Here is a 72,089-nt window from a genome sequence, read left to right on the forward strand (position 1 = left end):
ATATACTAGAGGTACATGTTAATGGACTTATAAATGAACAAGGAAAAACAATTGTGGGAATATGTCATTTGAACAAATTATATGATCGTTATTTTTATCATACCGTTTTCCGGTCAAATTGAAACTGGACTTGAACATTTTTCATTTCCGTTACTTTATAATATTGAATTTTCATAAAAACACTTTATAGTAGTAATTGATGATAAGTAGTTGCCATTTTCCTTTGTTTTTCCCGTATATCTATCAATTTTTGCAGCCAAATAATACTTCTGTCGCAATGAACCGTAACTAGGAAAACTACACGTGGTTCTATTTGAAGTCTTAATTTCATTCAAAGCTCCATTATTATTTGATATGATGTATTATCTTTTTAAATGAATTATATTTACTAATTATTCACTAAATAGGGATCAATAACAAACTTATTTTCATAGTTAGGCTTTCGTTTTTTCTGTTTTGAACATCCGGCAGCTCATATCTGGGGCACATTTTTAATTTGTAAACAATTCGGTAAATAATCGTGCAAATGGCAAACAACTTCACGCACTGATATAATATTTATTTCTGTGTTATAATCACCTAGCTAGAATTTTTTTTAAACCTCAACTTTGTCTTCCACCAATAATTTTTCTAAAAATTATTCGATACTGGCAAATATTCGTTACCGGTAAAACTGTACCAGTACTGAAACATCGTATAAAAACGTTATATATACATGTACTCTGTAACTAGTCGTCTTTTAATACATATACCTTTCTTTTGTTTGTTAAAAATAAATTCAGTTTTGTAAAAAGATTAGTATATCATTTCTTCTAGATTTTTTTTCTTCATGAAAATACCTACAAGAGAGTTTTGCCAATCACAAACAGTTTAAAGTACATGTAATGTAAAACACGGGCTCCATTTTGAAACAAATTGTCAGAGAGTTCCGAATGAAATCTGATAAACGTTTCACATGGTTCACGCACGCTTTGCTCGAAACGATTTAAACGCATTGTCCGAAATTCTGCACGCTTTGTCCGAAACGCTAAACGGTTTACACGAAACACTTCACGATTCACACGAAACGCTAAACGGTTAATACGAAACGTTTTTCGCACGTAAGTCGCACGCTTTTTTTGTTGTAGTAGTACGTTTCAGGGTCTGTAAATTTTGTCAGCACGCAACAATTCTAAATTGCACATTGTCTTCAAAAATTTACAAATATTTAAATAAAGAAGTTATCTTAGAGAAAAGGTTACGTGTTTTATAAACGGGTTCGGTTTAAAAAAAACAAACACCAAAATTCCTGACATGACACATGAGTACATACTGTTAATTACAATGCTTGCTACCCTCTGAAAATTTAACTCGCCATTAAATATCTCATTTTTTAAAATAATGTTTGTTACGATTACATAAACTGTGTGCGACAAAAAGTTTTCCTAAAACATTTTCTTATTATACCCCCCCCCCCCCAAACAAAGTTTGGGGGGGGGGTATATAGGAATCACCTTGTCCGTCTGTCTGTCTGTCTGTCTGTCTGTCCGTCTTGTCTGTGCAATTGTGTCCGGTCTATATCTTTCTTATGGAGATACATTGGAAGTTCTTACTTCACACAAAGATTGCTTATGACCTAAGGGTGTGTCATGACCTTGACCCAAGGTCATTCGGGCAAGGTCAAGGTCACTGGCAAAAAAAAATGCAAAATTCGTGTCCGGTCCATATCTTTCTTATGGGGAAACATTGGAAGTTCTTACTTCACACAAAGATTGCTTTTGACCTAAGGGTGTGTCATGACCTTGACCCAAGGTCATTCGGGCAAGGTCAAGGGCAGAAAAAGTGCAAAATTCGTGTCCGGTCCATATCTTTCTTATAGGGAAACATTGGAAGTTCTTACTGCACACAAAGATTGCTTATGACCTTAGGGTGTGTCATGGCCTTGACCAAAGGTCATTCGGGCAAGGTCAAGGTCACTGGCAGAAAAAATGCAAAATTCGTGTCTGGTCCATATCTTTCTTATGGGGAAACATTGGAAGTTCTTACTTCACACAAAGATTGCTTATGATTAAAGGGTGTGTCATGACCTTGACCCAAGGTCAATTGAGAAAGTTCTAGGTCATTGTTTCAAAAAAGTTAAATTCTGTCTGTGTCATGTCTTATTAATGGAAATATTAGAAGCTAAAAATTAACAGTTTCCAAAAATAAAGCAGTTGTTATTTATAAAAAATGGACAGTGAAATACATTCATCCAATATTTTCTATAATAGCAAAAATACACGCGTAATGATTTTTTTCTTAGCGGGGGGTATCAATTGTGAGCTTGCTCACAGTACCTCTAGTTTTCTTTTTCAAAACACGTTTTATATGCAGGCTTTCAATCACAACACGTTTTTATAACAAAAGCAGAACTGAAAGTTAATAATTATAATCGTTTGACACCATATCACATATATTTTCAACTCGCAGCAACAACGGAAGACCTACTCGTGGCTTTGCCACGAGCTCTGCTCTAGTTAAGTGAATATTATTGTCAATTTATTCTGTAATATCACACAAATATGTGTCATTGTAGTATGTATCTTTGTCATTTCAAACGATTATTTTTTATCTGCATACAGGTCAGCAACCTTACTTTATACATTCAATTTCTATTTTAAAGGTTTTTGACTAGTTGAACTTTGTAGACATTACTGAGGGTCACCTACTCCAAAAAAATAACTGATACTTTTTGTTTAAGTAATATGTTAAGGGAGTATGGGACTCACACCAAAGTAATTAAAAATTTTTAAAACTTGGTCCAACGGATAGCACAGTATTTCCTCTAACAGAATATAAAAAAAAATTAATAGGTGAATATGTTTGTTTCCATGGTAACGGTACCCAAACATACCCTTGTTGGATATGCTCGAGCTCATTAAAATACACCGCTTGCAACAGAAATGAAGCAATGCTACAGAGTTTGCAATTATTTGATTTCATTTTTCTTATATGCTATTCATAACACATTAACAGAAGAATGATTTTTTACAAAAATATTTTGTCAACGCCTCCTCAGTATTTTACAAACTGCAACCGAATTTCCTCTACATAGTTCTAATTTGTTGCTTTTTGTGTTGACCTTCAATGCAAAATGGTCAAAAAATATTATTTAATATAATTAAAAGTCTTATTTTTGAACTGAAATAAAATGTTCAAATGTTATGCTTTCCTTGGAAGAGGAAAAACTCATATGTCAATGACTTAAATAAAAAGATATTGCAGTCTGAATTTCCTCTGGTCTGTTTTTTCAATTTTGCGCTATTTTCACTTAAACACTATTCTAATGTAGATAAAATTATCAGTACCAACTTTTTGTTCAATGAACACTCAGTCAATTAATAATATCTTTATTACAATGCTAGTACTAACATAAAATTCACCAAAAAAGTAAAAAATATTCATTTAAATCCCAAATTTCCTCTGTTTAACTTGAAATTCCTCTGTTAAAGTACACATTTTTTAACTATTTGCACCTTATAAGAAGATACCAGGTAGGAACAAAATAATTCTAATAGGTATAAACAAATAAATATTAAATTTATGATTTGCTACATGTAACTCATAATTATTTTTTCAACTCTGAAACATATAAAAGTATCGAAATCAGCACTACGTACACATCATGTACAATATGCAAAGTACAAAGGGCGAATTTAATTTTAAGCCATTCGGTTAAACAACATCCATTACTTTTACAACCATATATTATGGTATGAATTTTTTTTATACTTATCAAGTTTATACTGGACATTTAACTCCTCACATGTACATGTAATAAATTAACAGACTTATACAAATAATGCACCCAAATTAAAAGCCCTCTCAACATTATTACATGTGTTACCAATCTAGCATAAATAATGAAGCTGACAATTATCGCTCCAAAATGAACAACCCTCTCAACATTTTTATTACATATTTAACATAAATATTGAAGCAGACAAGAGCACAATTCCTTGGCTTATCCTTGCAACACCCCTTTTTCCTTGGGCAAGGATGTAGTATACACATCTTTTGACATACTGTATGACATTGAAAGTTAAAGTTTTGTGTTATTTTTCACAAAGTATAGATGGTTCCTTAAGATTTCTTTAACATGATTAGCATCCAATGTTTTAATAATATTTGTGTCAATGTTTGTCCAAAGTTTGGAAATCATTGTGCTATCTTCATCACCAACTATTGTCTTTATACGAACAGACCCATCATTCACATCCTTGACCATCTCTTCTATCATGTCACTCTCCATGGCCTTCGTAGTTCCGTTCCAGTTGATCCTGCAATCGTGGAGGAGGTGTTGATTTGGAATTAAGAGACAAAGTACATGTGCGACAGGATTTCAATCATGTTGAAAAGTTTTCTATTTTTCCAGAAAATGTCCTGATCATAGATGAATGACCTGAAAGATCATTAGATGGGAAATAGCATCAACTAAAATACTTATACATAGAGAAATATCTAAACAAAAACTATTGTGACATTCAAACACAAGGCTTTCTTAGAATGTACAATTTATGGTTCATTAAGATTAGGGCTGGGACAATTCAAGGTTTATTCAATTGGTTCGATTTATATTCAAAATGCTACAATTCTTTCTCTCTTTTTTTTCGATTTGATTAAATATAGATCAGCTTTAATATTTCTCATTATAAATGAAATACTACTCTTTATCTTGTACATTCCTTTACTCAAGGATAACAAACAAAAAATTCATAAAAAAATTACATAATTTAGAATTAACTTATAAAATAAACAAACTTTTTTAATAAATGACAGATTTTCAATTGGCACACTAGTACTCATGCTTAGAGTATTAAACATAATAAAATAAATGGCACAGTGATAATCTCTGGGACTATAGATTTCAGTCAACAATATATGGAATATTACAGTTAACTTTTACCCTGCTGTCAAATCATTGAATTTTGTGAGGTCTAATTTTTGGGGATTGTTATCATTCATTAAAGGTTCACTGGGATGCAATTTCATGGACTATTTTGCACAGTTAATGAAGATTTTGTTTTGGGGGGGGGGGGGGGGTTTGGTGGGGGTTTTAATTTGTTCATATGAAAGAGTATACCCTTGAAATCCATGAAAATTAAACCAATCACAGAGATACCAATCGAAAGTAGTTTATGTAAATAATTTATCAAATACCTGACAAACTGTTATGACTTCCCACTCTCTCTCTCTTCTGCCAACCAGCATATTTTTATATAGCTCTTCTTCCTTAGGAGATCAATACAGTCTGAAAATGGCCACGACCATCGAGCTCTTTTAAATGCATATCTGCTTACATCCCTAATTCCACCAAACTCCTCCACTGTCTCCAACCACAATCAGACATTTTGACAACTTTTTCATGGTCAACATCTGTAATATTAAGTTACACAATCAGGAATTTTGCACCATGAGAGAATATTAACTGGAACACCAATTGGTTGCCAAGTTGATCAGTAAAAAAAATATATGCTTATGTACTTGATATTATAAAGGAACACCAATTGGTTGCCAAGTTGATCAGTGAAAAAAATATATGCATATGTACTTGATATTTTAAAGGCATAAACAGAGGTTAACTCAGATTTAACAAACATATTAATATTTACTGGAAGAGGGATAGTTATTATTTGACACTGACTTCTAAAACTTTTAAATTACCGGTAGTTGTTCTCCAATCAGATACATAAATATGTACATGCAAATCTTTCCACATGAAGGAAGGCATGGAGCCGTGAAAAATTAAATTTTGAGGGAGCATTAATGTGAAAGACTAAAAGTCACACAAAAGCTCCAGACACTGTTTTAACTGAAAAAGACACCATCTGAGGTTGAGTTTTAAATAAAAAAAATTGTACTTGACACCTATTTGAAATTTATTTTGCTGTCAATATGTGTATACCATAACAAATATCATTACCTAAAGTGTTCAATCTGTCTTCCTATTTTAAAATACATCTCCTGACGTCATTGGTTTCCGATAGTTTAACACCTAACGCCACACATAATGGCTGTCAGTTAACAATTTTTATCTTAACTGAATCATTTTTAATCTCACTCAGACATAGCATCTGAAATTACTGATACAAAATTAGTTGTCATCATATGCAGTTTCTACTTGTAGCTAAAATACAAAATTGATGCCACATAATTCGACTAATGCCTATGCATAGAGACGACAGATTTCGTATGTGTGGTTTAACATCATTTTGGAATGAACTCATGCGTTGAAAGTTCGACTACCCGAAACATCTGATTTCTGAAACATGTGACGACATGATACAAATTCTGATATATTTTAGAATTAACTATTGATAATGAAAGACATTAAGAGTTCTACTGGGTTCTACTATGTGTATTGAACCATACTGTCAAATATTTGTATACATGATTATAATTATTTGTTTTATTATGAAATTACACCTCAGGTGCTTGGGGCTTTACTCACGAATATGTACGATGCCTACTTATATAGGTATAGGTATCTTACACATTCATGAGCAGAACAATGCATGCAAGCACAAGTGCATTACACCGGCATAAGAAAAATTCGATGATGCCCATACCAATTTTACTTTTACTCTAATCTCAGCAAGATTCGCCAAAACTGAAAAACTGAAGAAACGTGTGTCAAAAATTTTCAGTCTCGACGAACTTAACCTTGCTGAGATTACCAAATACTTTTACTCTATCAATGAATGTAGGTCAAACCTGGACAGATCGCTTTTGCTGGCGTCGAGTCATCTTCCACCATCTGTGATGAGAATTATTCAGCTGTAATATCAAAATATGTGATTGGTCTGTCCAAGAGAGCGTTCACGTTCGCATTATGTGACTAGACCATCCTTTTTCTGAGCTTTAGCAACCTTTATGTCTTTTCAGCGTTCAAAATCAAATCCACGTTTCCTCCGCTTTGCCGAAAACCGAACCGATATTTATGTCGTAAAATAAGATTTTTTGGTTAAATTAACTTTTATTATCATTTATGTTCACGTTTTATTTTAAAAAGAAACTATGAAATCCTTTCCACAATAAATTTTATTGTTAAATACCTTAGAATTTAACAAACAGATTTAACGACTGCGAATTGGTTTACGTCATTCGGAGTTGCGCGGTAGATTCAAAATCGTGAGTCCCATACTTCCTTAACATACTTAAACAATAACTTTTTTTAATTTCATAATAGAAGAAAGATGCTTTATATATACATATTAACTGATCGGGTTCGGGATCCCGAGACATGGATCACGCTCGCCCTTTTCCGTAACCGATAAAAAGACTCGGATACCGATGGAGCGTAGTGATTGCATCAAATCGATGCAATTATTCGCCGGAAGCGCGCATTTGCCAGGGGTGAAGCAACTAAAGTTGAATCCGTTAAAATTTATCATTAAATTAATTATTTAATGCATAAAATCGCCTTAAGTTGAATGAAAAGTCTGCAACAGGAGATGTTGCATCCTGTTCGCCGGAAGCGCGCATTTGCCAGGGGTGAAGCAACTAAAGTTGAATCCGTTAAAATTTATCATTAAATTAATTATTTAATGCATAAAATCGCCTTAAGTTGAATGAAAAGTTGTTTTTTATTGTAATATATTTTCAAATTTTACGTAATCTTAAGTGTGTATGCGATCGTAAAAAATAGTTCAAATAGATTTATGATAATATTGCTAGTGTTTAACATTAAACAAAAATTACCTCTACCAGCTTTAGCATAGATTCTGTTAATGTCCTCAACATAACTATCTAGTATGTGAAGACAATCAGAGTAGCATGCCTCGTTTTTTAAAAGAACTGGAAGCATAAATATTTGGGATGCTGTTGACATCTCCTGTTGCAGATTGTGTGGAATATGATCTGGAATAACTTTGTCCATCCACTTAAACTCTGGCATGTGGTACACAATTTTTCTTCCAAGTAGGACTTTAAGGTAATTCTTGAATTGAATATTCTCTGCTGGTGTTGGGATGAAGTTCATATATGATAACTGATTACTGACGCCCACTGGGGATCTGTCATTCAGGTCTTCTAGTTTAGCTGATACTCGATCTGCAACCCAGTCTGATGCAAAGAAATGGTAGTCCTTGGCCTTGTTGTTCATTCTCACATCATTGGTGTCTACGCGAAGGTCCAAGTTGTCACCATTCAATTTTCCATCAATGCCTAACAAGAAGAAGGAATTTATTTTGTATGAGCATATAGGCAATACCTGGTAGCTATATGAGGAACTTTTTTTAACCATGCAAAGCAATTGCATTTATAAAGTTTACCTGAGGATATTGTTTGGATTAAGTTTTCTTCAGAATGAGTGGCAAATGAGTCCAGAAGCTGTTGCTTGGAATTGTCAGACAGTGTTATGTGAACTTTATTAAGAACACCAAGAAGCTATAAAAAATTCACCATTATTCTTCAATATCAAAAGTCTCGCACAAACTATATTTATATTAAGTTAATAAATTAAAATTTTTTATTATCCGAAGGCTGCAAATTAGAGTACCTTGCAGATATAAATAAAAAACTCAGGAGTTTATTCCGTTATCAACAACATTAAATAAAAACTCACCTTTTCAAGGAATGTATGTTAATATTGGGATGCATGGTCAATTAAATTCATGCAATGAATTCATGCAAACATTGTCTCGTGCAGTTGCAGAACTGTGTGTTAAAAATTAGTAGCGCTAAAATGATATAGTCAGTCACACAGAGTTATTTTTTTTTCAATACAAATGAAATTCCACACAATAATGATGACAATGAATTATACAGAATATAGATGAGTGGACAACCACCAGTTGAAAATATGATATTGGATTAGATGACAAAACATTACAATATCGAGAACCTGCTATGTAAAAAAGTATATTGTATGGCCTTTTTCTCTGTGAACTGCTTACAGAACTGGAGTACAGTATGCTTTGTATCCCATGATCTGATGAATATATCATTTCAGAAGTAAATTGCAAATACAAAAGGTTTCATTTTCACCATTTTGCTTTTTGCAATACAACTGAAATTTAAGAATAAAAATTCTTCAACAAACTAGCTACAATAGAAAATAAGCAAAGTTAACTCTGAAAATAGAAAATGCATTTAACAATCAAATATTTTAGAGATATACATATAACAAGTATATTCTCTTAGAATTGAATATGCATTATTATATACCAGTAGTTTCCACTTTCCAGTCATTTTTTGTAATAATTAAAATTGTATAAAATTTAAATTTTGTGGCTGCATATTCAAATCATAAAATCTATCTAAATTAAAACATGCATATATGCAACTACAGAATAATGAACAAGATATTTGATAATTTAAATATAAAACTTTTAAATAGTAAGCGAACAAGACAAACTTTAAATACCTATAAGCAACAACTGTTAAATACCTTGTTATCAGCATGATATCTGATAGCTGTTGATGTGAACAGTCGCTGTACAGCTGATATTTTGTTGTTGTTTCTGTGCATAAACATCCCATACACTGTAGCAATGGTGGCGATTTTAGATGTTTCTGAAATTTTGTCACCTAATGCTGCATTAAGAATATCGTACAGAAATTCACAGTTTGATATCATTTCCTGGACAGCTTCAGTGAAAAGACAGGGGTTGGTGAGGTCCTGGGGAGTGTTTTGACTTAAAACACTTACTCCAGGAATCTTCATTTTCTGCATACGTTTTTTACGTGAAGAACATAATGCGAGTAAGTTTCATTGGGAGCCTTTTCAAATATTTTCTTTATTTCCTCTGGGTTTTTCATTTTATCTTGACTTTCTGTTTTTCTTTTTAATGTATATGCTAGATGATCATGATCAAATTTTGTTATATCTTCTTCTTCATGATCACATGTAAACAGAGATTTTCTTGATTTTGTCTGACCATGTTCATTTCTTAGCCGCAGTTTCTCCACAGATGACACCAACTGTTCCACCACAGACTGGCGCTTTGGTGTACTCACTTGTTTGATCTAGTTTAATACAAAATATGAGTGTCAATTGCAATTCTATATAATTACAACTTAATTAATTAATTAGCACCGGAAACCCCACCAAAAATCTGAGGAATTTAATCGAGTTGTGTTAATTTAGAGTGAAAGACTGTACGTGTCATTTGACAGCATTATACATGAAGAAAAGTTAGATTAGACATATATAAACATGATAAACAGTAACTTACCTTTTCCACTGATGTCAAGATTTGATCAGCTACCTTGTATCTTTTTAAAGATTTTTCTGGCGTTGTTGTTGAAAGCCTTTTTGAACGCTGTAACTTAATTACTTTAATAGCCTGACTTCGTGCCTCTGTCTGAAATGCATCAAATGTTAAGATCTTCTTGTAACAAGGATCACACATAAACACGCTAGAAAAATCTATTTTTTCTCTGTGTAAGTCCAAAAACGACGTTATCTTTGTCAATGTATCATGCTTGGAATTTAACTTGAATCCATTCAATGGAGAGAGACGACGTTTCATATCCCCACACGATACGCACTGATGTGGGGACGCCATGTTGTTTACACTTGACTACTGAAAGTAGTTCGAACATGGCGTCGATACACATACGATGTTATATGCGGTGACGGAAATGGCCGAGTAGTTACGATTGGTGTTGATGAACAAAGTCACAATCTTAGTATTTAGTTGTCTGATACATAAAACCACTAATAAAGGCCATATGACGTCACAAAAATGCATCAAATATAATGTTTAACATCGATGTCAATAAATGTAACATAGATTTTAAGAAATACTCCCGGTCAAAGTATTTTTGCGATGATTCAAATAATATCGTTTTCCAGCCGTATTTTAGCATCGGGACGCCTTAACAATGCTGCGTAATTGTTTGGTTTTTTAAAATTAGTTGAAGGCTGAAAATCGATTGAATCGAGTTTTAAAAAAAAAGCAGAGAAACATATCGAAAAAGCATTCCGAGTTCAACAAAAACGGCATGGACGAGTAATTACTTACTCGATTACAGTTTTTACATGAAAAGTTAAGCATTTTAAACAGTATTTGATAAATTTGATTATGAGCAGTTTACATGGAAATGAAATTGACCTTTTGAACTTATGTTAATGTATTGCGTCTTTAAACACCTTTGCATAGATAATGAACGGACAGCAAATAATTGGAATTTTTCGAAGTCCAAGGGGCATAACTCTGTCATAAATTGTTCGAATCAAACTTTATAAAGATATTCTTATGATAAATCTGTATACCAAATTTTATTTTAGTATGTGCAACCTATTCATATTGAAACATAATCTCTCTTTCCAAATTGAAAACAAATGAATCACTCCATTATAAAAATTAGAGAGTTACATGTACATTGTAGAATCATTTATTTAGAATAATGCTTTCTTTGGTAAATCATGCAGAATATGAAGGAAATGAGAATCCGGATAAAAATACATAAATCGCTTAAGAAGATATATAATTACTGTAGTTAGTGCACTGGTTGATTTTATTTGAAATATTTCTTGAATGCCTTTGAATTTATGTACCTGACATACAAATTTACAATACGTTAATTTAGTAACGTCATACGTCAAGTCGATACGCTGATGCAAAAAAAAAAAACCCCAAAAAAACAATTATAAAGAAAAAAACCAAAATTCTTGACAGTTTATAATATGTGGTTTAAATCGAGAGCGTTTGAAAAAAGGTTTTTACATCCTACATATTGATTCAAGAATTAGTGCACTTATTGTGCACTCAGTCAAAACAACTGTCATGATATTATGACTAGACGATAAAACAAATTGAAATTCAAAAATCTTATCAATCAATATTGATATGAATATCAAAATTAAACGATATAAAAAATAATTATATTCTAAGAAAAAGAAAATACCTACTATGAAGAGACGTCTTGGAAAATGGATAAGCTAAATCATTTTGGTGTTGCTCACAGGAAATGACGCAACGTGAGTGATTAACTACTAGATATAGAATCATGTTGACGAATCAGCAGGTTATATATTAAATAGATTAAACCATGTGGTTGAAGGATTGCCCAGAGTGAAAAAAATTGTATTTATCACTGGATGTGTCATATGCAGTGATAAAGACAACACTAGCGGTGAAAGTACCTTGGCCACTTTAGAAGGCGGTGTACAAAGCTTGAGTCATTTAGATTCAGGCTCACGATAATTATTCTGTTCAGGATAATTAGTCTATTAAGTCCAGACCACAAATGAACAAGGGTGTCGTTGTGGACTAAAATGTCCTTCATAGTCCCCTTATCCTTCATACTGGATGATGAATGTAGCCCGTTTTTGTCCTGACGTTTTGAGGGGAAAAAATTGAAAATAAACAATGATAAACTTAGGGCCACTTGCAAACCCAAACTAAATTAAAAGTTCACACTTAAAGAAAAATCATATTTAAATCATTTTGCTTTAATTCAATATATTCAATTTTTCTTAATCTATAAATTAAGAAAGAATTTTTCAGACTTGTAAAATAAGAGTGTCTCATAGATTACAAAACTTGTTTTTTTTCTTGATCTGTCATGATTTAAGGTGTGTGCCTCAATGTTCTGTTTTCTGTCTGTTTTCGTGCTAAAGGAGTATCTGTCAATCGATCAATCTTAATTTTCATTTGATCATTGATACTCCCGAAAGACGTAACAAGAGGATGCCCGAGAAGTTAAATTCCTTCCAAACCTATTCAGTTAGGTTTTTATGTCTATGGAAATAAAAGCACACACAATGCACATGTTGTATAACTATACGTTTTCCTGCGAGAAAATAGTTTTACTTGATGAACAGATACCTTGAATGAATGCTAATATTTGCTTAAATTTTGCTGGCACAGTTTTTTTCAGTTTATCAGAAGAACGATTTGATAAAAAAAAAATCGACTCCTTGGATCAATAAAATTAAAAGTTTTTGAATATTCGTTGCATTATCTAATGCTAGTTCTTTTTAATTGATTTAATTTGATCATTGCAAAGAACAAAAAGCTTTTTAAACCGTCAATTTCAAACTGCTGATTTGATTAGCTTAATATGTATATTTTTAAGTATTTTATCTCTTTTTTGAATAAAATATTTTGTATTAAATACAAGCTTTATTTCGATATACAGCTTATTGTTGAAAGATTAAATATTCAAACAATTTCACAGGAAAGTTTAAACTGGTTCATTCCTACCCCATGCTTATCGCTACGATCCTCTAAAATGTATTAACAATTCTTCAAATATAGTTTACATCTATCTCTAAGACCAAGGAGTGTGCGACAAAGTGTCGGGGTTTCGTTCGCCAATCATTTGTAATGCTGTAATAATGTGTTACCAAAAATATTCAATGAGATTTCGTTAATTTTAAAAATCGGTTTCCTCGAAGAGGACAATCCCATCTAACCTCTATGAAGGAAATATAATGTTTGTTGTTCTCGTTTTGGGGTTTGTTTTTTTTTGGTTGTTTGTTTGTTTGTTTTTTGGGGGTTTTTTGTGTCGGGTTTTTGTTCTTGTTTTGTTCTGTTTTTGTTTGTTTGTTTTGCATTTTGTTTTTTTGTCATTGTACTGTTCACTTGCTGAAAAAAAAATCAGGGGGGGGGGAGCAAGTATACTCCACTGTTTATTTTCTTATTTTCTATTCAATTTTTACATGGTCACAGAAAAGTGGGGGGGGGGGGGGCTCCATGTTAATTCAATTTTTTGTATGTAATTTTTAGAAAATTCTTTGCTGCGCAAAAAAGCAAAAAAGATACCATCTGATGCTACGTGCCTGATATATTGTGGGTGCATATTTAAAGAAACACAACGAGCGCTAACTCTTGATGTTTTTATTTCCAAAACGAAAGTAGGAACATCCGGACACGACGGGAAAACCTACGTTGATATCTTTTTAATCATAAAGGAACTACCTGCAAATTTTATGTTTTAAGAGAATGATTTAGCATAAGAGTGGTATCAATATTGTAAATAACAAATTAATGATTAATTCTATATGATGATACCATCTTTAGAAACTGTTTTACTAGTTATTTCATGCAACTGTAGTGAGAGGTTCCTGCTACTAAAAGCTTTGAAATGATTAGAGGATGTGTAGTAGTGTTCGTATCAATTCAACTGTTTAAACAGGTATCTTATCTCTCTCTCTCTCTCTCTCTCTCTCTCTCTCTCTCTCTCTCTCTCTCTCTCTCTCTCTCTCTCTCTGCATCGTTTTTATTGTACAATTTGTGTTACAACATACATGTACTTACTAAATTTACTGGATTGTTTGAAAAAAAAAGTTAATAAATTCTCTCGTTTGTAAATTGAACTTTGAATAAAAAGAAAAAAAGGTAGAACTGAGAAAATAACTTTATTTACAGTGTAAAAAAAGATCCGGATACTATAAAAAGCATTAACTGTTCACATACTCTCACGCTCAATACACATAATTCACACACCAAATAACTCAAAGATCACACATCCACAATATAAAGAAAAATAATTTGCTCACAAAATATCCCACCAACATGCATATTAACAAAATTATTAACCCGACTTTGGCTGTTGACACTTATCAATACTTATTAACACTTAGTCCGGATAATGTTTTGCTTTGAGTACTTTGTGTTCTGAATCAAATCAATAAATTCACACGCATGTTACAACGTACTTTGAAAAGTTGTGCACTGTGATAAAAAAAAATGTCAAAGTGCGTTAATTTTGGGACCAAGTCAACGCCCTGTAATTTTTTTTTCAAAGTGCGTTGATATATATCAACAGTATTAACGCACTTTGAAAAGAATTGTTAGGGTTTGGTCGAAATAATTGATACTTTTATATATAAAAAATAATTGTTTTAACCTTGTTAAGCTTAATGGGAGATATTTAAAAAAGAACCTAAATGCAGTCTTAGATAACTTGATAAACTGTTTCTCAAATATTTTTTTTTTGTTTTCTCAGAAGCCCAATACTATGTAGTTTGACAATTCACATAAAGAACAATTCGGGAGATGAATTTAACAATAGAAATATAACATAAACTGCATCGCTTAGCAATTGCCTTGTCCTTTTTTATGTATGCAGCAGATGACTATGTGCGGTATTGTGCATTTTTCGTGTTATTTAAAGAGCTTTAAAAAGTAAAGTGGAAGATCATATTGAAAATAAGTGTGTAAAAGGTTATCACCACAATGACGTCCGGATGTAGAAATGACGTCATGAAGATTGTTTTGTTTTGATAAATTGATGTTTTGTAGAAAAATATGGGTGTTTTCCGATGGTTTTCGACTGGACAACATAGAGCACAGGCTGACTCAAGTACCATTTTTAATATTAAGTTTATAATAACGTAAAAATAAGCATATGTTAAAATCGTATTTGGGCAGACCTGCGCTCTATATTTCCGAATGCAAAATATAAAGAAAAAATGACAATATTTTCATTTGTTTGCAAAATTGCGGAACTTGGGTCATTAAAATGACGACATAGATAAATAAGAATGACCAAATGAAGCTTATAGTGATTGGCATCCTCTGTACAATGATTTATGAAGTTTGATTTTTATACGATACTATTTTTAAAATCGTCAATTTTTGGGGCAGATATATGACCATACCAAATATAGTCCTTTATTTCTCATATGGAACATTGGACTATGATATATATATATATATATATATATATATATATATATATATATATATATATATATATATATATATATATATATATATATATATATATATATATATAACATTTCAACTGGCTTCAAATGCACGTGCTTATAAACAAACACAATGTGAAAAAAGGATACGTTATTAATGCTTATAAAAAAGCAATATGACCTTTTGGAACATCAGTATGAGAAAAAAAACTCCACATCTCATGCTTATTTTAGTTATGTTTGGCTATGAAAATTTTATTTAGAATGAAGTGATTTATTTGATTGGAAATTTTAAAAAAAAAGGTTTATGTTGAAAACCTTCGAGATTTTTTAACATACCATAAAAACCACTTATCATTTATTCGAATATATATATTTAGAAATGTTTACATGCATTAAAAAATTGGTCGCCAGTTACATCTAAATATAAATCAGTCCATATTATTTTTCTTAATAAGGATATATATATATAAAAAAAACCAGACTGTACACAATACACTATAGCTACTAAACTAAATTTTTATTTTGGTTTCATTTTTCTGTAACCAAATACCCACCCCCTCCCCACCCTCCCCCTAATTTTTATTAAAATAAATTCAAGTCTGAAAAGGCCCTTAAATGGATTATGCTTGATAAAATCCCTGCCATTTCTTTTATGTATTTGTCATCAAAAGAAACATTTACTTGTTACAATGTTAAAGCATTATGTATCAACTAATTTATCTTTGTTATTTCTCTTACTTGTTTCTTCTTTGTAGGTACAAATTGTTAATGCCTTTGTAGAATCGTGTAATGCATCTCTACAGACTGTCGAAAATGTCACAATGTGTCCCTCAGACAAATCAGCTTATGAAGAAGCTGTCCAGAAAAAGAACTGTTCATCACTGGCTGCAGACGCAAACACCTGCAAGTCGTTTCAGTATCACTGTGTTCTAAGCGATGATCTGAAATATATCATCGAAGTTTGCGCACCATCAATAATTACCATTGGTATGCATATCTGTATTTATTTTTAAAAAATAGGTTTTGCAATAACAGCAAGGTTTGAAATCAAAAGTAACTTGATGAACAAGTTTTATAAACTAAAAATTAAAATGGGGGCTTAATTTTGCCATCACGTGCAATTTTAGTTGTTGTTTTGTCGCTCTGGGGGATATTTATGTCGACTTGTCACATATACATATGTAACTATCTGTCTATAATTAAAATTTAAAAAAAAAGTATTCCAAATTGGTTTTATACGCGTGGGTAAAAATCTACACTAGTTACGCAGTTAGCTTTAAGTCGTGTAAAATAACCTCCCGGGTACGGTGATAAATTTTTAAACTTTAAAGTAGTAAACCACACATCCGTATATTTAATACAGACGCGTATTTTTGACAATATAAAACGTGCACTTAACACCAGCGTTAATAACAATATTTACAGTAGCATATTCATCTGACAAATCAATAAAACACAGAGTCGTATCAGGGCCTAGTATTGTGTTATATATTGTCACACGTCTTTTACTCTAATCAACATATATACTATTCTATCGTTTCATTTATGCAAACATTTTGCATTGTAATGACGTGAGTTTATAATTATTGTAAATCACCCGTTTTTAATTTATCAGTTTTCTTCTATGTGCTATATCGATACATTTATAATTTCAGAGACAGTGAGTTTTAGTCATATCAAGAAAGATATGTTGACACAGAAGAATGAAAACATATACCTTATAGGTATATAGACATAAATATGTTTTCATTTCTTCTGAACATATTGAGAAAATATAGTTATCAAATTAATTTTGCGGGGGCGGGGGTGGGAGTTCTAATGGTACGTCACCTCACTCTGAATCTATATAGCTAGCTCTAGAAAACACATGCACACTGACATTTGTGGAGTCATTGGAATTCGTGTATGTCATGATCAATTCTCACTGAATGCCTTGATTCTATCATCCATGAATTTAAATTCACAAGAATTCTGAGTAATAGCATTGATATATTTAGCATACAAGGAATTCCACGAAATGTTGTACCAATTAATATTAACGTATAAAACGATAGCAATCTACGAATATTGACTCCACGAGATTCAATCCACAAAAAAGGATTTTAAAATCTAAAAATGTAATACTCATGCGATCAGATCATACATCTGCACTACAATATTAAAATAATAGACTCGAATTTTTGGGCTTTAATACCAAGAAATCGGAATACTACTGTCTTTTAATTTATATATTTTCAACATCATTGGTACTTGGAGATTACTAATTTGTTTTTTTTTTCTCGATCAAGCTTCGCTAATTAATAATCAAAGGAAAGAAAATTTCTTTAAAAAATCCGGAAATCGTCTGAATTTTTCGGATTTTACAATCTTGCGCATGCGCATTTCATTCAAGCTAAATCCGGGGATGCTCTTAAGTTTATGTTTTTTACAATATCACATTTGCATGGATAAACTAAAAAAAAAACGATACATGTAATACAAATAAGTGTAAAATTTCATTCAAAATTGTTTTATATATATATATATATATATATATATATATATATATATATATATATATATATATATATATATATATATATTCTGTACATAAAAGAAATTACGGGAGATAACTCTAACTTAGTGCGTTTAATATGAAAAATTCCAAGATTTCTGAATGTCAACATGATGTGCAGATTTGATGTATCTATTTCGTAAATGCCCGACATAATACAGGCACGTAGCATCGTTTTTTAAAGGGGGGCAGACTCATCAAAAAAATCTTGACCCCCCCCCCCCAAAAAAAAGGACTTTTCCAAAATCTTTAAAATCCTTATCCATGGGGGACAGGGGGGGGGGGGCTGGCATAGTATATAACTTCAATTTCAATCCTAATTTCCTTATTCTCATATCAAATTTTTACATCGTCCAGAAAAGTGGGGCCAACTCCATGATAATTCAATTTTTTATATCTGAATTTTAAAATATTAGTTGCTGTGAGAAAAAGTCGGGGGGGGGGGGGGGGCAGGCCCCCCCTGCCCCCCCCCCCCCCGATGCTACGTGCCTGTAATATGCAATGTCAACCTGTGCACGAACGGGTCAAAGTCTAGTAATATTATATATATTAAAGCAAATAGAACTTTTTTATGTTTTCGACGCTTTGGTGAATATGAAAAAAATATTGGGAGGGGGGTCATATAATACGAGTAACTGGTAAAATTTAATAATAAGTTGGTTTAAAGTACTAATATTTAGAAACCACAGGTACGTTTGCATTGAAATGGAAGTCAAACTATTTTATATATTGACAATACAATAAATGAAAGACAGTTTATACGTTGAAACATAAAAAGTGTGGGCCCAGATACGCTTTCGCACATAACAACTTAAAGATCTGTCAACATTTCTTTTTTTAAAGAAAAAAATCGATAAGTTGACTGTCAGATAATAATGTGTACTTGTTAGACATGTATGCCGACTTGCAAGGTAGCATGGTGTCGAGTACAAAATATTGTATCTTTAATCAATAATTTAGATCGCCTTGTCATTTCCTTCTGTCATTATGTCTCAGATCATTATGCCGATTTGTAATGACAAATTATGATGACAAGTTGTTGACCTTTAACAGGTTACTCATGTACCAAATTCAGCACAAGTCACAAGAGTATTATGCGAATAGAGGGGTTTGCCTGCAATGATTCTATCACGGAGTGTCCATTTGGATACAACTCAACAGAGGCTTATAAATGTACGCTAGGTCTATACTTTTATAAACTTCAGTTAAATGTTTCACTTGACTAAATAACGAATTTTATAATTATGATGTTATTTTCAAACTGTAATGTTTAAAATTTTATGAGTTTTTATTATACAAGAAACTAAATATTAATCATTATTAAGATTTTTACTTTTTTAAATAAATCTAAGTAATTTTTTTTTGGAATTAGAACTGGTGTACAAAAGTATAAATATATTTGTTTTTAAAGTATTTCTATTCAACAGATTCTCTCTGTTATGAAAATGTTAGTAGGCCACTTTCAACTGAAATACCTCCGAACGTTAGTAAGCCACTATTAACTGAAGTCCATCCAAGGTAACTTTTTAAACTAAACAGTCAAAAATACAAGTAGTTAAAGCCATTTTTGTCAAAACTAATCCTCGAACATTCAATGTATTTATATATTTTTTACAGGATAGAAAACAGCAAAACCTTTGATCCCTGGCCGATTGTGCTTGTAGTTTCAGTGGTTCTTGGCACCGGAAGCTTTTTAATAAGTTTTTGTGTATTTATGTATAAACGGAGGACAAGGCAAAGGGGTAAGAATAAGTATCATCATTTATTTTGAAAATGTAAAGCGAGGGCAAAGGAAGAACGCATTATATCTGTTCACGTATCATATCCAAGGTATCACACTGGTAATTGTTTTCACTATATAGCACTATAGAGGGGAAAAAATGTTCAAAAATCAGTTTGTATTCCTCATGACAAAATGTTCGGAGGAAATGTTATATGTTACCTATCTCATCAGCTAACACCATAAAAAGGGCAAGCGATACGACATTTTCTCAAAATATCTAGCCTCAAAACAACGTGTTTTCCATTTGTTTGTAAACAGACTGCACACTCCCCAGGAAGCTGCTGCATGTGCCCTGAAAGAAGTAGTCCCTGTGAAAAAAGATCATCACCTAACAAAATACATGAAATATCCTACTCAGTGGTACAAATTTTTTTAAAACCGAGTGAAGGAAAATGTAAAAATGCAGTCAAGGAAAAAAAAATAATTCTGAAGTATATATGGAACTACAATTGACTAAGTTCATTTTGATAGGCCGATTACCTGTGTGATACCTTTAATATTGATTGTTTATATACCTCAATATGATTATTCTATAAAACGCGTAATTTGATTGGTATAAAAAGTCACTTGACAGGGCAAACAAAAATCATGTCTCCCGAAGATAGAAATATTAGATTCAACCTCTTTGGATGTCTCAGGATTTTTTTATTCAAAAAGTACTTTCAGAAAAGGCAATATGCGCATACAACGTCGACAAAAATAATCAAATCAAAAATATATAAATCCTTTTTATTCTCTTTTTATAAAACAAAAACCATTCAACCTCTTTATGATTCGAATGCATGAAAGAAAAGAGAGATAATAACATTAAAAAAATCAAACAATCACGACATTATTGCTTTCAAAAAGTCCAAAACCATTTAAAAATGACATATTTTGTATAATTATATGTTGTTTGGTATAATTACATGTTTATTGCATGAATGTTTGGGAAAAATGAAGATTTGTTTTCCTAGTAAAATCAAATATCAATGCCCTCGGGAAAAATGTTTTTTTTTGGGGGGGGGGGGGGGAGGGGGCGGATAAATCTTCATAATTCCCTTGCCATTATGTTATAAATATATAATGCTCATTTAAAAGATTTAAATGTGCTAAAACATTTTTTATTTCGAAGGGGACACGATTTTCAATGTTAAAAACATAATTAATTTGTCTATTTTTGATCATATTCATAAATAGTGCCGCCAGTAATAGTATGTTTGCACTTGATCAGTATTTGGTATAGAACACAATTTCTTACACTGTCAGATAATAATGAGACAATCTGTGATATGAATTAACTACACGCATACTTTATTAGGACCTGTTCCAATAATAAATCAATGGTTCTTTGTGTATGTTCGATTGTTTTCAAAATCGTTACTGCACCACAACCGTCTGCATCTCTTCCTAAACCCTATGTAGTATATTTTAAACAACGAATCATTTTAAACGAATTATTAAAATAAACATGTCAACACAGCACATGTTCACACAACTTCCGTTGGCCTCTGAGTCTTGACAAAAAGATAATAAAGCGAAGATAAGGTACAGATGCGTGTCGTAGATAATGGCGCCGTAGCATGTATATTTTGCTAAGGAACATTTTGAAGTGGAAATATAACCCATTTTCTGCAAACAAAAAAATCATTTTCCGATTTTTTCTAGTAATAATTGTCTGGAAAAAACCCATAACAACGAACTAGAGAAAAATGGGGAGGAACAAAGTCGTATAACAAAGCCAGATCTTAAATTATTCCATGAAGATTAAATTAAGAACAGAATGTTTCGTAAAGTTTTGAAATGCGAAACACGGAGCAATACCAAATTAGAATTGAAGTGAAAGATGTAAAATAAAAATACACCGTTCGATCAGAATTAAAAAAAAAAAATAAACATGCTTTTACAAACCAAGTAGCTTGATTTATTACAAGTCGAGAATTCTATAAGTTGAATTATTTCTTAACAAGACTTCCTCTTGTTATGTGCGTCGCATTACTTAAACGGTATTACGGTTTCTTATACTTTACTAAGCTACATCTAGCTTCTTTGAGTTAAACACATTTTCTCACACTCCCTAACTCCTTCAATGAACTGATCTTCAAGTCACTGTCATTCATGCACTGCAAACAGTGTCAATATGTTTATATAATTCCTCTGGCTGAAAGTTTCAGTTACACTATGAAATGGTGCAGTGTATTTGTCTTCGTTTAGTCTACGGTTTAAACCACGTGATTGTGACCTACGTAAACTTCTACCATTTTGCTTACGTAATTACTTACGACTAGTGCACGTGATGAATTATTGACTATTACCGATATTGAAAAAATGGATAAAAAAGTGTAAGTAAACTTTTGAGATTAACTTTGAATAATTAGAAAAAGAATACGTTACAGGTTTTTGCCATAAAAAGTTTATGTTTTAAATTACTTTTGAAGAAAGCCACAGAAAAGAGCGTATGAAAATCTTGTCTTTGGCAAATCAAATCTTTCAAGACGTGATCAACTTAATTCTTTCTTTTATTCGTATAGCTGACCCTAATCCTCCGGAACTCATTGAACTGGAAATTAGAGGTACCGTATTATATCCTATCTGCTTTCTTTTCTTGTATCTAAATATATTACAAAATTGTATCTGATAATGGATAAAATTATGAATATTAAAATAGGTCTTCAGACCAGTGTCGATATAATGCCATAGTTCGCAACAAATATTTAACAAGAACGAGTTTTATTATTTCTACCCTGGATATTTTCATGATTTTTTTTTTGGCAAGATGTTTTACTACTATATAAATTATCGTAAGATCAAAAATAATTCATTCATCATTCCAAAGAAATCATCTAGAAGGTTAACCCTTTTTACTTTGGGACCCTATGGGAATTTCTTGAAAAGGCGGTAATTTTTTCCGTTTTACCCATACGTTTTGTATTTCTGTCCTAGAGATTTCTTTATCTTTTAAATATATCAAATACGTTTTCCCCATATGTTTTGTATTCCTCTCCCAGAGATTTCTTCATTTTTCAAAAAAATTAGAGAAAAAACTATTGACAAAAATGGATAAATGAAAAAAAATGTTTGCTTTGTGGTTTGGTCTATGAAAATTATCAATTGAAAGTTTTTATTTTCTCAAAAAAAAGTGGCATATTGTGCTATTTATTACATTTGTATATATCAATCTTTAATGAAATAACGGGCATGCTAATATATTTCTCTGAATGTTCTGTCAATAAAGTCTAATTTTTAAAATTCAGCGCTGCCTCAAATAAATAAGGTTATTGTACTTATTCTTTAATTTTATGCAAAGTATAAAATACCAGAAATCAATGCATGACGCCTGAGCGTCATACTAGCATTTTATCAATCCAAATTATAAAATCACCATTTATTAACTAATAGAAGTTACATCTAATGTTAATTTTATATAAAAACACCATTCGAAAGAAAGGTACAAGTTTGTACATACGGCTGAACATAAAAAAATGCACAAATTCTCCTTGGTATGCCAAGTTAAAATAAGGGCCCGCTATTATTATGTTTGCCAATGCATATCGGGTATGCCGTTTGTTTTGTAATGAATGTAGTATTTACATAAGGAATATGGAGTAATTCTTTGTGTATTATAAGGTGATACTTTTGATTAGGGCGTGGTCAAATTCAAGAAGCCCAAAGGTTTCATAATAGATTTGATCACGCTCCAACCGACATTACCACCTCATAATATTAAATAAATGATCCCTTATTACTTCTGTTTATATAGGTTTTAGCAACAGTACGATTAAATATTAGAATATTTACATATATATTATGGAAACCCCAATTTCGTCCCAACAATACGTCAAATGAATTTATTGGACTCTACAATACAAAATTGATTCGTAGTCTTATCACAGACAAAGTCACGGGGTATTACAGCCAAGGGTCCTTGACAGGCAGCAAGAGTGTTGTTGGTGGTCAATGATAGGTGTCAGTTATAAAGATTTACAGCCGTTTAAAACCAGTTCGTTTATATAACTTTTCCTCACTCTTAAAGAGACACAGTATGTGAAACTAAAATGAAATGTTTTATCGCAGAAAAGTCGAGTTAAAGCACTTGTCAAATGTTTCATTAGTTTTTTTTTTTTCTACTTAGTTCCGATACAAAATATAAATGGACAAGAAGAAAACCAGGATGACATAGATGGAGGTAAATACTAATGATTAGACGTACCGGTATCTTCATTTCAAAATCTATCAATAGTACTGAATTATATCGATATTTTGTGAAGCAAAATAAATGATTATTCGATTTGAATTTTATAAATTTTACTAGTACTAAATTTATTTCAGCGGATTTAACGAATTTTGTCTTTAAGTAATGTTGAACAAACTTTTGTATATATATTTTGAAAAAAAATTAATTTTGATTTTAGTTCGACAATGATATAAAAAAATCTTCACAAGTTTTTGAATACCGCATTGGAAAAATAGAAATACCATATCAAGCATTTAAAACGTGGAAAGAAATGCAGCAAACGCATTTTATTCATAAAAGATAATTTGTTTATTCTATATTCTATAATAATTGTACTATTTATTTTCAAAAGAAAATAGTAACATTGTCTGTTTTGCTTTTGACAGACCATGACAACGGGGAAGCAAGGGGTTTACTAGAAGACCTCCATAATCAACCAAATGAGGGTAAACAGACGTGACATATTTTCATTGAATATTGATTATTACGTTTGTTTTTAAATGAATTTAGTATTTACTTAAGAAGGTTGGATCCTCTATGTTGTTTTCTATAGTATTTTTTTGAAATTATACACTCACGGCATAACCAAAAATCAAAACAAAAATTAGGGGTCTACATGCTTTTTTCGGCGCTACGGTGCATTTAACATTACCTTTCTGCACTGAAAGTGATATTTACCGATGAATTTCTTTTCCTTCTATTATTTGTTATCGAAAAGACCTATGGCATTAATTACATATTTATTCTATTTAAAATGAATGAAATTAAAACTGTCATTCAAAAAATGTCCACTATTTTATCACCTAATTAAAAGTTTGACCTTTTTGCACTGAAAAAAGCCCCACTGTTAGCAGACATTTAGAAAAAACTTACAAATTCAGAAAATAGAACCAAAAGTAGGGGTCTACTGTAACGGAATGGGAGAAATAATGACGGACCAGACCGGGTTTCGAACCCGGGCCCCCTGAATCTCTAGTCAGGTCTCTACAAACTGAGCTATCTGGCGCCGGTATTCGAACCGGTCTGACCATCACATTCCTCCCCCTTAAATGATCTTCGTCCTTGAAGATCACCCCAAGCTCTTCCCCTGGCAGGAGTTCACCTGTCAGTTCCAGGGGTTGGTCACGGCACGAAATGTAACGGGATGGGAGAAATCATGACGGACCAGACTGGGTTTCGAACCCGGGCCCCCTGAATCTCTAGTCAGGTGCTCTACCAACTGAGCTATCTGGCGCCGGTATTCGAACCGGTCTGACTATCATATATCAACGCAGATACTATCTGGAAGTTTGGTCTCTACTTTACATTAGGAAGCTAAAGTTAAAGTACTCTAAAACGACTGAGTTATGCAAAATGTGCATTTTCTTCTTAAAATCATTCCGCCACAAAATAACTCTGAAATTCCTTAATTTCCTATTTTATTTAATATAGTTTATTTGGTATTGTATAAATATATATACGAGTAGAATTGATATATGATGCTGAATGTATAGAATAGAGGTGATCCAAAATGGCTACCGAAAAACAGATGATCGAACCTCTTTAAGGAATGAGGAAAAAATCTGTTTGGTATTATGAGGTTATACTTTGGGTAGGAGCGTGGTCAAATTCAAAGAGCCCTATGGGTTTCATCAAAGATTTGATCATGCTTCGACCGAAATAACCACCTAATAATATTCAATAAGGTGGCAGGGGACAGTTTTTTTGGATACAATTCATTGTAGCCAAGGGATGCATGTCTTCGGAACTCTGTAACTAGAATTTCCTCAGTTCCCATTCAGCACAAATACCTTTAATTCACTCTTTATAAGGCCAATCAGCAATTTCTGAAGAAAATTACTAATCAAAACCTGTAAAATTCTCTACATACTGGTTTTTATGAGATTTTGACCCTTTCATATTTTGCTAATTTTTCATGATTTTTCAGCTTTTTAGACCTCCCCCAGCTAATTCCCTGCAGAGGGTTGACCTTCCGTACCGCGTGCATGTTGCACTATCACATGTCAGAAACTTACCGGTGTATAGTTTACAATGTCCCATCCACCTACTTTTCGTGTTATTTTACCTCCCGTCTGTAACTTGCAATTTCACTGTGTAAAGTCAGCACAAATGTCTTAGCCGCAGGTTTCGCATTTTACTTCTGATTCTCATGTACCTAACATAAGGGGCCTACATATTGCATATCAATTTCAACAAGAGACAACCCTATAACTAATGATAATCATTAAAAATCATTTCATGAATTTTAGCAACACTCATAAGCCTTCAAGTACAGCAACTCTCAATTTTACAAAAATATTGACGGGTACTTTATTCGAAACTGTCCCTTGCTACCTAAATGATGTTTACTTATATTTATATCAGTTTTAGCAATAGTACGATAACATATTAGAATATTGACATATTGATGCAATTTTCACTTCTTTTAATAAGGAGAACCCCACTTTCGTACCAATAATACGTCATTTGAATTTATTATTCGCTACAATGCAAATTTGATTCGTAGTCTTATCACAGACAAAGTCACGGGGTATTACAGCCAAGGGTCCTTGACAGGCAGCAAGAGTGTTGTTGGTGGTCAATGATAGGTGTCAGTTATAAAGATTTACAGCCGTTTAAAACCAGTTCGTTTATATAACTTTTCCTTATTCTTAAATAGACACAGTATGTGAAACTAAAATGAAATGTTTTTTTCGCAGAAAAGTCGAGTTAAAGCACTTGTCAAATGTTTCATTAGTTTTTTTTTCTCTACTTAGTTCCGGCACAAAATAGAAATGGACAAGGAGAAAACCAGGATGACATAGATGGAGGTAAATACTAATGATTAGACGTACCGGTATCTTCATTTCAAAATCTATCAATAGTACTGAATTATATCGATATTTTGTGAAGCAAAATAAATGATTATTCGATTTGAATTTTATAAATTTTACTAGTACTAAATTTATTTCAGAGGATTTAACGAATTTTGTTTTTAAGTAATGTTGAACAAACTTTTGTATATATATATATTTTGAAAAAAATTTAATTTTGATTTTAGTTTGATATACAATGATATTAAAAATCTTCACAAGTTTTTGAATACCGCATTTGAAAAATTGAAATACCATATCAGGCATTTAACACTTGGAAAGAAATGCAGCAAAAGCATTATATTTATTAAATTTATTTCGTTCATTCTATAATAATTGTACTATTTATTTTCAAAAGAAAATAGTTACATTGTCTTTTTTGCTTTTGACAGACCATGACAACGGGGAAGCAAGGGGTTTACTAGAAGACCTCCATAATCAACCAAATGAGGGTAAACAGACGTGACATATTTTCATTGAATATTGATTATTACGTTTGTTTTTAAATGAATTTAGTATTTACTTAAGAAGGTTGGATCCTCTATGTTGTTTTCTATAGTATTTTTTTTTAAATTATACACTCACGGCATAACCAAAAATCAAAACAGAAATAAGGGGTCTAGTTGCTTTTTTTCGGCGCTACGGTGCATTTAACATGACCTTTCTGCACTGAAAGTGATATTTACCGATGAATTTCTTTTCCTTCTATTATTTGTTATCGAAAAGACCTATGGCATTAATTACATATTTATTCTATTAAAAATGAATGAAATTAAAACTGTCATTCAAAAAATGTCCACTATTTTATCACCTAATTAAAATTTTTAGATATTGAATGAAATAAGATAGTTATGGCAGAAATTGGAGTTCATGTTATCTAGACCTTCATTAAATAAAAGCTAAATATGCCAATATATGTCGATTGTTTTAAAATTGTTCAAATAGTTCTTCGGTACAAAATAAAGATATTCCAACGCAGATACTCTCTGGAAGTTTGGTCTCAACTATACATTAGGAAGCTAAAGTTAAAATACTCTAAAACGACTGAGATATGCAAAATGTTCATTTTCTTCTTAACATCATTCCGCCACAAAATATTGTCCCTTACTAAACTCTGAAAATACCTAAATTTCCCCTAACTGTTTTATTTAATATAGTTTATTTGGTACTCTATAACATTTATATACAAGTAGAATTGATATATGATGCTGAATTTATAGAATAAAGGTGATCCAAAATGGCTACCGAAAAACAGATGATCGAACCTCTTTAAGGAATGAGGAAAAAATCTGTTTGGTATTATGAGGTTATACTTTGGGTAGGAGCGTGGTCAAATTCAAAGAGCCCCATGGGTTTCATCAAAGATTTGATCATGCTTCGACCAAAATAACCACCTAATGTTTATTCAATAAATGATTTTTTATTAATCATATTTATATCAGTTTTAGCAACAGTACGATAACATATTAGAACATTGACATATTTATTGAAATTTTCACTTCTTTTATGTTTATTCCAAAAATATTTCAGAGGATTTAACGAATTTTGTCGCTAAATAATGTTGAACAAACTTTTGTATATATATTTTGAAAAAAAATTAATTTTGATTTTAGTTCGACAATGATATAAGAAAATCTTCACAAGTTTTTGAATACCGCATTTGAAAAATTGAAATACCATATCAAGCATTTAAAACGTTGAAAGAAATGCAGCAAACGCATTATATTTATAAAAGATAATTTGTTCATTCTAAAATAATTGTACTATTTATTTTCAAAGGAAAATAGTACCATTGTCTGTTTTGTTCTATATGCAATTTTCACTTCTTTTGATAAAGAGAACCACACTTTCGTACCAAAGATACGTCATTTGAATTTAATAGACTCTTCAATACAAAATTGATTCGTGGTCTTATCAAAGACAAAGCCACTGGGTATTACAATCCAGGGTCCTTGACAGGCAGCAAGAGTGTTATTGTTGGGCAATTAGCTAATGATAGTTTTGACTGTTAGGTGTCAGTTTTAAAGATTTATAGCCGTTTAAAAACAGTTCGTTTATATTACTTTTCCGAACTCTTAAAGAGACACAATATGTGAAACTAAAATGAAATGTTTTAAGGCAAAAAAGCCGAGTTACAACACTTGTCAAATGTTTCATTAGTTTTGTTGTTTTTTTATCTACTTAGGTCCGGCACAAAATAGAAATAGACAAGGGGAAAACCAGGATGACATAGATGGAGGTAAATACTAATGATTAGCGGTATCTTCATTTCAAAATCTAACAATAGTACTGAGTCATATCGATATTTTGTGAAGGAAAATAAAATGATTATGTGATTTGTATTTTATAAATTTTACTAGAACTAAATTTATTTCAGAGAATTTAATATTGTTTTTAAGTAATGTTGATCAAACTTTTGTATATATATTTTGAAAAAAAAATTAATTTTGATTTTTGTTTGATATAGAATGAATTAAAAAAAACTTCACATGTTTTTTAAATATACCGCATTTGAAAAAATAAAATACCATATCAATGCAGTTAAAATAATGGAAAGAAATGCAGCAAACGCATTATATTTATAAAAGATATTTTGTTCATTCTATGATAATTGTACTATTTATTTTCAAAAGAAAACAGTACATCTGTTTGTTTTGCTTTTGAAAGACCATGACAACGGGGAAGCAAGGAGTTTACCAGAAGACCTACAAAATCAATCACATGAGGGTATACAGACGTGACAAATTTTAATTTTCACTTTGGACTTTTTTTTCTTTAAAAAGAACAAAACTCAAGACCTTTGTAAATATGCCATTATCTTATAATTTTGAGAAAACAATTATATATATTTTCATTCATTCTTCTTTCATTCATAAAAATTCTCTTTTCATTATTCATTCAACTTAATTCGTATAAACCTGGTTTAAAGTTGATTGAATTATCAGGAAATTAAATTATTTTACACCAAAATATGTTATTGATAAAAAGTATCAATCATGTACAGTACTTGAAACATGATTACTTTGCTTATAAATTGTTATGCCATTTTTGGTTTTATTAAGAATGAAAAATCTGTTTTTATTGCAAGGAAAATTTTATAGAGTTTAGAATTTGTTGTGAATAGAAGGAATTTAATTGATTTAAAACCAGGTTTAAACCATAAAAAATAAAATCAATAAGACCATTTTGTATGAGATAGAAAATACTTGTGAATACAAAAACATTTTATGTTCATGTCCGGGAGTTCATATTTATTCCAAAACTGTCAGATCAAACTTAACCAGGAAAATACTTAATATGGTTTCTTTTTCTTTCTTTATCCATGAAGGAAGCTCACAAACTAATGGAATACCTCTGTCATCAAATTCACTGCAATCAGAAGCTCATTTACCAAATGCAACAATTACAGGTAGTTATGTTCCTTGGACTGTACGTTTTGGTATATTCTCACCCTGATAGCATGGATTAGAATGTATTGTTAAGAGTTCCAAATATTGTAAAGTCCAAACTTGAAGAGGTTATTTCTGTAATGACGAAAAAGCTAAAAAAAATATTTTTTTGTCTAGAGCATGTGACAGAGATTAAAGATATGCCATCTCAAATGCCAGAAAACAGACAAAATATATCAAATAATGGCAAATACCCAAGACGTAATATTACTATTTTAAATATTTGGATAGTTTAGTGTATTACTAAAACAATCGTCTCCAATTAATTTAGTTGCTACTCGAAAATTTGAATAAAAACATTTGATAAATATTGAAAAAGTATGACTCTTATTGGCTGCTCTTCTCAATTATTGATACTAGTAGCTTGCAATACAAATCCATTTCGGAAAGGAATAATATAAACACGTTTTAAGCAATTGTTAGGAGAAAAGTGCTGTATCAACATTACAAAATGCAGACAATAAAGCATTCCATATATGCATAGAATTATCACATGACAAGGATCTGTGATTTAGCTCGCTTACAGGACGAATGACCATTTTTAATTTCTCCTTAAAGGTAGCTTTTAAAGATGCTTAAAAGGTTGCTTAAAGACGATCTATAAGCCCCATTTAAGCTATAAATTTTGCCAAACGGGGACCTACAGTGGCTTAAAGAAAGTGTAAAGATAGCTTAAAGGTTCTTAAAGGTAGCTTAAGGGCCATCTTTAAGCAACCTTTAAGCCACCTATAAACTTATTTAAGCCAATTTTAAACCATTTATCATCATAACAGTTTTTAATGAATATTGCGCCTACTTTTGCAGACAAAAGGTATTAACTTTATGAAATCATCGGATGTTATTTCACACCTCTTTCCGTTAATTATAGGCTATAATGACGTAGAGTTCGATGTGCGTCGTTCATCTCCGATCTCCGAGTATGACGTCAAATAGAACGTCGACGTCAACTTGGTTTACAAACCGCTGGCGCAAAAATTCCACGGAAGTTTATCAGAGACGGAATATATAGACTTAGAGCGATTTGTTAACATTAATCTTTCAGTACATATCTTTTATTGTTTCTTTAATAGTTTCTATAAGTATACGATATAAAAATCATAACATGGCAATTTTTATATCGCATCCTATATTAGCCCTCGGTCGCTGTATATCAGCCCTCGAGCCTGACGGCTCTCGGGCTGATATACAGCGACCTCGGGCTAATATAGGATGTGATACATGTATAAAAATTGCCATGTAATAATCTATATATATATACACTCTGCAAGTATAGAAACTATTTTGCTGAAAAGCACTACGATTCTAAAAACAGTTACAAAAATATACCCGTGTACTTTACACGTTCATGTATCCTGATACATGTACAAGACACAAGAATATAAAAAATACATGTAACTTATAACAACATGATAAGTGTTTACGCTTATAATACTTTATTGTATAAAGAGATACCGGATTAATGAAGAGTCAACTAGATTGTGTAGGTCTGACAATTGAAAACTAACTTGTGCAATTTAATTGACTCTTTAACTATTCATCTAAAGTGAAGCGACTTTTTTGCTTAACTTAATTATTTTTAAAATTGACATTATAGCAAACTTTCTTGAAATTGTTCCGATTGTCTTGCAATTTTATTTATCGTGATTTTTTTTTTATTTTGGGATGGAGGTAATTATTAGTGTTCAATATTGAGAAGAGCCGAATACGAAAAGTTATCATGCAGACAACTTTTCTTTCATTGAAACAATTTTAAAACCACAAACTGTATAGAAAAGCAAGCTAAAATAATGTAAAGTTTAAAGATTAGTTGATTAGCTTGAAACCATTACAATAACCACCTGGTCTAAAATATTTCGTAGGAATAAATATACAGAGCAGTGTTATTAGTACAAGGAATCATATTTCCATAAACTTAAACATTTTATTTTTTTAAAGTATGGCCTCTTGGTACATGAACGTTTTTCCCTAATAACATGTTTGTAAAATGAAATATTTTTTTCTTATCTTTGTCGTCCTTAAGTTCAATAAATACAGTCTTTATCTAGTTTAATTATCATAAAATAAAATAGAAACTGTTTGTATTCTATAATGGTCATATTTTTTAAAGTCCATTTTTTTTCTCGTGTAATTGATTTTAACAGATACTTTGTTGATTTACGAGAGAACATCAGAACAATTACAACCAGAAGAACAAAATGCCACAAATAATGGTATGTACATAAAAAATTTCTAGAAAGTACGTCATTATTCTTATCGGTCCTGTTAATATTTTTTCGGATGGGATGGAGATGTTTAAAGGGGGAAAAGTACACCACAGCAATGATTCCCGATATAAAAAAATTTGATGAGAGACATATGTAACAGACCTTTTAACTATGGAGTCAGTTTAGAACAGAATGAATCATTAAAAATATTTTATATTTTTGTTATGGAAGGAAACTTACAAACTAAAGATGATGCTCCCTCTTCAATTGCACCAGAACTGCAACAAACGTCATCAAATGAAGGTTGGTCATCACATGATAAATTCAGTTCTTGCATAAATTGTTAAAAATACAAAACGTAAAATTTCAAAATGCACTAGAGTATTTTTTTTTAAAGATTAATGTTTCAGATATAAAGCTCGCTGAAGTTTAAACTGTTAAAGTAAATTAAAAGAATGCCACAAAACACAACATCCGGTATTATAAACATCAACAAATCTTAATTTTTAAAACTTTACATTACATACGAAACTCAGTACAACTGGACATTAAATAAGAGTTTGTCTAAAATAGAGACTGGTCAAAATCATGAAAATTATTATTTGTTCTATTTTAGGCACGTGGCATCAGGCCAGTATGAAAACCACAATTAGTGCTACGTCGGAGACGGATCAAATAATGTTGAAATGTGCCGTTAATTTTCTTTTACGGAACTTAGAAAATCCTGATGAATCTTGGACAAAAGGAAAAATCGTCTCTCACGTCGAAAAGACAATTCAACAACTCATAAATTCAAATGCAGAACAACTTTTGATATCGTTTATTAAACGATTAGATAGTAATAAGAAAATTGCAGCGACATTATTAAAATGTGGAGAAGAAATGTTTAAACATATATCTTCTATTCAGGAAAAATACGTCGCAAACAAACTTAAAATCACTCACGGATGTGTTTGTGTGACCTTTTGTTTTGCCGATTCTAGAGATCTTGAGAATTATCTGGAAAAGGTTCGGATTAAAGATAAACATCTTATTACAGGACTTTCTAAAATTCTATTAAATGAAACTCTTCTAAGGATTTTCGATATTAATCCTAGGGTTGTTACGTGGAAAGCGTCTGAACTGAAAGTATATCAAGGTCTGTGGTGTTTTTCTCCTATTTACTTAACCTTTTATCTTGCACACTATTGACTTGCATTTTGATTGTTAAAGAGAATAAAATGAACAATATACAATTTCATTTGCATTCGACAGGATCTCAACTGGTCAAAATCGAGACTTTCCTAGAACCATTAACAGGTTCACCAAAAGTTTTTACAGGGATAAGTGAAGGTAATATATGTTAATTAGGAAAGATACTATTCAAATAGTAATAGACTTATTCCTCTTTATTTAACTTTTTAAAAAAAATTGTTTAAAGGGAGGCGATATTCATTAGGACTTTTCGATTTTCGCTCGAAAAGACCTATTGTTTTCGTTCTGTTTTATTAGGGCTTTCCGACTTTCGATCGAAAAGACCTATTGTTTTTGTTCTGTTTTATTATTATTTTTGCTTATTCTCGACAAGCTTTCGTCAGCGATTTTTTGAAAACGGAAAGACATATGAAACAATGATGTAATAGCCTTAGAGCATTTCTAAATGACACGCGTATGTAATGTCTTGGAATTCCGGTTCCGGTACTTCCGGTTTACAAAAGCAAAATGCGTAAAACAAAAGAATTAATATTTTGTTTTCATTTCTTGAAGAAATTCGTTAAAATTTTAGAATTAGATTTATCTTATCCAGATGTACAAAAAGTTTAGTATTGGCGAGTTTCTATCTCTTATCAGTTTTCAGATTTCAGGCCTCAAACTTGAGAAAATGGGGATGAAAAATCAAAAAAATTAAAAAACCTTAGGAATGCTTTAAGACGCATAGACATTTTTGAGATTGTAGTAAATAACATATATTCCAGGTTTCATTGAAAAATTACAAGTACTTCCGGTTTATGAACCGGTGAAAAGTGTCTATGGGAGTGTCTTTGATAAATTGAATACATGCATGTAACGTTTTCTCAAACAGTTTTTAAGCAAATATTTTTATATTTTGTCTTTGCTATAAGGGACCTAATGCGCAGACCGGAAAAGGTCATGGAAAAACATTTTGGAATACAGGGGATCTGAAGGGGTCAATATTAAAAACAGCTCTTTAGCTGTAACTTTTTAATTTTTGATAGGATTTTTAAAATCTTTTCGGTTAGTAGTTCAGTATAAAGAGTACATTTTAAGAATTATGGTCCAAGAGGCTACTTTTTGACTCCTTATAGGGGTTTAAAGGGCCTGAAAATGATAACTTCATTATATTTCCAAAAAAGCATTAGAGCTATTGGCATACCAAAAGTCTTGAATCATAAATTTGTACTTTCATATATATAATATAATTTGTACTAACATGTGAATTTTTAAAAAAATTCTTCAGGAAAAAAAAAAGATACACTTGGATATGAAATCCTGGAGTTGTCTTTCTTGGGACATTTAATTTCTTATAAGTTAATGTGTGGGTATATGTTTATGACATTTGTTATCATTTTATCAGATACAGTTTTTAAGAAAGAAAATTAAGGATTCAAATAAGGGGTTTAAAGGGCTGTCGAAAAACCCTTCCTTTTTTGTTGAAGACAAAAACAGGTCTAGTTTTTATTATTTTATTCTCGTCAGAATTTCCGTCACCGATTTTTTGAAAATACGAAAGAATTTTGAAACAATTATACAACAGTCGTATAGCATCTCTAAATGACATGCGTATGTAAGGTTTTGGATTTCCAGTTCTTGTACCTCCGGTTTTGACCAGGGAAATACTAGAAATTTATTGAAACACAGTATCATTATTTTTTTTTGTGTTAGAACATTCAAATTTAAGAATTAGATGTATCATGACTTGTTTTACAAAACCATAAGCTTTTGAATTTCTCTATATCTTACCGTTTTTGGGATATTAGCATTCAAACTTCAGAAAAAGGGGGGATGAAAGCAAAAGAAAATTTTAAAACCAAATGACTTTTATAAGACTCCTTGACATTGTTCAAGCATAGGTATGAAACATATATTTCAAGTTTCATTATAAAATATTGAGTACTTCTTGTTTTATGAGTTTATGAAAATTGTCTATGACAGTTTCAGTTTAAAATCAAGCGTCGTTCGTTTTCTCAAAAAGTTTTCAAGTTAGCAATACAATATTTCAGTTGCATAATGATACACACAATGCACAGACCGGAAAAGTTTTTGGGTAGACAATTCGAAAGAAGGGATCTGCAGGGGGCAACGTGCAAAACACCCCTTTAGCTGTAACTTTTAAGCTCACCTGAGCTGAAAGCTCAAGTGAGCTATTCTGATCACATTTTGTCTGTCGTCCGTCTGTCTGTCCGTCTGTCCGTCTGTCTGTAAACTTTTCAAATTTTCAACATCTTCTCAAGAACCACTGAGACAATTTCAACCAAACTTAGCACAAAACATCCTTATCCTAAACGAATTCAAGGTTGTGAAAATTAAGGACCACACCCTTTTGCAAAGGGAGATAATTAGGAATAAATGAAAATTCTCGAGAAATTTTCAAAATTTTCTTCTCATGAAACATAAGACCAGGAAAGCTGAAACTTGTGTGGAAGCATCCTCAGAAAGTGTAGATACAAAAGTGTGAAAATCATGACCCCCAGGGGTAGGGTGGGGCCACAATGGGGGGTTGAAGTTTAACATATGAATATATCAAGTAAATCTTTAAAAATCTTCTTCTCAGAAACTAATCGGCCAGAAAATCTGACACCTGTGTGGAAGCATCCTCAGGTTGTGTAGATTCAAAGTTGTGAAAATCATGACCCCCGAAGGTAGGGTGGGGCCACAATGGGGGGGTCGAAATTTAACATATGAATATATAGAGAAAATCTTTAAAAATCTTCTTCTCAGAAACTAACTAGCCAGCCAAGCTGAAAGTTGTGTGAAAGCAATGTCAGGTAGTGTAGATTCAAAAGTGTGAAAAATCATGACCCACGGGGGTAGGGTGGGGCCACAATGGAGGGCCAAATTTTAACATGAAACACAGGGCGAAAAACCATCTTTAAGCAAGTCCTTAAAGGTGGCTTAAAGGTGACTTAAAGGAGCTTAAAGGCTATACAACCTTTAAGCCGCCTTTAAGTCACCTTTAAGCAAGTGCTTATAGGTCCTTAATGTCCAAACTTCTTTAAGCTACCTTTAAGCCACCTTTAAGCATCTTTAAGTGGCATTTACGCTCTCTTTACACTGCGTTTACACTGTCTTTAAGTGGCCTTTAAGTCAATATTGATCAAGCTGAACAATAAAAACATATATTAAATGCAAAAGCTCTTTTATAGAGATGGGAGGGGGTCATCCGAGTGATAATATAATTTCCAAGGAAGGGGGGGTGTTCCAGGCGGTTTTTATCGTCGCTCCATTAAACACAGATCGCTATCATCAGCACCGCTCTGATGGACACAGATTGCCGTTATAAAATTCTTTATAATTTTTTGGGGGTTTCAAAATTATTGTAGGTATGAGCGCAGTCTCTGTATCTTTAATATATGTGCATAAAACTAATTAAAGTATGTTTGTTTCCTATTATAAATTAATCGGTGAAAAATATCTCTCTCTCTCTCTCTCTCTCTCTCTCTCTCTCTCTCTCTCTCTCTCTCAGTTCATCCGGTTATTAAACAAAATAAAGATAATGAACCAAAAATGCATGATTTAATTTGTTAATCGGTTTAAGGTTTGTATTTTTTTTCAATTTTCATTATTTCTAACTCTAGATCTGCTAGATACATGTTTAAGATGAAAAGACTCTCAACTGCCTTTGTTATATCGGGCAGGATATTACTGCTTTGTTTGTCTAGACATAGTTTTGTTCGTTTGTGTATATCTAATTAGAGTCTATTGTTTGTCCAACTTAAGAAAACCCCTGGAACTAACACAGAATATACAGGATATACACAGCCGTTGTGTCGTGTGCCCAGGTGCATGTTTGTGTATATCTAATTAAAGTCTATTGTTTGTCCAACTTAAGAAAACCCCTGGAACTAACACAGAATATACAAGATATACACAACAGGTGTGTCGTGTGCCCAGGTGCACGTCAGGGTTTCTAAAGGCGTTGAATCTTAGTATGTACGAGTATACGATAAGTCTAGTGAATACAAGTTAATTTACATTTGTAATTCATTTTCAAAGTATTATTTCCTAGCTCTGGGTTTCAAAGATGTTACGTCTACAAATTAACGATACATGTATGTAAGAGTAAAATCTTGAGGCTAATTAATTAATGTACCGGTGATCATAAATAGGGGTTGATTATTTAAATATATGTATAAGGGTAAATATGTCAAATATACCCGGCCTGGCACATCATACAATTGTATGTACAAGTCATTTGCAATTGCCACATGCAGTAAATACATCACTGGTAATTGGTAATTTTGTTTGTTATAGAATTGATAGTTTAAAAATCATGTATATGTACATACAATTACATGTAAATATTTAAACATATTGGAACGGCGCCGCGATCATGAAAACCGGGAAATTGCGGGAAATTGAACAAATACCCTAATAGTATCAATGCATTTAATAAAAGAAATGATTTCATTTTCTTTCTTACATTTTTATAGCTATAAATTAGATGAACGTATATCTACTCGGTTTAAATTTATTAACTAAGAAAGCCTACTAAAGTGAACCTAACGGTTTCCATTTAGGTATAATATATTTTTGTTCACTGAAGACCAAGTTCCGTATTTCATTCTAAATACATGCATGCATGTAATTTATAAATTAGATATAATTGATTGTTACAAACTGAATGGTTTGTCAAAATCTTTTCAAGTAAACACATTCAATACAGTGATTCAATATCCACTGATATATAGGATATAAAAACGCTCATATATATGTAAGTTGCCGTGGCGCAGAGGATGTGTGGTGATGCTAGTAAACTAAGGGTCCCGGGTACAATTCTCGCCGTGGCCGGTTTTTTTTTGTGTTTTTTTTTCATTTTTCTTTCTAGAACAAAAACCGTTTTAATACCTTTTCTTTCATAAAGTTAATACATTTTGTTGGAAATTAAGCACAATATTGAATTAAATTTTTTTTAATGGCTTAAAGGTGGCTTAAAGGTAGCTTAAAGGTGGCTTAAAGGTGGCTTAAAGAAGTTTGGACATTAAGGACCTATAAGTTGTCCTTAAAGGTGGCTTAAAGGTGGCTTAAAGATAGTCTTTAAGCTGCCTTTAAGCCATCTTTACGCTTTCTTTAAGCCACCTTTAAGCAATACTTATAGCTTAAAGGTAGCTTAAAGGTGGCTTAAAGATCGTCTTTAAGCTACCTTTAAACACCTTTAAGCTATCTTTAAGGAGGACTTAAAGATGGTCATTCATCCTGTGAAAATATAGAGTAAATCTTTAAAAATCTTCCTCTCAGAAACTAATCAGCCAGCAAAGCTGAAACTTGTTTGAAAGCATTTTTAGGTAGTGTAGATTCAAAGTTGTGAAAATCATGACCCCCGGGGGTAGGGTGGGGCCACAATGGGGGTCAAAGTTTAACATATGAATATATAGAGTACATCTTTAAAAATCTTCTTCTCCGAAACTAATCGGCCAGGAAATCTGAAACTTGTGTGAAAGCATCCTCAGGTTGTGTAGATTCAAAGTTGTGAAAATCATGACCCCCGGGGTATGGTGAGGCCACAATGGGGGGGGGGGTCGAACTTTAACAAATGAATATATAGAGTAAATCTTTAAAAATCTTTTTCTCAAAGACGAATTAGCCAGCAAAGCTGACACTTGTTTAATAGCATCCTCAGGTAGTGTAAATATAAAGTTGTGAAAATCAAGGACCACCGGGGGTAGGCTGGGGCAACAATGGGGGGTCGAAATTTTACATAGGAATATGTAGAGTAATTCTTTAAAGATCTTCTTCTCAGAAACTAGTCGGCCAGCAAAGCCGACACTTGTGTGGAAGCATCCTCAGGTAGTTTAGATCCAAAGTTGTGAAAATCATGACCCCCGGGGGTAGCGTTGAGCCACAATGGGGGGACGAAGTTTTACAGAGGAATATATAGATTATATTTTTGAAAATCTTCTTCTCAGAAACTAATAAGCTAGGAAAGCTGACACTTGTGTGGAAACATCCTTAGGTATTGTAGATTTAAAGTTGTGAAAATCATGACCCCCGGGGGTAGGGTTGGGCCACAATGCGGGATCGAAAAATTTTACTTAGGAATATACAGGGTAAATCTTTAAAAATCTTCTTCTCATGAATCATAAAACCAGGAGAACTGACACTTATGTGAAAGAATCCTCAGAAAGTGTAAATATAAAGTTGTGAAAATCATGACCCCCCTCCCCCCCCCCCCCGGGGGGTAGGATGGGGCCACAATGGGGGATCGAAATTTTGTCATAGGAATATATAGAGTAAGTCTTTAAAAATCTTCTTCTCAGAAACTAATTAGCCAGCAAAGCCGACACTTGTGTGGAAGCATCCTCAGAAAGTGTAGATTCAAAGTTGTGAAAGTCATGACCCCCGGGTGTAGAGTGGGGCCACAATGGGGGTCGAAGTTTAACATATGAATATATAGAGTAAATCTTTAAAAATCTTCTTTTCAGAAACTAATCAGCCAGGATATCTGAAACTTTTGTGAAAGCATCCTCAGGTAGTGTATATTCAAGGTTGTGAATATCATGAACCCTGGGGGTAGGGTGGGTCCACAATGGGGGGTCGAAGTCTAACATGAATATAAAGAGTAAATCTTTAAACATCTTCCTCTCAAACACTAATCAGCCAGCAAAGCTGACACTTGTGTGGAAGCATCCTCAGGTAGTGTAGATTCGAGGTTGTGAAAATCATGACCCCCGGGGGTTGGGTTGGGCCACAATGGGGCGTCGAAATTTTACATAGGAATATATAGAGCAAATCTTTAAAAATCTTCTACTCAGAAACTAATCAGTTTGGAAAGCTGACACTCGTGTGGAAGCATCCTCAGGTAGTGTAGATTCAAAGTTGTAAAAATCATGACCCACGGGGGTAGGGTGGGGCCACAATGAGGGGTCGAAGTTTAACAAAGGAATATATAGGGTAAATCTTTAAAAATCTTCTTCTCAGAAACTAATCAGCCAGGAAAGCTGAAACTTGTGTGAAAGCATCCTCAGGTAGTGTAGATTCAAAATTGTGAATATCATGACCCCCAGGGGTAGGGTGGGGCCACAATGGGGGGGTCAAAGTTTAACAAAGGAATATATAGGTTAAATCTTTAAAAATCTTCTTCTCAGAAACTAATCAGCAAGATAATTCTTTATAAGTGACTTTGGCCTTAGGACAATTCTTTGGCCTCACGAGAAGGTTCAGAGTTTGATGTACGTTTATATCCCATATATAAACTATTGTAAAGGATCTTTTTGAGAACTACAATACTCAACATATGATATGACTATAAAATCATCCCGTAAGAAAAGGGGCTGATGATTATAAACATAAGAATATTTAGGGGGAAAATGGATTTTATTTATACATGTATTATTGTGCGTTGTCCAGATAGTTTGTATTATGACTCCATTAAGCTGATTTTATCATACCTATTGTTCCTCAGGTGAGCGATGTGGCCCATGGGCCTCTTCTTTACTGTTCATCTGATTTTAAAAATCTTTTAAGTTTATTGTTAAGCATTAAGTTAAGAATATAAAAAAGGGGTTTAAAGGGCTGTCAAAAAGCTGTTTCTTTTTGTTGAAGACAAAAACAGGTCTAGTCCAGTTTTGTTATTATGCAAGGTCATTTGAATTTTTGATGCGTAATGTTTACGGAGGGGGGGGGCTGAAAACACCGAAGTTTGATTTTCAAGCACGTGTGTAACTTCGACGTAAACACGCTTTGCTGGATGCACGTGTGTTTTTGCTAGAAAATTGTAAATGAAGTGTTGTTTATAAAGATGTCAAAAGGATTTTCCACAGACGTCCGTTTTTAATTTTTAATATGTATCAATAGTTGTGCAATTTTGGTAAGAATATATAGTTAAATGTAATGCTGTAGTGACACCTTTATTGTATACATGTAAACATATGCAGTTATTTGTCATAAACCAAACGAAGCAAACGTATGTAGCGTAAAATAGAGACATATAACGTTTTAACATGTATAACAAACCGAACGTACATTGATATTCCAGGTTTTAAATATAGTCAGCACAATTAAAGAAATACACTCTAATTCAAAAAATCAGTTCTTAAGGATAGTAGCTTGAGGCAGATCTCATTTTTATAGTGTTCCTTTAGTTAAAGGGGGAGTCCCCATTACTGAATGTGAATTCTTTAGATGGCTGAAGTTACTTATGTCATTAGTCTAGTCTATCCGTTGATAGTGTGATTGAGAACCTATAAATTGGCTATTCCCTCATTTTGCAGGAATTAGCTAGGTTTTCAAGTTCTAGATCATTCATAGAACTGCACCATGTTATAAAAAAGAGATACCAATAAAATCTCAATAATGGCAAGGCATTTGAATAGTTATAAAATAATACATACGAATACGATAAACTACAGGTTATAAAATGCACATGTATGAAAAAAAATAAACGGTGGCTTTGTTTTTTTTTTTTAGATTTATGCAGAACTGAAATCATGGATGATAAACCGGGACCATCTAATTATCCATTTTTTGGTCTTGATAAGTCTTCGGAAAATTACATTCGTCTTTGCTGCCTGATTACAACGATTTGTGGTCCTTTACTGAGGGACATACTAAGTCGCCACATTAAATCGGTCAACCTAAGAAATGAGCTCGATATAAACAAAGGAAAGCTTGAAAAAATTATGAGTAAGGTACAAAAGGACCAGTTTTATCTGAATGCTGGAAGCAATCCAATATCTCCAAAAGACTTGGATATATCCGTTCTGTACATGCTATTACGGCACATTTGCAGCAACATTCCTGAACCTAAGACTGGTTGGGGAAATCCTCCTCTAAAAGGCGATTATAGCATTTCAGCTTGTATTGAGAGAATACGACAAATAAGGAATAGCATATCTGCTCACTCTACAAACGTTAAAGTGGATGACACAGATTTTCAAAACTATTGGGACGAGCTTGAGAACTCTATTATTGAAACGGAGAAGCAGTTGACCGGTGGTGACGTATATGAAGATGGCATAAATAAGATAAAAACTATGAAAATCCCTAGTGTTGAAGAGTACAAGCGTGAATTTCCACCACAAGAAGGTGAGAGCATTGTATACAAAAAAAGGCGTATTATGAATAGCAATATAAATTATACCTGCATAGTAAATTAATGCATCGCTTTTTGATAAGCATACCGGTATATCAAAATGTTTTTGTTTTGGGACTCCAAAGGATTGTAGGTTATTGCGTTGCAAGGTTTAAGGATAATGCAGTAAAATCGTATTTTCACTTTCGTATTCCAAGTATTGTGTGGTTCAAAAGATATATTGAACACTTACAAATCGCTTATCAAAGCAAGTTATTTATCAAGAAATTTTGACCAATTCAAATAGGAAAATACAAAACTTAACTTATTATTGTACAAATTTACATATGCTTTTAGTTAGTTAAACCATACAGCAAATAGATTGTAAAATCGTTCATTGAACGAGCCATTTTCATATTTCTATTCAAGATTCGATGGATCGATAATTAATTTGTTTTTTAATATTTTTTTTTCTCAAAACAGAGACCAATATCGGGTTTGAATTATTTTATTTGAAGTTTTGTGTATTTTTTAAAAATAAAACAGAAAAATTATTTTGACTGCAAAATTTTTTTTTTAGAGTTTAGAATTTGATAGATTGATCGTTGAAGTAATAATTCCTAACGATGGAGTAAGCTTTTCATAACAATCTAGGTGCTGCATTCGCATGCTTAGTAGTTAGTAGTAGGAGGAAATTATGAACGTCAATGCGAGTATAATTCATGAGCAATAAAGTCTACTCTTTTATCGTTAATAAACTAAATTTCGTTTTATAGTGATTGTATCTCAAAAACATTTTAATGTGTTTTAACTCGTAGTAAAGTACATGTAACTCGTTGTGATGAGAACTATAAAGCGCGGTAAAATATGTAAGTATATTGTTATAACGAACTGATTTTATTTTCTTATATTTACATTATCCAGTGTCTCTGTCTGTGATAACACTACCTATCGATTTTGTACTATATAATCCATAATATAAATGACGCCAAAGTGAGGCGCCGGCGGGGTTTGCTTATTTATATTTAAAGATTTAATCGTACGATGGCCTAAAATTATATGAATATAAGTAATAAGGAATCATTCTTTGAATATTATGAGGTGATAATTTCGGTAGGGGCGTGATCAAATCTATCATAAAGACCTTCGGGCTTTATTGGATTTGATCAAGCCCCGACCAAAATTATCACCTCATAATACTCAAAGAATGATTCCTTATTCCTTATTAATATACCATCTTCTTTAAGTTTATTTAAATATGAGTTATAATTTCTATTACTTTCTGTTTCCTGCAATAAAAATGACATTATCATAGATACCATTTTACACTGCGATGAAAAATGACTTCCTGTCATTACTTTACGGGGTCATTTTCTGCTTTATATCGGTCATCACCGAGAGCAAGCAAGCTGATTGTTTTGGTTTTTAGGGCTTTTCTACTTTTGGTCGAAAAGACCTATTGTTTTTGTTCTGTTTTATTAGAGCTTTTCGACTTTCGGTCGAAAAGACCTATTGTTTTTGTTCTGTTTTATTATTATTATAAATATTATTATTATCATTATTATTAAGGCTTTTCGACTTTCGGTCGAAAAGACCTATTGTTTTTGTTCTGTTTTATTATTATTTTTACTTATTCTCGACAAACTTTCGTTAGCGATATTTTGAAAACGGAAAAACATATTGAAACAATGATGTAATGGTCTTAGAGCATTTCTGAATGACACGGACTTCCGGTTCACACAAGCAAATACGTAAAATTAAAAAAATCAATATATTGTTTTTATTTCTTGAAGAAAAAGAAAGAGATGCACGTGTGTTTTTGCTAGAAAATTGTAAATGAAGTGTTGTTTATAAAGATGTCAAAAGGATTTTTTAATATGTATCAATAGTTGTGCAATTTTGGTAAGAATATATAGTTAAATGTAATGCTGTAGTGACACCTTTATTGTATACATGTAAACATATGCAGTTATTTGTCATAAACCAAACGAAGCAAACGTATGTAGCGTAAAATAGAGACATATAACGTTTTAACATGTATAACAAACCGAACGTACATTGATATTCCAGGTTTTAAATATAGTCAGCACAATTAAAGAAATACATTCTAATTCAAAAAATCAGTTCTTAAGGATAGTAGCTTGAGGCAGATCTCATTTTTATAGTGTTCCTTTAGTTAAAGGGGGAGTCCCCATTACTGAATGTGAATTCTTTAGATGGCTGAAGTTACTTATGTCATTAGTCTAGTCTATCCGTTGATAGTGTGATTGAGAACCTATAAATTGGCTATTCCCTCATTTTGCAGGAATTAGCTAGGTTTTCAAGTTCTAGATCATTCATAGAACTGCACCATGTTATAAAAAAGAGATACCAATAAAATCTCAATAATGGCAAGGCATTTGAAAAGTTATAAAATAATATATACGAATACGATAAACTACAGGTTATAAAATGCACATGTATGAAAAAAAATAAACGGTGGCTTTGTTTTTTTTTTTTTTAGATTTATGCAGAACTGAAATCATGGGTGATAAACCGGGACCATTTAATTATCCATTTTTTGGTCTTGATAAGTCTTCGGAAAATTACATTCGTCTTTGCTGCCTGATTACAACGATTTGTGGTCCTTTACTGAGGGACATACTAAGTCGCCACATTAAATCGGTCAACCTAAGAAATGAGCTCGATATAAACAAAGGAAAGCTTGAAAAAATTATGAGTAAGGTACAAAAGGAACAGTTTTATCTGAATGCTGGAAGCAATCCAATATCTCCAAAAGACTTGGATATATCCGTTCTGTACATGCTATTACGGCACATTTGCAGCAACATTCCTGAACCTAAGACTGGTTGGGGAAATCCTCCTCTGAAAGGCGATTATAGCATTTCAGCTTGTATTGAGAGAATACGACAAATAAGGAATAGCATATGTGCTCACTCTACAAACGTTAAAGTGGATGACACAGATTTTCAAAACTATTGGGACGAGCTTGAGAACTCTATTATTGAAACGGAGAAGCAGTTGACCGGTGGTGACGTATATGAAGATGGCATAAATAAGATAAAAACTATGAAAATCCCTAGTGTTGAAGAGTACAAGCGTGAATTTCCACCACAAGAAGGTGAGAGCATTGTATACAAAAAAAGGCGTATTATGAATAGCAATATAAATTATACCTGCATAGTAAATTAATGCATCGCTTTTTGATAAGCATACCGGTATATCAAAATGTTTTTGTTTTGGGACTCCAAAGGATTGTAGGTTATTGTGTTGCAAGGTTTAAGGATAATGCAGTAAAATCGTATTTTCACTTTCGTATTCCAAGTATTGTGTGGTTCAAAAGATATATTGAACACTTACAAATCGCTTATCAAAGCAAGTTATTTATCAAGAAATTTTGACCAATTCAAATAGGAAAATACAAAACTTAACTTATTATTGTACAAATTTACATATGCTTTTAGTTAGTTAAACCATACAGCAAATAGATTGTAAAATCGTTCATTAAACGAGCCATTTTCATATTTCTATTCAAGATTCGATGGATCGATAATTAATTTGTTTTTAATATTTTTTTTTTCTCAAAACAGAGACCAATATCGGGTTTGAATTATTTTATTTGAAGTTTTGTGTATTTTTTAAAAATAAAACAGAAAAATTATTTTGACTGCAAAATTTTTTTTTTAGAGTTTAGAATTTGATAGATTGATCGTTGAAGTAATAATTCCTAACGATGGAGTAAGCTTTTCATAACAATCTAGGTGCTGCATTCGCATGCTTAGTAGTTAGTAGTAGGAGGAAATTATGAACGTCAATGCGAGTATAATTCATGAGCAATAAAGTCTACTCTTTTATCGTTAATAAACTAAATTTCGTTTTATAGTGATTGTATCTCAAAAACATTTTAATGTGTTTTAACTCGTAGTAAAGTACATGTAACTCGTTGTGATGAGAACTATAAAGCGCGGTAAAATATGTAAGTATATTGTTATAACGAACTGATTTTATGTTCTTATATTTACATTATCCAGTGTCTCTGTCTGTGATAACACTACCTATCGATTTTGTACTATATAACCCATAATATAAATGACGCCAAAGTGAGGCGCCGGCGGGGTTTGCTTATTTATATTTAAAGATTTAATCGTACGATGGCCTAAAATTATATGAATATAAGTAATAAGGAATCATTCTTTGAATATTATGAGGTGATAATTTCGGTAGGGGCGTGATCAAATCTATCATAAAGACCTTCGGGCTTTATTGGATTTGATCAAGCCCCGACCAAAATTATCACCTCATAATACTCAAAGAATGATTCCTTATTCCTTATTAATATACCATCTTCTTTAAGTTTATTTAAATATGAGTTATAATTTCTATTACTTTCTGTTTCCTGCAATAAAAATGACATTATCATAGATACCATTTTACACTACGTTGAAAAATGACTTCCTGTCATTACTTTACGGGGTCATTTTCTGCTTTATATCGGTCATCACCGAGAGCAAGCAAGCTGATTGTTTTGGTTTTTAGGGCTTTTCTACTTTTGGTCGAAAAGACCTATTGTTTTTGTTCTGTTTTATTAGAGCTTTTCTACTTTCGGTCGAAAAGACCTATTGTTTTTGTTCTGTTTTATTATTATTATAAAAATTATTATTATCATTATTATTAAGGCTTTTCGACTTTCGGTCGAAAAGACCTATTGTTTTTGTTCTGTTTTATTATTATTTTTACTTATTCTCGACAAACTTTCGTTAGCGATATTTTGAAAACGGAAAAACATATTGAAACAATGATGTAATGGTCTTAGAGCATTTCTGAATGACACGGACTTCCGGTTCACACAAGCAAATACGTAAAATTAAAAAAATCAATATATTGTTTTCATTTCTTGAAGAAAAAGAAAGAGATGCACGTGTGTTTTTGCTAGAAAATTGTAAATGAAGTGTTGTTTATAAAGATGTCAAAAGGATTTTCCACAGACGTCCGTTTTTAATTTTTAATATGTATCAATAGTTGTGCAATTTTGGTAAGAATATATAGTTAAATGTAATGCTGTAGTGACACCTTTATTGTATACATGTAAACATATGCAGTTATTTGTCATAAACCAAACGAAGCAAACGTATGTAGCGTAAAATAGAGACATATAACGTTTTAACATGTATAACAAACCGAACGTACATTGATATTCCAGGTTTTAAATATAGTCAGCACAATTAAAGAAATACACTCTAATTCAAAAAATCAGTTCTTAAGGATAGTAGCTTGAGGCAGATCTCATTTTTATAGTGTTCCTTTAGTTAAAGGGGGAGTCCCCATTACTGAATGTGAATTCTTTAGATGGCTGAAGTTACTTATGTCATTAGTCTAGTCTATCCGTTGATAGTGTGATTGAGAACCTATAAATTGGCTATTCCCTCATTTTGCAGGAATTAGCTAGGTTTTCAAGTTCTAGATCATTCATAGAACTGCACCATGTTATAAAAAAGAGATACCAATAAAATCTCAATAATGGCAAGGCATTTGAAAAGTTATAAAATAATATATACGAATACGATAAACTACAGGTTATAAAATGCACATGTATGAAAAAAAATAAACGGTGGCTTTGTTTTTTTTTTTTTAGATTTATGCAGAACTGAAATCATGGGTGATAAACCGGGACCATTTAATTATCCATTTTTTGGTCTTGATAAGTCTTCGGAAAATTACATTCGTCTTTGCTGCCTGATTACAACGATTTGTGGTCCTTTACTGAGGGACATACTAAGTCGCCACATTAAATCGGTCAACCTAAGAAATGAGCTCGATATAAACAAAGGAAAGCTTGAAAAAATTATGAGTAAGGTACAAAAGGAACAGTTTTATCTGAATGCTGGAAGCAATCCAATATCTCCAAAAGACTTGGATATATCCGTTCTGTACATGCTATTACGGCACATTTGCAGCAACATTCCTGAACCTAAGACTGGTTGGGGAAATCCTCCTCTGAAAGGCGATTATAGCATTTCAGCTTGTATTGAGAGAATACGACAAATAAGGAATAGCATATGTGCTCACTCTACAAACGTTAAAGTGGATGACACAGATTTTCAAAACTATTGGGACGAGCTTGAGAACTCTATTATTGAAACGGAGAAGCAGTTGACCGGTGGTGACGTATATGAAGATGGCATAAATAAGATAAAAACTATGAAAATCCCTAGTGTTGAAGAGTACAAGCGTGAATTTCCACCACAAGAAGGTGAGAGCATTGTATACAAAAAAAGGCGTATTATGAATAGCAATATAAATTATACCTGCATAGTAAATTAATGCATCGCTTTTTGATAAGCATACCGGTATATCAAAATGTTTTTGTTTTGGGACTCCAAAGGATTGTAGGTTATTGTGTTGCAAGGTTTAAGGATAATGCAGTAAAATCGTATTTTCACTTTCGTATTCCAAGTATTGTGTGGTTCAAAAGATATATTGAACACTTACAAATCGCTTATCAAAGCAAGTTATTTATCAAGAAATTTTGACCAATTCAAATAGGAAAATACAAAACTTAACTTATTATTGTACAAATTTACATATGCTTTTAGTTAGTTAAACCATACAGCAAATAGATTGTAAAATCGTTCATTAAACGAGCCATTTTCATATTTCTATTCAAGATTCGATGGATCGATAATTAATTTGTTTTTAATATTTTTTTTTTCTCAAAACAGAGACCAATATCGGGTTTGAATTATTTTATTTGAAGTTTTGTGTATTTTTTAAAAATAAAACAGAAAAATTATTTTGACTGCAAAATTTTTTTTTTAGAGTTTAGAATTTGATAGATTGATCGTTGAAGTAATAATTCCTAACGATGGAGTAAGCTTTTCATAACAATCTAGGTGCTGCATTCGCATGCTTAGTAGTTAGTAGTAGGAGGAAATTATGAACGTCAATGCGAGTATAATTCATGAGCAATAAAGTCTACTCTTTTATCGTTAATAAACTAAATTTCGTTTTATAGTGATTGTATCTCAAAAACATTTTAATGTGTTTTAACTCGTAGTAAAGTACATGTAACTCGTTGTGATGAGAACTATAAAGCGCGGTAAAATATGTAAGTATATTGTTATAACGAACTGATTTTATGTTCTTATATTTACATTATCCAGTGTCTCTGTCTGTGATAACACTACCTATCGATTTTGTACTATATAACCCATAATATAAATGACGCCAAAGTGAGGCGCCGGCGGGGTTTGCTTATTTATATTTAAAGATTTAATCGTACGATGGCCTAAAATTATATGAATATAAGTAATAAGGAATCATTCTTTGAATATTATGAGGTGATAATTTCGGTAGGGGCGTGATCAAATCTATCATAAAGACCTTCGGGCTTTATTGGATTTGATCAAGCCCCGACCAAAATTATCACCTCATAATACTCAAAGAATGATTCCTTATTCCTTATTAATATACCATCTTCTTTAAGTTTATTTAAATATGAGTTATAATTTCTATTACTTTCTGTTTCCTGCAATAAAAATGACATTATCATAGATACCATTTTACACTACGTTGAAAAATGACTTCCTGTCATTACTTTACGGGGTCATTTTCTGCTTTATATCGGTCATCACCGAGAGCAAGCAAGCTGATTGTTTTGGTTTTTAGGGCTTTTCTACTTTTGGTCGAAAAGACCTATTGTTTTTGTTCTGTTTTATTAGAGCTTTTCGACTTTCGGTCGAAAAGACCTATTGTTTTTGTTCTGTTTTATTATTATTATAAATATTATTATTATCATTATTATTAAGGCTTTTCAACTTTCGGTCGAAAAGACCTATTGTTTTTGTTCTGTTTTATTATTATTTTTACTTATTCTCGACAAACTTTCGTTAGCGATATTTTGAAAACGGAAAAACATATTGAAACAATGATGTAATGGTCTTAGAGAATTTCTGAATGACACGGACTTCCGGTTCACACAAGCAAATACGTAAAATTAAAAAAATCAATATATTGTTTTCATTTCTTGAAGAAAAAGAAAGAGATGCACGTGTGTTTTTGCTAGAAAATTGTAAATGAAGTGTTGTTTATAAAGATGTCAAAAGGATTTTCCACAGACGTCCGTTTTTAATTTTTAATATGTATCAATAGTTGTGCAATTTTGGTAAGAATATATAGTTAAATGTAATGCTGTAGTGACACCTTTATTGTATACATGTAAACATATGCAGTTATTTGTCATAAACCAAACGAAGCAAACGTATGTAGCGTAAAATAGAGACATATAACGTTTTAACATGTATAACAAACCGAACGTACATTGATATTCCAGGTTTTAAATATAGTCAGCACAATTAAAGAAATACACTCTAATTCAAAAAATCAGTTCTTAAGGATAGTAGCTTGAGGCAGATCTCATTTTTATAGTGTTCCTTTAGTTAAAGGGGGAGTCCCCATTACTGAATGTGAATTCTTTAGATGGCTGAAGTTACTTATGTCATTAGTCTAGTCTATCCGTTGATAGTGTGATTGAGAACCTATAAATTGGCTATTCCCTCATTTTGCAGGAATTAGCTAGGTTTTCAAGTTCTAGATCATTCATAGAACTGCACCATGTTATAAAAAAGAGATACCAATAAAATCTCAATAATGGCAAGGCATTTGAAAAGTTATAAAATAATATATACGAATACGATAAACTACAGGTTATAAAATGCACATGTATGAAAAAAAATAAACGGTGGCTTTGTTTTTTTTTTTTTAGATTTATGCAGAACTGAAATCATGGGTGATAAACCGGGACCATTTAATTATCCATTTTTTGGTCTTGATAAGTCTTCGGAAAATTACATTCGTCTTTGCTGCCTGATTACAACGATTTGTGGTCCTTTACTGAGGGACATACTAAGTCGCCACATTAAATCGGTCAACCTAAGAAATGAGCTCGATATAAACAAAGGAAAGCTTGAAAAAATTATGAGTAAGGTACAAAAGGAACAGTTTTATCTGAATGCTGGAAGCAATCCAATATCTCCAAAAGACTTGGATATATCCGTTCTGTACATGCTATTACGGCACATTTGCAGCAACATTCCTGAACCTAAGACTGGTTGGGGAAATCCTCCTCTGAAAGGCGATTATAGCATTTCAGCTTGTATTGAGAGAATACGACAAATAAGGAATAGCATATGTGCTCACTCTACAAACGTTAAAGTGGATGACACAGATTTTCAAAACTATTGGGACGAGCTTGAGAACTCTATTATTGAAACGGAGAAGCAGTTGACCGGTGGTGACGTATATGAAGATGGCATAAATAAGATAAAAACTATGAAAATCCCTAGTGTTGAAGAGTACAAGCGTGAATTTCCACCACAAGAAGGTGAGAGCATTGTATACAAAAAAAGGCGTATTATGAATAGCAATATAAATTATACCTGCATAGTAAATTAATGCATCGCTTTTTGATAAGCATACCGGTATATCAAAATGTTTTTGTTTTGGGACTCCAAAGGATTGTAGGTTATTGTGTTGCAAGGTTTAAGGATAATGCAGTAAAATCGTATTTTCACTTTCGTATTCCAAGTATTGTGTGGTTCAAAAGATATATTGAACACTTACAAATCGCTTATCAAAGCAAGTTATTTATCAAGAAATTTTGACCAATTCAAATAGGAAAATACAAAACTTAACTTATTATTGTACAAATTTACATATGCTTTTAGTTAGTTAAACCATACAGCAAATAGATTGTAAAATCGTTCATTAAACGAGCCATTTTCATATTTCTATTCAAGATTCGATGGATCGATAATTAATTTGTTTTTAATATTTTTTTTTTCTCAAAACAGAGACCAATATCGGGTTTGAATTATTTTATTTGAAGTTTTGTGTATTTTTTAAAAATAAAACAGAAAAATTATTTTGACTGCAAAATTTTTTTTTTAGAGTTTAGAATTTGATAGATTGATCGTTGAAGTAATAATTCCTAACGATGGAGTAAGCTTTTCATAACAATCTAGGTGCTGCATTCGCATGCTTAGTAGTTAGTAGTAGGAGGAAATTATGAACGTCAATGCGAGTATAATTCATGAGCAATAAAGTCTACTCTTTTATCGTTAATAAACTAAATTTCGTTTTATAGTGATTGTATCTCAAAAACATTTTAATGTGTTTTAACTCGTAGTAAAGTACATGTAACTCGTTGTGATGAGAACTATAAAGCGCGGTAAAATATGTAAGTATATTGTTATAACGAACTGATTTTATGTTCTTATATTTACATTATCCAGTGTCTCTGTCTGTGATAACACTACCTATCGATTTTGTACTATATAACCCATAATATAAATGACGCCAAAGTGAGGCGCCGGCGGGGTTTGCTTATTTATATTTAAAGATTTAATCGTACGATGGCCTAAAATTATATGAATATAAGTAATAAGGAATCATTCTTTGAATATTATGAGGTGATAATTTCGGTAGGGGCGTGATCAAATCTATCATAAAGACCTTCGGGCTTTATTGGATTTGATCAAGCCCCGACCAAAATTATCACCTCATAATACTCAAAGAATGATTCCTTATTCCTTATTAATATACCATCTTCTTTAAGTTTATTTAAATATGAGTTATAATTTCTATTACTTTCTGTTTCCTGCAATAAAAATGACATTATCATAGATACCATTTTACACTACGTTGAAAAATGACTTCCTGTCATTACTTTACGGGGTCATTTTCTGCTTTATATCGGTCATCACCGAGAGCAAGCAAGCTGATTGTTTTGGTTTTTAGGGCTTTTCTACTTTTGGTCGAAAAGACCTATTGTTTTTGTTCTGTTTTATTAGAGCTTTTCGACTTTCGGTCGAAAAGACCTATTGTTTTTGTTCTGTTTTATTATTATTATAAATATTATTATTATCATTATTATTAAGGCTTTTCAACTTTCGGTCGAAAAGACCTATTGTTTTTGTTCTGTTTTATTATTATTTTTACTTATTCTCGACAAACTTTCGTTAGCGATATTTTGAAAACGGAAAAACATATTGAAACAATGATGTAATGGTCTTAGAGAATTTCTGAATGACACGGACTTCCGGTTCACACAAGCAAATACGTAAAATTAAAAAAATCAATATATTGTTTTCATTTCTTGAAGAAAAAGAAAGAGATGCACGTGTGTTTTTGCTAGAAAATTGTAAATGAAGTGTTGTTTATAAAGATGTCAAAAGGATTTTCCACAGACGTCCGTTTTTAATTTTTAATATGTATCAATAGTTGTGCAATTTTGGTAAGAATATATAGTTAAATGTAATGCTGTAGTGACACCTTTATTGTATACATGTAAACATATGCAGTTATTTGTCATAAACCAAACGAAGCAAACGTATGTAGCGTAAAATAGAGACATATAACGTTTTAACATGTATAACAAACCGAACGTACATTGATATTCCAGGTTTTAAATATAGTCAGCACAATTAAAGAAATACACTCTAATTCAAAAAATCAGTTCTTAAGGATAGTAGCTTGAGGCAGATCTCATTTTTATAGTGTTCCTTTAGTTAAAGGGGGAGTCCCCATTACTGAATGTGAATTCTTTAGATGGCTGAAGTTACTTATGTCATTAGTCTAGTCTATCCGTTGATAGTGTGATTGAGAACCTATAAATTGGCTATTCCCTCATTTTGCAGGAATTAGCTAGGTTTTCAAGTTCTAGATCATTCATAGAACTGCACCATGTTATAAAAAAGAGATACCAATAAAATCTCAGTAATGGCAAGGCATTTGAATAGTTATAAAATAATATATACGAATTTTATCAGTTTTGAGATTTCAGGCCTAAAAGTTGACAAAAGGGGGATGCAGTTGCCAACGTTCAAAACAGCCCTTTAGCTGTAACTTTTTAATTTTTAATCGGATTTTCAAAATCTTTTCGGTATATTGTTCAGAATAAAGGGTACAGTCTTAAAATTATGGTACAAGGGGCCACCTTTCGAGTCCTTATAGGGGTTTGGAAGGCCTAAAATTCACAACTAGTTGAAATTTCAATTTTGTTTTTAGAAAGAGTTATTTCCCTTTGCTTTATGAATATAAAGCATAAATACTGAAGGCATACCAAGTTTTGTGTCTGAGGAATGAATACTTACTTTAAAATGATTTTTTGAAAATATTCTTCTGGAAATTAGAAGCGTAGCTTAAGTTCTGGAGTTATCTTTCTTTTAGCATTGCAGTACTCATAAGTTCCTATCTAAGCAACTGGTTATACCAAGGCGTTAAAACATTTGGAAATAGATTAGAGATGAATTCTTTTTTAAATTGAAATAAAAAAAGGATATTGGGCTGTCGAAAAGCCCCTACTTTTTGTTGAAGACGAAAACACTTCTAGCTAGTTTTATTATTATTCTCGACAGGATTTGTGTCAGCGATTTTTTGAAAACGGAAAGACATATTGAAACAATTATGCAACTGTCTTAAAGCAATTGTTGATGACACGCGTATGTAAGGTTTTGGATTTCTGGTTCCGTTACTTCCGGTTTTTACAAGGAAATTACTAAAAATTGAATGAAACGCAATATCTTGCTTACTTTCTGAGATAGAGCATTCAAATATCACAATAAGATATAGCTTGTCAAGCTGTACAAATTTGTCAGTGTAAACATTTTTTTTATGTCTTATCGGGTTTTTTTTTATATATTAGACCCCAAGCTTCAGAAAAGGGGGATAAAAAAAACAAATTATTTTAAATGACCTTAGAAATTTAAGATGACGCTTTGTTTTATATATTGTAAACGTAGGAGTAGTAACCATACGTTCAAAGTCTCAACAAAAAATATCGAGTACTTCCGGTTTTATGAGTTGATGAAAATCGTCTATGAGAGTTTCAATGTTAAATTGAAATCACGCTTTATAATGACACACACAATGCGCAGACCTGAAAAGGTTTTGGGTACACAATTTAAAAAAATTAGGGATCTGCAGGGGCCAACGTTCAAAACAGCCCTTTAGCTGTAACTTTTTTATTTTTTGTCTTATTTCAAAAATCTTTTCGGTTTATTGTTTAAAATAAAGAGTACAATCTTAAATTATGGTCCGAAGGGCCACCTTTTGAGTACTTATTGGGGCTCCAAGTTTTGTGTCCGAGGAATGAATACTTACTTTAAAATGATTTTTTGGAAATATTCTTCTGGAAATTAGAAGTGTAACTACTTGTAAAGTTCTGGAGTTATCTTTCTTTTGACGTAGAACTACTCATAAATTCCTATCTTAGCAACTGGTAATACCGAAGGTTCAGAAATTTTGGAAATGGATCAGAGAATAATTTTTTGACATTTTGAATAAAAAAGGGAAATTGGGCCTGTCGAAAAGCCCTTACTTTTTGTTCAAAACAAAAACAGTTCTAGTTATCATTATTCTTCTCGACAAAATTTCGTCAGCGATTTTTGAAAAACAAACAGGAAAAAAAAATTAATGTTAGATTCTTTTAGCAACTGTTTAGTTCAGAGACATAAATAACAGAGATTGGCATCTGATCGAAATCTCGCGAAATCCAGCGGTCCCTATTGTAAAGTGTTCCCAGTTTAAATGGGTATATCTTTCTAATAAACAATTATATCGAAATATAAACGGCTAAAACCTTTTACCAAAACATTCAAAATATTATATTTTCATGAGTTTATGTCATATAAACAATATTAAAAGAGGAGTTTTAGGAGCAGTTGGTTACCCGTCGTCCGAGATTTCGCCGATGTTTTTTAGCTGGCCAATATATTTTCAATATATCAATCTTATTTCTCAATTTTTTGTTTCAAAAATGTCTAAACCCTATGCAAACGTTTCATTTAAACAATATTCTTTTGTTTTAAGATCATTATTTTAGTTTACTAAAATGTAGTTCTTAAAGTAAGGTTGGTCCCGTACCATTTTTCAATAACAAAACACGCTAATGGCGGAATTGCCAATCTCTGTTATTTATGTCTCTGGTTTAGTTCTCCCGTGTGTACCTTTATTTACTTCCGGTCCATATACTTCCGGTTTACACATGCAAAAAACTAAATATTAAAAGGAACTTTGTATCTATTTTATTTTTTTGATTATAAATTAAGAAATTTTGGATTTAGATACTTCATAGTATGATATACAAAATCGTCACCAACAACTATTTCTATCTCTTGCTGTTTTTGAGATATTAGACTTCAAACTGTGAAAAAAGGGGGGATGAAAAAAATAAAAATTGAAATAACCACCAAATTTTTTGAATGAGGGATGGAAAATGTTAAAACTGTCATAATTATCATATATTTAAAGTTTTGTTTGAAACTATTGAGAATTTCCGGTTTTGAAAGTTGATTAAAAAACGTCTATGGGTGTTTTAATGTTAAACTGAATTAACGCGTGCCACCTTTACTCAAACAGTTTTCGAGTAAATTTTTTCATATTTAGTATTTATATTGAGGGACCTAATTTGCAGACAGGAAAATGTTTTGGGATAAAAAATTTGAAAGATAAGGGATCTAGAGGGGTCAAAGCTAAAACAACCCTTTAGCTGCATCTTTTTTTTATTTTGCATCCGATTTATAAAATCTATTCGGTTTTAAGTTTTGAGTAAAGAGTACAATTTAAAAAATTTTGTCCGTAGGGCCATTTTTGACTTCTTATAGGAGTTTTAAGGGCGTGAATATTGCAACTTTTTAAAAGTTGAAAAAGTGATTTAGAAAGAGTTATCTCGCTTTGCTCAATGTACGTAGAACATTAATACTTTAGGCATATCACGTTTTCTATTTCAGAAAAGAATACTTTTTTTTCGATCTTTTGTAAATATTCTTTTAGAAATGAAAAGTATATTTTCTTTTTAAGTTCTGAAGTTATCTCTTTTTGACATTGCATTATTTGAAAGGTTATATTTCTAATAGGCAACTGATTATACCAAGGCGGTGAAGAATTTTTAAATAAAAAATAGATACGATTTTACCTGACATTTACAATCAAAAAAGGGGATGTCAAAAATCCCTTACTTTTTGTTGAAGACCAAAAAAGTTCTAATTTTTCTAGATATTTTTCTCCTATTTAGAATCAAGCGAGGAAAGTGAGGACGAAAAGAAATGTAACATGTTCAGATCAAAGGAAACGAGCAAATATCCTGGTTACATGAAATACAGAACTAGAGCCAAGTCATTTAATGATTGTAAAGTCGATTGGCTTAAAGACAAGAAAGAGGAATTTGCTAGATATGGTTTTCTTTATCAGGGTATGACTATTTGTGATTTTGTTAGATTCTCTCTTTCGTGACACATTCACACAATTCAGAAAAAAGTAATAAAAACCCTTTACAATTGCAGGAGTGGATCTTAAAACCACCTGCTTTCATTGTGGATTCTCTAAGGACGACTGGACAGAAAAGGACAACATTTTTGCAACCCACTGTTTCTCAGAAATATCGTGTGCATATGTCCAGTATCTAAACATGCCAATTATTGATCAATATATACCGGGTATGATTTATGTAAACAGATAGCCCTGCTATGACCTTGAATTGCCATTACATAATGGTCACTATGATATTTATGTGTACCTAGATGCTGCGCACTGAATGGTGTTAATGATAATTGACAGAATGAACTCTGTGACTCTTGTAGCAATGCGTAGTATTCCTAAATGATGTTAGGAAACCAGGTCATAATACGGGCAGAATAATATCCAAATTGAGAGTTTAACAACATGTGACCTATTTGGCGATTCTGTGTCTGCAACGAATGCTCTAGTATTCTATATTGAGTCATGTATTGTGTATTCTATATATTAACCTTTGTAACCTTTTATGCCGTGTATGAATGAACGTATTGTGAGTAAGTGATGCCTCATACTAGGTGGGGGGGCTCCGAGACCCAGGACTCGGAGACCCACATCCTGCATCCAGACTCTTTGATTGGCAGTTTTGACGGTTTTGTTACTTTATTTAGAAATAAAATATTAATCTTAATTTTGAACACTAAATGTTCACTCATGATCGTCGTATATGGGCCGAACTAGTCAAAACTGTCCATCATAAGTAAAACCTTATATATACCCATATGAAATGAGATTGTGCAGACTCCTGATTTGGGCTGCTTTAGATTGTTGTAATCTTAACTATACGATCACGCTTAATAAAACCGCTTGAGAAAGAAATACTGGACTTGTCATCCATAAGCTTGAGCTGACCCTCAATAGGATCCTGTAAGACAGAAGGCTTACATGAACTTTCTTGGTGCCAGTGACCAGGACTGAGCGAAGTTCAATACAGAGTAAGGTAAGAACCATTTCTATATGTCTCTTATAGCTATCTCGAAGTAAACAACTTTGTCTAAGCAACCAATATGGCGACAGGTGATGGGTTTGATAAAAAAGAATTTAAAAATCAAATGGAGCAATTAGAAAAACAATTCGCAGGGTTGGGTCAGAACAAAGAAAATAAAGGGCAAGAAACAGGTCAAAAATCCCCAGAAAAAGAGCAGATTAAACAAAATACTTTTGAAACATATCATGATGCTAGGCCGTATGAAACTCGTGAAACTCGACACCGAGTCCCAGATCAGGATGATGAAAAAGATTTTTTTATTGGTCAAGTTAAAGCTATAACAGCCGCACTCTCAGTGCCCCTATCTTCTGTGATAACTCCTTTTGAGGGAGATGCTCAAAAATTTAAACAGTGGATAAAGGAAGTTGAAAAGTACAGTGTTATGTCTGGGAAACAAGGTCATGAGATCCCCATGCTTGCATACATAACGAGTAAGGGTTCAGTTGGGGATTATATTAAAAGGTATTTAGATGAAACAGATGCGTCTGAAGAAATCCCATCTTGGAACGACCTTAAGGAATCCCTTAAAAATAGATTTGCAGAAATAACAGACCCCAACACGCGTTAGCAGTAATGCGTAAGACTCGACAACATTCAAATGAAAGTGTTCAGTTGTTCGCCGAGAGACTATTGCAAATCGCGGAAGACGCCTACAGTAATGACAGACTAAAAGACCCTTTGATACAACAACAGTTAGTAGATATCTTTTGTGACGGGTTGACATTCGACTACCTCAGAATGAAAATTTTGCGAGAAAACCCTAAAGATTTAGAATCCGCAATTCAAATAGCAATGCGAGAACAAAATCTGAGACAGAGGCTAGCGATAAGAGGGTCAAATATGACAGAAATTGTACAAAGTAATGACAACAGACGAACTCTTTCAAATTTTGATACTACTCTTCCCTTATTAAAGGATAGAGCAGATAATCTTACCTCAGTAGAGACAAGGCATGTAGAACCAATGGAAATTGACCATGCGCGTAATAGTAGGTGTTTTAAATGTAAACAGACGGGTCATAGGGCTCGATTTTGTACTCAAAATAAATCCCAAGTCAGGTCCCGTCCTCAAATAGATAAACGACCCAGTCAAAACAAACCCGTCCATAATATAGAGCAGAGACCCCGTTCGCCTGTGGAATGTTGGAATTGTGGTAAAGTAGGTCATGTGCGTGCAGATTGTTGGGGCTCGCATATGTATCAAAGAACGCAGCAAAATCGGGGCAGACCATCAAATCGTCAAGGCCGAACATATAAATCTAGCGACCAAGTAAATAGGGGATCGTCTCAAAATTTCAAATCACGCTCTTATTTTGACAAACAAAAACAGGAAAACTAAGACGTTCTTCCTTCGTTGAAGCCCGAAGAAAGAACTTTAAACAAAGACCTACATATGAAATTAATTTTACTAACAACCCCAGTAGCTGTTTATTAAAAGTAGGTAAAAATAAATTTAGAGCTTTGGTAGATACAGGTGCAGCCGTATCTCTAATTAGTAAGAAAATGTATGATAATCTATTTCCCCGCCCCAAGTTGTTTAAAAATGACATCCCCTCTTTACAAGCAGCAAATGGCAATTCTTTAATTGCGATAGGGTATGTAAATATTTCCTTTAAGATTTCAGGGTTAACTTTAGACCACAAACTTTATGTGACAAAGGGACTCAACCGAAACATGATTCTCGGTCGTGATTGGCTCAAGAAAAACAATGTTCGTTTATACTTTGATCTTGGACTCATGCGTATTGATGGCAAAGTATACGCGGAACTTAAAGAAGATTTACACATCTCAACTATTGTAAGAACTCCTAAGAAACTTATTATGAGACCAAACACGGTGACTGTATTCTATGGAAAAATAAATAACAATTTTCCTCTGGAAAAAAATGACTTGGTTGAAGTGAACAGCATAGACAATAACTGCATTATGGAAGACCCAGGACTATATTTAAAAGACGTCGTTTGTATAGTTCGGAAAGATAAGAAAGTTCCAATGATCTTCGTTAACCAAACTAACAAAAATTATAAAATTCCAAGAGGCTACATAGTAGGACGAATTACCGCATTAAAACAGAAGGAAATCTCAGAAATACAGACTACTCAAGACACAAAAGAAGAAATTGATGTACCTAAAAGATTTGAACACTCAATCAAAAGACTTGTGAGCAAAAACAATGATTTATTTGCAAAGAAAGACAGTGATCTTGGAGTGACTGATACTGTTAAAATGAAGATAGAAACTGGAGATCACCACCCAATAAAGAACAGACCCTACCGTGTACCCTTAAATAAAAGACAGATAATTGACAAGGCCATACTGGAAATGATGGACGCAAAGATAATTGAGAGATCACAATCGCCTTGGTCATTTCCCTTAGTAGTGGTGAAGAAAAAGGACGGATCAGACCGGATGTGCGTTGACTTTAGAAGCTTGAATAAGATAGTGAAACCCGTATCATTCCCGCTACCGTTGATTGATGACATCCTATGTTTACTAGGTAAGGCAAAATATTTCACTGCACTAGACTTAAAGAGTGGATATTGGCAAGTGAAATTAGAAGATTCAAGTAAAGAAAAAACGGCCTTTGCATGTCACAAAGGACTATTTCAATTCAACCGTATGCCATTTGGGTTGAGTAATGCACCGGCAGTCTTTCAAGAGCTAATGAACATAGTTCTTCAAGGACAAGAGGAGTTTGCCATCGCATACCTGGATGACATTCTTATATTCTCAGAGACACCGGAAGATCATCTTCGGCATATTCAAGACGTTTTCAACCGCCTAAGGAAGCATGGACTTAAAATGAAGCTAAAGAAATGTAGTTTCTTCAAGGAACAGACAGAATATCTTGGTTTCATCATTGATGAACATGGCGTTACACCTGATCCAAAGAAAGTCGAGGCTATAAGAAAGTTACCAGCGCCCACTACAGTCCGAGAAGTTCGTGGCTTTATAGGTATGTGTAGTTATTACAGGAGATTTATACCGAACTTCTCTAAGATTGCAGAACCATTGATTGACTTAACCAGAAAATATGCAAGGTTCAAATGGACACCATGTTGCCAAAAAGCGTTTGACTTTATTAAAGAAAGTTTAACGGTAGTGCCTTTACTAGCATATCCAGATACTAATAAGCCTTACATCCTGTACACCGATGCCAGCGACAATTGTATTGGAGCGTGCCTTACTCAAAAGACAGATGAGGGAGAAGATAAGCCAATATATTACTTATCCCACAAGCTGAGTAAAACTCAAGAAAAGTGGTCAACCATAGAAAAGGAGGCATTTGCAATCCATTACGCCCTTCAGAAGTTAGACCATTATTTACACGGTGCTCAGTTTACTATAAGAACAGACCATAAGCCGCTCAAGTATATCTTAGAATCTCCAATGCAAAATAAGAAAATTCAACTATGGGCATTAAGTATTGCAGGATATAACTGTAAGGTAGAGTACATAGAAGGAAGATTTAACTGCTGTGCAGATCTCTTATCCCGATTACCGACAGTCAACCTCGAGTGTGAAGAGGAAGAACAATCAGAGCATGATGAACCAGATGTTAAGGACAATTTCTTTGAAGTGAACGTACTTAACTCCAATGCCTTTTCGCCTAAGAGATTAGCCAGATGTGAAGTTAAACAACACGACGAATTGGTCAAACCCTTTATTGATCTACCAGAAGAAATCAACATCAAAGAAAGTCAACAACACGATGAGCAGATCAAGAAACTGAAGAATCGGTTAAATAAAGGAACAGCAACGGCAACCGAAGAAAAGAAGTTTTTGGAAATTGATGGTTTAATGTACTATCTTTCAGATGGAGACTCAGAAGGCCCAAAACTCCGCCTGTATGTACCACGTGAGTTAGAACTTTTAGTAGTGCAGCAATATCATGACGGACTTGGACATATGGGAGTGGACAAAACCTATGACGTAATCAGACAAAAGTACTACATACCAAATTTGTACAAAAGGTTATACTCTTATATAGAAGGATGTGTAGTATGCCAAACGAGGAGCAATAAGAAAAATCAGCCTCCACTTCAAGAGACAGATATACCACCTTTTCCAATGGCTAAAGTAGGACTTGATCTATCAGGACCATATCCAACATCCTTGTCGGGAAACAAGTACATAGTTTCTTTTATTGACATCTACTCTGGTTGGCCAGAAGCTTTTCCCGTTCCTGATAAGTCAGCTGACAACATAGTACATCTTATCTTAGAAGAAATATATCCAAGATATGGCTGTCCTCTTCAAATCCTCACAGACAACGGAACAGAAAATGTGAATAAGAAAGTGGAAGAAACTTTAAAAGAATTGAATATCAACCATATCAAAACATCTTATTACAGCCCTCAAGGTAATGGTAAAGTAGAACGATTTCATAGAACTCTACATGACGTGATGGCTAAGAAAACAACAGACAACGCTCAAACATGGGATATTCATCTTAATCAGACGTTGGCAGCCATTCGTTTCCATCCTAACGATTCGTCAAAGTTTTCTCCATATTACCTTATGTACAACAGAGATGTCGTATTACCTCTTGATACGTTGATGAAACCTCGAAGGAGATATGCGGGGGAAGATCAACACAAGATCGCCCTTCAAGAACAGCATAAAGCTTTCCTGCTAGTACATCGTAATATGAAGGAAGCCAAGAAGAAACAGAAAGCTCAGGCCGATAAGAAAAGCAAAGACGAAAATTTTCAGGTAGGTGACCCTGTCTACCTTAAGAACAACAGAAGACAAGATAAGTTAGATAAAAAGTGGCTACCATATTATCGAATCATAGAGCAGAAAGGACCAGTTAGTTTAGTGGTGAGAGATCAATTGACTGGATTAACCACCAAATGCCATGCGCGACAATTAAGACGGGCAGATATTTCGCACTGGCCCCTTTCACAAACTACTGAAGATGGTGGAAGAACTCTAAGAAAAACTAACTATGTGGTGCCACCGGAAGATGAATCGTCGTCAGAAAATGAAGACATGCAACCAGAACCATTGGAAAGAGCTATACAGTCCAAACAATGGGAAAGAGAAGGATCTTCAGACGAAGAGGATATTCCCCTAGCAGAACTTCAAAGACGTATAAGAGCTAAGAAAATCATGGATGATCAGCAGTATAAACACGAGAATGATCAGACCGTAGATTCAGAATCGGATGAGACCCATGAGTCAAATCAATGTGGTGAAAATAGTGGTCAAGACTATGAAATACCCTTAGATAACCCAAATGTACCCTTAGATGAAAATATGGAAATAGACGAAATAGCCCCTAAAGTAGGTCTAGGCTTCAAACCAATCCCTAAACCGCGTAAACTAATCCCTAAGCCCCGTAGTGAAAATGGCAAACAAAAGTTTGCTGTAGATTGTTTGGCTATTATGAAGGAATTAGCCAAAATAATAAACTAAATAAGTTTTATTATCGTATAATGTAGATGTAAATAATCTTGAATGAGCTTAGCTTTGTATATATTGCCCGCTTTTAAAAAGATATGACAGGATGACCCCCTGTGACATAAAAACATGTATTGAGATACATGTACGCCGACTAGCAAACGCGGACTCAGCACCTCGGTTATTTGTATGTATATACGGAGTTGAAGAGATTTAACATATACTCAAAATACATGACACAGCGACTAGATATAAGAAACTATTTTTTTGTAAGTGTAATTTTTGTACGTGATTTAAGATTATTGGTAAAAACAATTAAATATTACAATCGACATCTTGAGTATGGGACAAGGTTGCTCAGGTTTTCATGGTTTAATGACTTAAGACAAAAGATATTAATTTAAAAGTTTTCCTTATGAATACACTTATGGCGGAATTGCCAGTAATTAATTTGCAACCCATGAAAATCCTCGTCTTGGGTGGGAAGCCCCTGGTTTTATGTGTGTTTAACTTTGGCAGTAACAATAACGATAGGACTTTGTATTAAGAAACGTAAAACTATTAAAAAGTGGGGTGGTATATGCTGTAGTGGTTGCTGGACAGGTTGTCGAAAAAGGGGTAGTGACGGAGATAAGAAAGGTTCTTCCAAAGACACTGTATTTTGTTGTGAGAATCCAGAGAAAAGGACCTCTAGCGACATTATTGAACTTGAACCAATCCCGAAAGTCACTAGGATCCAAGAGAAACCCCGACGAAGCGGAGGAATCGGAACTCACAAATTGGCCAGTAACACGGGGACCATTTCGACTAAACTAGCACAACAATTTCGTGGAGAGGAGGAAAATGAAGACTATCCATGGACCAAATACTATCGACCGGACCCAGAGCTGGCACGTAAATACCTGGAAGAGAAGGCTGCGATGTCTACGCAACAGAGGAACGCAGGAGACGCTCCGCGAGAAGTCGCCTCGCCATCCGCGCCGACCCTCTATCCACGGGTGCCGATGATGGATGAATAATTGAGCTACAGCCGCGAAGAAGTTGTGTATTCCTTATGAAAGGATTGTGAAATTTAGCGAAAATTAAAAAAATGTGAAATGTGTAAAGTAGAAATGTGCGTTATCTTGTGCTAATGTAAATCTTGTATTTGTTGATTCACTCTGGAGAAATTCAGGAAGAAACCGATGGACTCCGAACTTATGACGCGAACCTCGCCCCTAGGAAGGAAGAGATATTTTTGTGAACTTATAAGCATGCACTGACTTTGTATAGATATGTGACATCAAGCTTAACCATACTTAGTATTACTTTGATGATGAATTACGATTATATTCAACTATGGTTATTTCATCTTGGTCATTATTATCATACTTTATTCATTATTGTTTTCATAATTGTAATGCGATATAATCAAGCTATATGATTTTATGAACATGTATACATCCTGGGTATAGATTTGTTTTTATAGATGAATGGTGTTCCAAGCCGGAGGTGGAAACATGTCACTTGTTACTATCTCTTAACATAGATGTTCTGACTGGTATGTCACTAGGAAGTTCGTCTGATCAAGGGTAGAATAAGGACGCTTTCCTATTCCGGGCGCCAGGCATAAGAAATCTCCCTTCGGGATATTTCTTTTGTTTGGGGGACGTATGTAAACAGATAGCCCTGCTATGACCTTGAATTGCCATTACATAATGGTCACTATGATATTTATGTGTACCTAGATGCTGCGCACTGAATGGTGTTAATGATAATTGACAGAATGAACTCTGTGACTCTTGTAGCAATGCGTAGTATTCCTAAATGATGTTAGGAAACCAGGTCATAATACGGGCAGAATAATATCCAAATTGAGAGTTTAACAACATGTGACCTATTTGGCGATTCTGTGTCTGCAACGAATGCTCTAGTATTCTATATTGAGTCATGTATTGTGTATTCTATATATTAACCTTTGTAACCTTTTATGCCGTGTATGAATGAACGTATTGTGAGTAAGTGATGCCTCATACTAGGTGGGGGGGCTCCGAGACCCAGGACTCGGAGACCCACATCCTGCATCCAGACTCTTTGATTGGCAGTTTTGACGGTTTTGTTACTTTATTTAGAAATAAAATATTAATCTTAATTTTGAACACTAAATGTTCACTCATGATCGTCGTATATGGGCCGAACTAGTCAAAACTGTCCATCATAAGTAAAACCTTATATATACCCATATGAAATGAGATTGTGCAGACTCCTGATTTGGGCTGCTTTAGATTGTTGTAATCTTAACTATACGATCACGCTTAATAAAACCGCTTGAGAAAGAAATACTGGACTTGTCATCCATAAGCTTGAGCTGACCCTCAATAGGATCCTGTAAGACAGAAGGCTTACATTTATAGAATGTCTCAGTGTTTCAACTGAAAAATATGTGTTTCATAAAATGTCTCAGAGTTAATTGAAATTTAATCAATTGTATAATGTATAAATTCAAAGCAGATTGAGAATATATGCTTTTGTGAAGAAAATGAACTGATAGACGACGCCTCTTTATCAAAGCAAGGAATAATTAAAGGAAACAGAAAAACACGATTAAAACGATCATCAGGATACTAGAAATTATGGAAATTGACCCCAATGATATATTTTGTGCCACAAGTATATAATCAAAGTGTCAGGTATTTCTGAGTTTTGAATAAAAAGCCTTTTGAAAATTTTACGATTTGTTATTTCTGTAAGTCAGATTGTACAAACTGAAAATACATTTATGCTAGATAAGGATCACCAATATATATAATATATTTGTTCTATAATGTCCGACGAAGATTCATTATACATTTGTATCAATGAGGTTTATTTCCGTGAGGGTGGTTTTCCGTGACCTGACTACGGCATCGTTACCCACTGGATGGAGTGGAGAGGAGACGTCCTCCCAGATAGCATAACTTTGTTAGGCCAACGTTGATCCAAAGCAAGCAATTACATTGGCCCAATGTTTTCAAAATTATGTTGGCCCAATTTAGTTTTGCTAATCGGCCCAGCGTTAGCAAAAACATAGGCACAATGTCACATATGTCATCCTCCGATATTGGCCCAGTGGTGGGCCAAGGTAGGTAACATATGACCAACACTGACCCAGTGTTAGGTCAGTGTTGGTCCATTGTAGGTGCAACAATACAACTGAATCAAAGTACTGAGTGTACTGAAAGACGGGGTCTTGAACGTTTGAATTTGTAATTGTCCTTGATTTTCTCGAATATGCTTGAGTTTGAATTAGTTGTTTCAATCTATGTTAAATTGGCTTTTTTGCAATTGTCTGATACTTTGTCTGTTTTACTCAATCTCAGCCTTCATAATATAATTGTAGAAAATTGACACAACGGTATTTTATGTAAAATAAGACCCCAAAGAAAATTTTTTAAAATAACTACTGACCGGGGAATTCAAAGCAACTATATCAAGGTAGATAATTTAATTCAATTTTGTGATCCAAGAGAAAATCCAAAAGTCGGATGGTATCCACTATGCAAGGTTTATGAATATTTTTAGAATTTAATGACCTTTCATTCCATATCAAGCAAAAGGGGCTGGCCCCTATTAAAAGGGGACCAAAGGGCTCTAAAGTCTATTATTGTATTCTAACAATAAAAAGGTTTGTCACGGTCGCCATTTTGATATTTTAGACTGACTTATCTGAAACAAATTTCTTGCAGCGATTCATGCAAAATTAATAGGTAAAAATAAATCCGTTAGCCACTTCCTACTTTTTTGTGTAAACTCGTGCATCACCTACACGAATTACGATACAACCGTTCCGTTAATTAAAAATCATACTCCGAAAATTAGAGACATAAATAACAGAGATTGGCAACTCCACCATTAGCGTATAAATGTTACGAGACCAACCTTAAATTGAGAACTACAAGTGTAACAGCAATCATGTTTAAGTCATTAAATTTGAACCTGATAGTGAACATGAACCTTTAAGTATGTTTAAGCATTTTTTATTTATGAAACATCTACAAAAAGTTTAACTCATTTTTTAGCTTTAAAATTACTTTTTTAAAGCTTATTGACTTTTTACAAAGTACATGTAATGGTAATTAATTACTTTACTCGTGTAATGGTAATGTCATGCATTAATTCAAGAAATTAAATGATGGTAATTTAATGCCCTAATTCATGAAGAAATGGTAATGTAATGCATTACTTTACAATGTAATTCCCCCCAAGCCTGATTCCAACTAAACGGACAACATGAACATTAACATTTAACTTGGTAATTCAATCGATAAGATTGTTTATATAATTTGATGTACTGGTCACCCAAAATGTATAATCTATATAGAGTTTGCTTACAATGCATTGTTCAAAATTTTAATTCAGTTTAATTAATTAAGGAGCCAACGAACGAGAAGGCAAATTCAAACTTGTTAGCTCACCTGAGCTGAAAGCTCAAGTGAGCTATTCTTATCACATTTTGTCTGTCGTCCGTCTGTCCGTCTGTCCGTCTGTCCGTAAACTTTTCACAATTTCAATATCTTCTCAAGAACTACTGGGCCAATTTCAACCAAACTTGGCACAAATCATCCTTAGGCAAAGGGGATTCCAAGTTGTGAAAATAAAGGGCCACACTCGTTTTCAAGGGGAGATAATTAAAAATTAATGAAAAATTTCGAGAAATTTTCAAAAATCTTCTTCTCAAGAACCAGAAAGCCAGGAAAGCTAAAACTTGTGTGGAAGCATCCTCAGGTAGTGTAGATTCAAAGTTGTGAAAATCATGACCCCCGGGGGTAGGGTGGGGCCACAATGGGGGGTCAAAGTTTTACATAGGAATATATAGAGTAAATCTTTAATAATCTTCTTCTCAGAAACTAATCAGCCAGGAAAGCTGAAACTTGTGTGGAAGCATCCTCAGGTAGTGTAGATTCAAAGTTGTGAAATTCATGATCCCTTGGGGTAGGGTAAGGCCACAATGGGGGGGGTCGAAGTTTTACATAGGAATATATAGAGTAAATCTTTAAAAATCTTCTTCTCAGAAACTAATCAGCCAGGAAAGCTAAAACTTGTGTGGCAGCATCCTCAGGTAGTGCAGATTCAAAGTTGTGAAATTCATGATCCCTGGGGGTAGGGTGGGGCCACAATGGGGGGTCGAAGTTTTATATAGGAATATATAGAGTAAATCTTTAAAAATCTTCTTCTCAGAAACTAATCAGCCAGGAAAGCTGAAACTTGTGTGTAAGCATCCTCAAGTAGTGTAGATTCAAAGTTGTGAAAATCATGACCCCCAGGGGTAGGGTGGGGCCACAATGGGGGGTCGAAGTTTTACATAGGAATATATAGAGTAAATCTTTAAAAATCTTCTTCTCAGACACTAATCAGCCAGGAAAGCTGAAACTTGTGTGGAAGCATCCTCAGGTAGTGTATATTCAAAGTTGTGAAATTCATGATCCCTTGGGGTAGGGTAAGGCCACAATGGGGGGTCGAAGTTTTACATAGGAATATATTGAGTAAATCTTTAAAAATCTTCTTCTCAGAAACTAATCAGCCAGGAAAACTGAAGCTTGTGTGGAAGCATCCTCAGGAAGTGTAAATTCAAAGTTGTGAAAATCATGACCCCCGGGGGTAGGGTGGGGCCACAATGGGGTGGTCGAATTTTACATCGGAATATATAGAGTAAATCTTTAAAAATCTTCTTCTCAAAAACTAATCAGCCAGGAAAGCTGAAACTTGTGTGGAAGTATCCTCAGGTAGTGTAGATTCAAAGTTGTAAAATTCATGATCCCTGGGGGTAGGATGGGGCCACAATGGGGGTCGAAGTTTTACATAGGAATATATAAAGTAAATCTTTAAAAATCTTCTTCTCAGAAATTAAACAGCCAGGAAAGCTGAAACTTGTGTGAAAGCATCCTCAGGTAGTGTATATTCAAAGTTGTGAAAATCATGACCCCTGGAGGTAGGGTGAGGCGACATTTGGGGGGTGTTAAAGTTTTACATTGGAATATAGAGTAAATCTTTAAAAATCTTCTTCTCAGACACTAATCAGCCAGGAAAACTGAAGCTTGTGTGGAAGCATCCTCAGGTAGTGTATATTCAAAGTTGTGAAATTCATGATCCCTTGGGGTAGGGTAAGGCCACAATGGGGGGTCGAAGTTTTACATAGGAATATATTGAGTAAATCTTTAAAAATCTTCTTCTCAGAAACTAATCAGCCAGGAAAACTGAAGCTTGTGTGGAAGCATCCTCAGGTAGTGTAGATTCAAAGTTGTGAAAATCATGACCCCCGGGGGTAGGGTGGGGCCACAATGGGGTGGTCGAATTTTACATCGGAATATATAGAGTAAATCTTTAAAAATCTTCTTCTCAGAAACTAATCAGCCAGGAAAGCTGAAACTTGTGTGGAAGTATCCTCAGGTAGTGTAGATTCAAAGTTGTAAAATTCATGATCCCTGGGGGTAGGATGGGGCCACAATGGGGGTCGAAGTTTTACATAGGAATATATAGAGTAAATCTTTAAAAATCTTCTTCTCAGAAATTAAACAGCCAGGAAAGCTGAAACTTGTGTGAAAGCATCCTCAGGTAGTGTAGATTCAACGTTGTGAAAATCATGACCCCTGGAGGTAGGGTGAGGCCACATTGGGGGGTGTTAAAGTTTTACATTGGAATATATTGTAAATCTTTAATAATCTTCTTCTCAGAAACTAATCAGCCAGGAAAGCTGAAACTTGTGTTGAAGCATCCTCAGGTAGTGTTGATTCAAAGTTGTGAGAATCATGACCCCCGGGGGTACTGTGGGGCCACAATGGGGGGTCGAAGTTTTACATAGGAATATATAGAGTAAATCTTTGAAAATCTTCTCCTCAGAAACTAATCAGCCAGAAAAGCTGAAACTTGTGTGGAATCGTTCTCAGGTAGTGCAGATTCAAAGTTGTGAAAATCATGATCCCTGGGGGTAGGGTGGGGCCACAATGGGGGGTCAAAGTTTTACATAGGAATATATAGAGTAAATCTTTAGAAATCATCTTCTCAGAAACTAATCGGCCAGGAAAGCTGAAACTTCTGCGGAAGCATCCTCAGGTAGTGTAGATTCAAAGTTGTGAATATCATGACCCCTAGGTGTAGGTTGGGGCCACAATGGGGGGTCAAAGTTTTACATAGGAATTTATATACATAGAGTAAATCTTTAAAATCTTCTTCTCAGAAACTAATCAGCCAGGAAAGCTGAAACTTATGTGGAAGCATTCTCAGGTAGTGCAGATTCAAAGTTGTGAAAATCATGATCCCTGGGGGTAGGGTGGGGCGACATTTGGGGGGTGTTAAAGTTTTACATAGGAATATATAGAGTAAATCTTTAAAAATCTTCTTCTCAGAAACTAATCAGCCAGGAAAGCTAAAACTTGTGTGGCAGCATCCTCAGGTAGTGCAGATTCAAAGTTGTGAAATTCA

At 33.1% G+C, this 72,089-nt stretch overlaps 1 protein-coding gene and 2 long non-coding RNA genes across 8 annotated transcripts; 1 reads left to right on the forward strand and 2 right to left on the reverse strand.

Annotated features, from left to right (window-relative positions):
• Positions 1–2,814: 2,814 nt before the first annotated feature.
• LOC136271738 (uncharacterized) lies at positions 2,815–7,076 on the reverse strand. Its single transcript, XR_010709697.1, has 3 exons — positions 6,733–7,076; positions 5,179–5,394; positions 2,815–4,420 (listed from the first exon to the last, which is right to left on the reverse strand). It is a non-coding gene; the product is annotated as an uncharacterized lncRNA (long non-coding RNA).
• Positions 7,077–7,534: 458 nt separating this feature from the next.
• On the reverse strand, positions 7,535–10,616 carry LOC136271494 (uncharacterized). Its single transcript, XR_010709371.1, has 4 exons — positions 10,197–10,616; positions 9,410–9,987; positions 8,292–9,028; positions 7,535–8,184 (listed from the first exon to the last, which is right to left on the reverse strand). It is a non-coding gene; the product is annotated as an uncharacterized lncRNA (long non-coding RNA).
• Positions 10,617–13,837: 3,221 nt separating this feature from the next.
• Positions 13,838–59,570, forward strand: LOC105321414 (uncharacterized). 6 transcript variants are annotated; one of them, XM_066071487.1, is made up of 23 exons: positions 13,838–14,109; positions 16,384–16,615; positions 19,236–19,355; positions 19,610–19,700; positions 19,800–19,924; positions 22,476–22,517; positions 24,077–24,130; positions 24,565–24,624; positions 26,935–26,988; positions 27,423–27,482; positions 29,216–29,269; positions 29,698–29,757; positions 30,359–30,439; positions 32,621–32,689; positions 32,915–32,986; positions 33,300–33,821; positions 33,938–34,015; positions 42,308–42,925; positions 45,415–46,032; positions 48,544–49,161; positions 51,673–52,290; positions 57,982–58,158; positions 58,250–59,570. In XM_066071487.1, the coding sequence occupies exons 1-23, from the start codon at positions 14,059–14,061 to the stop codon at positions 58,423–58,425; spliced, it is 4,650 nt and encodes a 1,549-aa protein (XP_065927559.1). In that variant the 5' UTR covers positions 13,838–14,058; the 3' UTR covers positions 58,426–59,570. The 6 variants fall into 6 exon arrangements, with proteins under 6 accessions (XP_065927559.1, XP_065927560.1, XP_065927562.1 ...); XM_066071488.1 differs by having other exon boundaries at positions 13,838–14,081; XM_066071490.1 differs by lacking the exon at positions 32,621–32,689.
• Positions 59,571–72,089: the final 12,519 nt, after the last annotated feature.

Source organism: Magallana gigas, chromosome 9, assembly GCF_963853765.1.
Source record: "Magallana gigas chromosome 9, xbMagGiga1.1, whole genome shotgun sequence".
Classification (NCBI taxonomy): domain Eukaryota; kingdom Metazoa; phylum Mollusca; class Bivalvia; order Ostreida; family Ostreidae; genus Magallana; species Magallana gigas.

Coding starts and splice junctions, on each gene's coding strand:
- LOC105321414 (XM_066071487.1), top strand. CDS start 14,059: ATGATTAGAGGATGTGTAGTAGTGTTCGTATCAATTCAACTGTTTAAA. Junction 14,110..16,383: donor CAATTCAACTGTTTAAACAG/GTATCTTATCTC, acceptor TCTTCTTTGTAG/GTACAAATTGTTAATGCCTT. Junction 42,926..45,414: donor TGAATTTCCACCACAAGAAG/GTGAGAGCATTG, acceptor TTTTTTTTTTAG/ATTTATGCAGAACTGAAATC.